Source organism: Quercus robur, chromosome 10 (genome assembly GCF_932294415.1).
Source record: "Quercus robur chromosome 10, dhQueRobu3.1, whole genome shotgun sequence".
NCBI lineage: Eukaryota > Viridiplantae > Streptophyta > Magnoliopsida > Fagales > Fagaceae > Quercus > Quercus robur.
In genome coordinates this window covers 26436700-26508788 of record NC_065543.1, presented here as the reverse complement: position 1 = coordinate 26508788, position 72089 = coordinate 26436700, and the positions used below count along the sequence as shown (strand labels likewise).

The following is a 72089-nucleotide window of genomic DNA, read 5'->3' as shown; positions in this document are numbered from 1 at the left end:
CATCCATGCTTAGATTTGAAAGAATTCATTTTTTTGATGCAGATCCATGCAGAAAAGCGAAGAAAAATGTTGTTTCTAGGAGTATTTAGCGAAGAAAAATGGTAAAAGAAGACCCCAGAAGTCATAGACCAGAATGTAGAAGGTCTGGGGAGGTGCCCAGCTTTTATGCATTCTTCCTGAGGCCGGCGCACCTTGTAGGGCTACTGGCCCCAAACGGTACACCTACAAGGGCCGCCACCCCTCGGGACACGTGCTAGGGTCTTTCAACCCCCTAGCACAAACCCACACCTATTCTAAACTTAAATCCAAAGGATGGAGGGTTTTGGATAGCTCTGGAACCAAGATTCCCTTGGTTTTTGCAGTAACAATGGTGTGCAGCAGGTTCAGTAGCAAACTTGTCATTCAAAAGATTTTTTCACACAACTAAGACCACACATAGCCTACACTGGGGAAGTTTATCTTTGTGTGTCTCGTTCAGCATCCCAAAATATCTTAAACCTCATTTTCGAAACCCAATTCACCCTTTGTCGTTAAGACATGTAATGGGACAGTGCTAGGGCCATTCCAATCACTAGGAGTAGTCCATCCAGCATGGTATGAAGATTGCAATGATTAATTCCTCAAGGGAACTTTTCTCGAAGCATCGATCGATTCAGTCGATAACTGAGACAATCAATGCATTCCACCACACGGCGAGTCCAAAAATCCACTGGGGAAATCCACGATCATCATTAGGTTTGTCAAAGAAACCCGTATCACCCAGTGTGATTCTAATTCCGCTTCAAGTCGGTTGATCATTTTAGAACCATGCAAAACCCTATACTGGGGTAGTTCATTTTGTGTTGTTCAGTCCGTTTTCTACTAATCAATATACTCAAGAAGGAGTCCGTCCCGCCAGGAACCTACACTGGGGTAGTATTATTTTATGCGGTCTTTCCTTTCTCCATATCCCTCAATGGACCAGTCAACATTAGATTTTATCAGTAAATCTGTGAAAGTATGGTGCGATGCAAAGTGACCACAATGGTGCAACCGGCTCCTAAATGCTAAAATGCTACTGGTATACATACGTAAGGCCTACTAAAAGGCAGTGTTCATCTATACATCAAGAGCCTACCAACAGAAGAAATCTAGAAACATACACTACCAAAAGGCAATGCTCAAATATACATCAAAAGCCTACCAACAGGCGATATCCAGAAACATACATGTAAGACCTACCAAAAGGCAATGTTCATACACACATCAAGAGCCTACCAACAGAAGAAATCCAAAAACATGCATGTAAGACCTACCAAGAGGCAATATAATACATACAATCCAGGCCTACCAAGAGGCAGTCAAATATATACATGTCTAACCCACCAAGGGGCAATGTCTACAAAATATAAGAAAAATGAGAAAAACATGCCTACACATTGGCTACATCATGGTACAATAATACATGGCTGGCCTAAGGGGAATCATCATCTCTAACAGCATCATCAGCAAAGCACCCAGCGTTGCCATCATTAGCATCATCACCCATAGGACCTGTAGAAGGATCGACTTGGTCCGTCGAAGAACCTAGGATATAACTTGAAGCTTGAAATGGTGCCTGATCTAGTACAGGGCCCTAAGCCCAATCATTTAAGGGGGTATATCCCCAACTACCAAGGAGCAGGAATGTACTCTGACTCATGTTGACGAATAGGAGAATCTCTACTAGGAATATAAGGTGTAGGAGGTACAGACATCCTATGCCCCTTTATCTGGCCAATCAAAACACTGATATTCCCATGAAGCAGGCCTATTTCAACCTAAAGTTGACCCTTCTCTTTCTATGGCAATCGCATGGGCCTCCCTCTCTCTCTGCCATAGGTCCCTTTCTAGCTAGCAACCTAGCAATCTTCTCCTGTATATACCCCTTTCTAGCGACGGCCGCTCCCTCAAGATCTCTCACCCTAGCCTGTAGGGTATCTACACGTAACCTCAAGTGGGCCTCTAAAGCCCGACGAGCACATGCTATGCCACCAAGCACTTTGCCACCACTCACAGGGAAATCATCCATGATGGGTTCGACCGAGGACTACAAAAACCAAGTGAAGTAATCAGTGTCCTCCTTGATGAAACTGTCAAAGGAGCCTATCGTATAATCAAGATCGTCTAAAATCACCTCAGAACATGAAAGCTCCTGAAGTGGCTCCCTGGGTACTTTGAAAACCAGCATAACCCAATGGTAAGTCCTCTCAACTAAGAAGAACTCCTAGCACAATAAAGCCCAAACTAGCACTGCGCATGTGACTCAGCCATGGCATGGGTAACCTCACACCTAGCCAACAACCGCCCATCATAAGGGCAGTTGAGTATCTCACCCCAGGTGACACAATCCAATGCAGCGCCAATGGTGGACAGCTATGTCAAAACAACTTTGGTGATCGTGTAGAGGGACCAAGCATATGTCCTAGGGTATATCTTTGAAGAAGGGACAGAATACTGTGGATGCAGAGCTGAGATATATTCATATGCCCACCACGTCAGAATCTGCCAACAACCCTCTAGGCTCTTGATGCCCTGTCATGAAGCCTACCTCAGGAAAGCGACGAAGAATTCATAAGAAAGGGCCCCCTAAAAATAGGCCCCTATATCTGACACTACTCTCATGGCTCCCAACAGCGTGCAAGTCAGCACCGACCACTTGTTTCCAAACAAGCAACTACCGATGAAATAGAAGAAGAATTGCCTAAGAGCAATGTCATCCGGCTCTGCCTCCTAAGGTATGCTCACTCTCAGCCACTCCATGTGGATCTGAGGCTCGTCGGTAGGTCCAAAATACTGTCTCCTCATTGGGGTAAGGGGATAGCAAATGCCCAAGAGCTCACTCACAACATCAAAATCTACAAAATCAGTTAGGACTAGATACCCACCAATTCTAAGGCCCAGAATGGCCGTCCAGTCAAGGGGAAGGACTGCATACTCCTTACAGGTCAAATGAAAGGTGCCAATCTCTAAGTGGAGTCCCTACACCAAAGTCTCTGATATGGCATGCCTCATGGAATAGGGAGGAATCCTTAGGAATTCCTCAAAGCCCAGCTCAATCAAAAAACCGTGATAGCACGCATTCGTCCTAGAGTCAAACAAACGGAGAAGGAATGTGGACCAGGCCCTACAACAGTGAATCTTGTCAGTGGCTTGCGCTCAAAATCAGAAAAGCTAATAGCTAGCATTCACATCTACACATTTAGATTTGACGAGTGAAAGAGAAAAAGGAACATACCTAAGCCTTCCGAATCTGAGTGGAAGGATGCCTTTTCAGACCATGCTGAAGATGAGTATCATTTATGCTGTCAACGACCTCTCCAAAATAGGCCTCGGCCCCGGACAAACCAAGCAGAAACCTCGGTCTATGACTACAACGCCTCGAAGCGCCTGGACCTGGCTCAGCCCTATCATCGGCCTCTAAGTCAGAATCTACATCAAACATGAGCTCATCATCTAGCTCCTCGCCCCTTGGGCCTCCTCCCTCCTTGGTCTGAGGGAACGGTGAAGAACTGCTTCCAGAACCTGTGTTATTAAGACGAAGCATTGGCTGTCTGCATTGAACATCGACTCCTAGTATGATGTGCTATATATATGCCTTTAGGGGGCACAAGGTCATCACCACCTCAGTTGAAGTGCCTCTATAGGGTCCACGCAACTTGTGCACTAGCTGACACAGTATCATCATCGTTGCTAGACGAATCAGCTCGAGATGACGATGGCGGGAGCCTTCTTGCGAACATTGCTAGATTCGTCTATTGAGACATAACCTGCAAAAGCAGATTTAAGATTGGTTAGTAAGCCCAAAAACATTTGGCAATGCAAGTAAATAGGTAAGTATGTCTATCCCAACTACCTAACACATATCATGCATTGTTCATACCAAAATGTCACGTTTCTCAAAAATATCAAAATTTTCAAAATACCTCTTTCTTGGGATTCAAATTCGGCCATGACCGTTTAATCCTATCTTTTTTACCTCAAAAATATCAATTTTTTTCGAAATACCTTTCTTGGGATTCAAAATCAGCCACGACCATTTAATCCTATCTCTTTTGCCTCAAAAATATCAAAATTTTCAAAATACCTCTTTCTTGGGATTCAAATTCGGCCATGACCATTTAATCCGAACTCTTTTGTCACAAAAATATCTTCTTCTTTTTTCAAAATACCTCTCTTGGGATTCAAATTCGGCCATGACCACTTAATCCTATCTCTTTTGCATCAAAAATGTCAAAATTTTCAAAATACCTCTTTCTGGGGATTCAAATTCAGCCACGATCATTTAATCCTATATCTTTTTCCTGAAAAGTATCCAATTTTTCAAAATACCTCTCTTTTGGGTTTCAAATTTAGCCATGACTGTTTAATCCTATCTCTTTTGCCTTAAAATATCAAAATTTTCAAAATACCTCTTGTCGATGCCTCGTGCCTGCTCGATCACCCATCGCGGTGATGCTCAATGTGCCTATATGCATGTGGAGTGGAGGTGTGTCGTACCTCGGGTGTGTGACTGGAATATGAGTCAATTTTAAGGATGTTACCAAGGGTAAATGAAGTGCCACCAATCATTGGGTTTTTTCTAAGGTGTAATTGGTCACCTAACTTTATTTTATTTTATTACTGATCCTAGGTTAAGAAAAAGGGAAGTTTTCCTAATTTAATATGGATGGGAAAAACATCTTGATTCTTGAGTTCGAAAGTCTATTTACGTGTGGGGAAAGTGTTAGGCACCCCATAATGCCTGTTTGTAGACAATACTTTGTTTTGGTAAACTTATAATTTTCAAACATTGGTAGTTGAAAACAAGCTATTGGCATTAGCTTTCAGGGCTTTGAGGTTTGGTTTCAAAAAGGGTGTGGTCCCGATCGATGCTTTCCAAGTATGTTTGAAGTCGCTACCAAATTTCCACAATGAAAATCCGACAGCATTTCGCCTTATTTTCGTGATGGAAATCCGATAGTGCTTCACCTCAGATGCGTTATAGCACGCAAAACACTATTCTTACCAAGCTTTCTGTTAGGGACATTTTTTATGTAATTGGCTAATCCTTTGACAAAATGCACTTCACTTGTAATTGGATAGATCTAGGATGAGTTTTAGACTTCAAGAAACATGTTGTTCAAGTCAAGTGTTAATGCCATGAAGATCTGACTAAGAAACATGTGAAGAAGAGCTGTTCATTAAAACTCGACAGAAGTCTCGACAGAATCCTTTCTATTGAGATATAATGTTGAAGCTCGACATAAGCTGTTTCTGTCGAGACGTATGAAATCAGAAATTCCAAATTTGATTTTTGGCCCATGCTTGTATATTTGTATAGGGTTTCTTTTCTCACAACCCTGGAAATATATAAGACTTATTTTTAAAGGCCGTTATACAAGGAGAACACATGCAGAAAGTGACCTAGTTCATTATTCTCTTTGAAGAAGCTACTACATCTATGCGCTATAAGGTTTTGTAACTAAGGAGCTTCTCGATTTTCATCATTGATGAACTAAAGAACTTTGTAGCCAACATCTTCTTCAAGTTCCTGGTGTTAGTCACATACTTGGATCCCTCATCATTGGTTAGTCACGTACTGGGATTCGTGCATTGAGCTGTAAAATTGCCACTACAATACAAGTCCAATTGAGTATTCGAGTAAGGGTTCAATTGTAGGTTGGTATTTCGGGATAAGCCAAAGGGTTTGGTAAGATTCATTATACTTGTAATTGCTTGTGATTAATAATAGGGGATTCTCAGGAGTGATGACCTAAAATTCACCTGGTGGGGTTTTGCCTCGGTGGTTTTCCCCATTCGTAAATAAATCACCCGTGTCAAATTTATCTTTTCATTGCATTTAGTTTAATTGGTGATTTATTTATGCTTCTAGACTACTGCATGTAATTGAGCCTAATTAATTAACTTGTGTAATTAATCAATTTGCAAGGGATCAATTCATTTTAACCTAACAAGTGGTATTAGAGCGAGCATACTCTGATTAGGTTTTAATCTTTATTGTGTGATCCATTGACCCCTGTTTGTCATGGATAGAGGACAGTCTCTTATTATACCTCCTTTATTTGATGACACTAACTATGCATACTGGAAAGTACGCGTGAGAGCTTTCTTGCAGTCTTTAGATGAAAAGGTCTGGCAAGCTGGAAATTGGCTGGATGAAGCCAAAGGAAGCTCCGCTGATTAGGATGAGGCCAAGATCAAAGCGGCAAACTTCAACAGCAGAGTATTGAATGCCCTATTCAGTGCAGTGACCAATGAGGAGTTCAAGAAAATATCCTCAACTAAAACTGCAAAGGAAGCATGGACCATCCTCCAGACAACCTATGAATGGACTAAGGCTGTCAAGGATTCAAAGCTCCAAAGGCTCACAACTAGCTTTGAGGAGATAAAGATGGAGAAGGATGAGAGGTTTGATGAGTTCTATGTCAAGCTAAAGGACATAGTGAACTTAGCATTCAATCTTGGTGATCCTATTCCCGAGCCCAAGATTGTGAGAAAGGTGCTCAGATATCTCCTTGAGAGATTTCATGCCAAGATAACAGCGATTAAAGAATCAAAGGACATTGAAACCATTCCTTTGACGGAGCTAATTAGCAACTTGCAAACCTATGAATTAAGTTTGACTAGACTTGGGAAAGGAACCAAAAGTAAGAATATGGACTTTAAGGCCAAAAGTAATGAGACTGATGAGTCTTTAGATGATGAAGATTCCAAGATAAAGTCCCACATCACTAGGCAGTTCAACAAGTTCATAAAGAATGCCAATGTGAAAGGTTTTGACAAAGACTGTAAGCAATCAAGTTCTTATCAATTCGAAAGTCAAGACAAAGGGAAGAATGATGCTAAGGATGGTGGTCAGTATACTATTCCCTCCAGACCAAAGTGCTATGGATGTCAAGGTTTTGGACACATGAAACAAGAATGTCCAACATATCTCAAGTCAATTGGGAAAAGCAAGGCTCTTGCTGCTACCTTGAGTGATACTGGGCCTAAGACTGAGTTAGATGATAGTGATGACAAGGGAATCTTGAGTGCTTTCACTGCCATAGTGGATCCTACTGAGGGGATCATAGAAGCAGTGGATGAAAAAGAGGACTTGGTGGAATCTAAGTTTGAGAAAATGGATGAACAAGATGACATCCACACAACCTATGCAAAATTGTACAAAGTTTCTAAAAAGTATGAGAAACTGTATAGGATGGCCACCAAGAAGCTGAGCGATGTGGAGCTAGATCAAGAGGAGCTCTTTACCAAAGTTGATGAAGCCAATCAAACCATTGGAGCATTGCGATTTGAGAACAATTTCTTGGTTGAAAAGACAAAAAAGCTTGAAGTGGAACTGTTTCAAGTCAGAGCTCAATTGGAGAGGACTTCCAGTGCAAAGCTCGATGAAATGCTAAGCTTTCAAAAAGCTGCTTCTGACAAAACTAGTTTGGGGTATAAATTCTCTTCTCCTAATATTGCCTCTTCAAGTAAGATTGTTTTTGTTTCACCTGCTAATGATAATGATGCTGAAAATAATGAAGCTAAAACTGAAATAGCTAGTGAGAACTTAGACAAAGGAAAATCTATTCTAGGAGCACCCCTAAGGTTGAAAAGAAAGAGACTAGGAACCCTAGGACTAAGAAAGACAATAATAAAAAGTCTCAAGAAAAGAAGCCGCATTTTTGTCATCACTGAGGAGCTTCGAGACACACTCGTCCAAATTGCTATAAGTGGTTAGCCACTCAACAAAGCAATATTGTGTTATCAATTGGTGGTCAAGGTTAGATTCCACCATTGGGTCCTTTTGGAGATCTTCTCAAGGCCCTCATGTTCCTTTCGAACTTGAATGGTTTCAATTCTTCCCCTTCACCTCCGAAACAAAGGTTCAACTCTAGGAAAGGATCTTCCTCCAATTCCAAAGTGTGGAAAGAAAAAGGTTCCAAGTGATTCAGTCACTTTTTCTCTCTCTCCCTTTTTGTTCTTGCATAACTTGTTTGTTTTGCTTTCTAACTGTTTTTGAGTCAGTCTAGTCTTTATGCTTTGGGGATAAAACCAATTTTAGTCTCTACATTTTCACGCGATTCCCACTTTGGTCCCTAACTTTTTTTTTCACCGATTTTAGTCCCTATTCTAGAAAACGCGTCTTGTTTTTGTCCCTGACGTTACATCAAAGACGGAAATTGTACAGCTAGCAAACGGAATAAATTAAAAATATTAAAATAATGCCCACAAATGCCACGTCATTTTTTATAAACAAAAAATTAATTTATAAATTTTAACTAAATGAAAAAAAGGGAAAAAACTGAAATAAAAATAAAAACCCAGAAAAGTAAGAAAATTCAAAAACCAAAAGAAGAACTAGAACAAGAACAAACCCAGAAAACCCAAAGAATACAAACCCAGAAAATTAAACTCTGAGCACCCAAAATTTTCAAAACCCAAAGAATACAAACCCAGAAAATTAACACAAACCCAGAAATTTTTATTTTTATTTCAACTACAGCTTCCAACGCTTTGTTGTTTGTAATCTCCTCCGGTTTCGTACAGTTCTTCCCACACATCATCAACAACACAACCAAACAGATTAACAACACCACAAACCCTCCCACGCTTCCTTCGATTATCTTTATCAGTTTCGTACACTTCGACGACGACAACGCCATTTTGTTTGGCGGCGAAGGAGGTGTACCAATTGGACCTTGACTTTGACGAAAATAATTAGTAATATTTTTAATTTGTTCTTCGCACAGATTTACGTTACCCGAAAATGACGACGTATTGAAACGAACCAAAGCTGGAGTTAATGGGATCTCACCGGAGAGATTGTTATTGGACACATTGAAGAACCGGAGACTGGTTTGGTTAAACGGAGGAAGTGAACCTGTCAAGTTATTGTCCTGCAAATACAATGTGTATAGTCACCGAAGTCTAAGGAGTGAGGTCGGGATCTGACCGAAGATCTAGTTTCCGGCGAGGACAACGATTTTTAAGCGATGAAGACTGGAGATTGAGTCAGGGAAGTTGCCGAAGAAGTTGTTGAAGTTGAGGAAGAGAGATTTGAGGTTGAGGAGGCCAGAGAGGTCTGGGATTGGGTGGAGAGAGAGTTTCCTTTGAGGCTGAGGACTCTGAGTTGGTCTATTTGGTTTATGAATTTTCTTACTTTTCTGGGTTTTTATTTTTATTTCAGTTTTTTCCTTTTTCTTTTCATTTAGTTAAAATTTATAAATTAATTTTTTGTTTATAAAAAATGACATGGCATTTGTGGGCATTATTTTAATATTTTTAATTTATTTCGTTTGCCAGCTATGCAATTTCCGTCTCTAATGTAACGTCAGGGACAAAAACAAGACGCGTTTTCTAGAATAGGGACTAAAATTGGTGAAAAAAAAAGTTAGGGACCAAAGTGGGAATCGCGTGAAAATGTAAGAACTAAAATTGGTTTTATCCCTTATGCTTTGTGTGTTTTCTTTCATGTCTTTGTTTGTTTTTAGTTTTTTTTTTTTTTTTTTTTTTTGGTTCTACATAAAAAAAAATTAAAAAAATACAAAAACAGTGTGTGTTTGTTTATATTGGTACTTTTGTGCCTTGGATGGCCATTGAAACAAAGTTTTCTAAACTTTGTATCTCTTGTAGCTTAGATGAGCATCTCTATGCACGACTAAGCAAGTGCGCTTTGTAGCTCGTGTTTGTGATGAGTACGATCAAGTGATCTTTCACTCTTTATACTCTAATCACTCTTTTTGATGGGAATGACTAGAAAATTCTAAGAGAAAGGCATAAATAACCATCTCACCACTAAAGCCCGCCAATTATGTATAACATTTGTATGCTTTGACATAGCAAAATTATGATGTTTTTGGCTTACATAATTGGGTATTTCTTTTCTCTCTATATAGCCCATGCATGGAATGTTCAAAAAGAAAAATATTCAAAGAACATGAAAAGTAAAAAGATCGAAATGCTTCTAAAAATGGTTATAAGCGTGTTTTTAGGAGATGTGGGAGTTATATAATGTACCTCAAAGGTGATAGTCCCCATCAAACGGATATGATTGTGTGTGAAGTGTATTAGATCACCTCATATCTTGAATCTTCATAATATGAGAAACTTGTGCACTCTTGCTATGTTTTCACACATAACACCCATACTCTTTGCTACTTTTGATACATGTGCAGGTACAATGTGATTTGGCCATCACAAGAAATACATGTGTTAATATATGCTCACTGAACTGTCTTAACTTGTTTTTGAAATATAAAATTGGTTAGACTTATTTAGTATGTATGTGTGTGTGTGTGTGTGTGTGTGTGTGTTTTGGATCTATGGATGCTTTGCTTATATGTTGGGAGATGTTTTGAGAGCTTAACATGTTGAGTGGGTCTTTATTTGAGTAGCTTGCTTGTTGCATTCATCTTTATGTGTTTTTCCTCCTTTGAAAAACTCATTTTCTTCAAGCTCGACAGCTTCTCAACAGATACCTCAACACATTCTTTTCTATCGAGCCTCTTTGCTTTGCTGTCGATAGATTATCGACAGCAAGCTGATCCATCGAGTTTTTCTTCTGACCTCTCTATCTACTTGATAGATCCTCGACACTTTCTCAATCCATCGAGATTTCTAGGTTTCTTTTTTATGGCACCTCGATAACTTCTCAATCCATCGAGACGATTACCTTGAGCTTCTGTCTCCTTAACACTTACTCAAAAGATCCTCGATCCATCGAGACCATCCTTTAGCCGTCGACAGATCTTCAACTGCACCTCAACAAATTCTCTTCTGTCGAGATTTAGTGCTCAACAAATTCTCGACAGATCCTCGAACCATCGAGTTGAGTTTTTCTATATATAGTTGTGGCGCGATCCAGTTTTCATTTTCTCACTTCTCTCTCGATAGAAAACTCTCTCTCTACCCAAAACTCTTTCTCACTCTCAAATCTCCTCACCCTCATGTTCTTCGGCCTAGATCAAGCTCCAAACACTTGGTAAGTGTTCTCAATTTCTCTCTTTTCATGCATTCATGCATTTTAGACCTAAGCTTTAGAATTTGTCAAAAATTTTAGGGTTTTTGAGTTTTTCACGAGATTTTTGGGTTGGACTTTGTGAAATTGTTGTTATATGTTCACGCATTGCATCTTCTATACATTATAACAATGTTTCATGCATTTTAGGATTGTGTGCTTGATTAAACTTGTGAGTGCTGTTAGGTTTGGATTTGGTTTTACCCATGATGCTTTTAATTTTTGCACGTCACATGTTCATACATTTTTTCATACATACGTTCTTTCTTTTCTATCCTATTCTGAACTTGTGTTGTGTTTCTATTCTTTCTTTCTCTCTCTCTCGAATAGAACCTCCTTATGGCAACCAAACAACGCAAATCTACTCCAGCTCGGAACCCTCCTCTTGGTTCCGGGTCATCCTTTTCTAATCCTCCTATTCCATCTCATATTTGGTTCCATGATGAGAAGGCCAAGACGGACTTCTTTGAGAACTTCTAGAATTGTGGCATTCATCTAGAGCGCCTGGTCATTCTATCGGATTTCTCTGACATTACGCTACTCGATGTCATTTGGACTCAGGGATGGGAATCTCTCTGTGAGAAACCCGTGCGTTGTCCCGTCGTGTTTATTCAGGAGTTTTATTCCAACATACACGGCATTGATACCTCTATGCCTCAATTTGTTTCTACATTCAAAGGTACACATATCGTAGTTACTCCGGATCTTATATCCAAGGTACTACATGTCCCTAGAGTAGCGCATCTTGACTACCCTAGCTGTGCATGTCTCTGGACCGTGTCTAGAGACAACCTCATCTCTCACTTTTGTGAGACTCCTTCCATATGGGGTGGTAAGCTAAATACTCTATGCTTTGGTTTTGCTAAAGGCCCGAGATTCCTTAACATGGTGATGGCATTCACTCTTACACCATTGTCTCACTATAACTCCATCACTGAGCCTTGTGCTTGTTTTCTTCCTTCCTTGATGGAGGATGTTTTCATTGACTGTCCCTCTCACTTCGTAGAGTTGTAAACGAGATGAGTTTTGTCGAGTAGTGCATGTTCAAGCTTGGCTTGTCAAAAAAAATTAAAAGCTTGAGCTTGTGACAAGCCTAAAAATAGTGTTTGAGCTTGAGCTTGTAGGAAAACCAAAAAATTTGAGCTTGGCTTGGCTTGATTAATTAGTCAAGCCAAACTCAAGCTTAATATCAAGCTCAAGCTCAAGCTCAAGTCAAGTTTTTGAGCTTGAGATCTAAAAAAATTACATTATTAAATGCTTAAATCTCTAAAATTAAGAAAAAAATAAAAAGAAAATAGTATACTCATTTTATCATACATCTAGTCTTACTTATGATTAGCCATTATTCAAATTAGTAATTTACATAATTAAATTCATTCATTCATCATTCCTTGTCTACAGTTTCAGCAATTGTTCAAAATATAATTTTTACCTTCACGTTAGATGGTGAAGGACTAGAAAAATACCTGTTTGTAATCGCTACGAATGAGAAAATACTAACATGTTTCATAACTTTACTTTAGATGATTGATAGGGAATGATCATATGTGGCCTACTTAATTATTTATTTATTTTTAAATGTAACTATAGTCTAAAGTGGTTCTTAATCAATTTAAAGGGAATGAAAAAATTAAGGTAATATAAGTAGTGGTCTCATGTTGGCCATGTCATTATTAAGATATGTGAAATGAGTATATTTAGCTAACACATATAAACTTATAAATAAGTCTATGCTTGAATTGTTGTGTATCAAGTCTAATAGCTCACGAGCTTACTCATGAACAATTTTTTTTGCTTGGGCTCAGCTTGTTTATTAAACGAGCCTAAAATTAAGACTTAAGCTTGGCTTATTTATAAACAAACAAACATGAACAAGCTTTTTATCGAGCTGAGCCCTAGTTGTTCATGATCGACTTGATTCATTTACAACCCTATCAGTTTGTCACATCTATCATAGATGTGTATCAGGATACTGCTACACGTGATAAACTCATCTTCCCTTTGGCTATCACGCGTATCCTCACGCACTTCTCCATTCTTGTTCCTCTCTCTCCTTTTTTCATCATCATGGGTGCCATCAACGCTGGTTCTGTTCGGCGGAGTGAGGCTCAGCTTTAATCGAAGTGGCCACGAGTGGAGACGACCGATCCTGCAGCTTCTACTGTTCCACCCTCTTCCTCGACTCCTTTTACCTCCATAGCTGGTGGTGTGACCCTCGAGGCCATCATGGCGTAGCTTCAGTGGATGGAGGCTGACTTTGGTGGTCGTCTTGACTATCTCACAGATGAGATGTGTTAGATAAACACCCGAGTCAGTTGCATTGCCCGCAAACAAGCTCGCATGGCTAGTCTTGCTCCTTCTCCCTCTCCTTCTCCAAAGGCCCCCGATGATGATGATGAGGATGATGAGGATGGTGCTAGCTCTTCCGGTGATGATGAGATGATGACCTCTCAGTAACTTACCCTTTGTCATTCGTGATAAAAAGAGGGAGTAATTTTGGGTTTGAGAGTAGTCTTGTTTTTAGAGGGAGAGTTAGTATAGGACATTTTTTATAAGGGGAGTGTATATAGTTTTGAGGGATGTAGTGAGGTTTATATGTACTTTTATTTCTTTTTATTTACATTAGCCTCTTGTATACCAGTCTTGTGACCATTTATTATGACATACATTGTGCTTTATTTTCTTATATATGATGATGATGTATGTTCGTTTTCTTCACCTACCTCTACATGTGTTGTTTCTTTTCTATCTTTATACATATGTTTCTTTATGTACGCAATCTTTATTTCTGTTTCACACATGATGCCTTGATGAGTTTTGTTTAAGTGTTTTAGAAAGATAGGTTATGAAAGTCTATCATGCCGTGAATTCTTTTCTTGCAAAGTTTTTCAAAAGTTTGTAGTAGGGATAGATTTACTTTGTAATACAACAAGTGGTTATGAGTTTAGTGATTTAAAACTTTTCTCATAATTATTTGTTTTGTTGTGGTTTTGTCACAGATTGCCAAAGGGGGAGATTGTTAGGGACATATTTTATGTAATTGGCTAATCCTTTGACAAAATGCACTTTACTTGTAATTGGGTAGATCTAGGATAGGTTTAAGACTTTAAGAAACATGTTGTTCAAGTCAAGTGTTAAAGCCATGAAGATCTGACCAAGAAATAAGTGAAGAAGAGTTGTTCATTAAAGCTCGATAGAAGTCTCGACAAAATCTTTTCTATTGAGATTTAATGTTGAAACTCGATAGAAGCTGTTTTTGTCGAGACTTACGAAATCAGAAATTCCAGATCTGATTTTCGGCCCATGCTTGTATATTTGTATAGGGTTTCTTTTCTCACAACCCTAGACATATATAAAACTTATTTTTAAAAGCCGTCATTCAATGAGAACACACACAGAAAGTGACCTAGTTCATTATTCTCTCTGGAGAAGTTACTACATCTTTGCGCCACTGGGTTTTGTAACCAAGGAGTTTCCTGATCTTCATTGTTGATAAACTGAAAAACTTTGCAATCAACATCTTCTTCAAGTTGCTGGTGTTAGGCACGTACTTGGATCTGTGTATCATTAGTTAGTCACGTACTGGGATTCGTGCATTGAACGAGAAGATTGTCCCTACAATACAAGTCCAATTGAGTATTGGGGTAATGGTTCAACTATAGGTTAGTATTTCGGGATAGGCCAAAGGGTTTGATAAGATTCCTTGGGAGTGGTGACCTGAAATTCACCCAGTGGGGTTTTGTCTCGGTGGTTTTCCTCATTCGTAAACAAATCACATGTGTTAAATTTATTTTTCACTGCATTTAGTTTAATTGATGATTTGTTTGTGCTGTCACGCTATTGCATGTAATTGAACCTAATTAATTACTACTATCTAGACACCACCAAAAAAAAAAAAGAGATTTTCTACTCATCTCTTTTAAATAGGTCTTAAACCTCAAGTAGCACACTCCCATTTCTTTTTGGTGAAGAACTCATAGGGCTTGAAAGAGATTAAAGTTTATTTAAGAGAGACTTCTAAAATAAATAAAAAATAAAAACTTTTAATGAACCTTTACTGTTATGTCATTTAAATTTCCGCCCTTTATTTTCCTTATCATTTAAATTTCAGCACTTTACTTTCAATGTCATTTAAATTCCAGAAATTTATTTTCTTTTTCATTTAATTTCCAACACTTTATTTATTAAAATTTATAGCACTCTTATTGTTGTTCTTTACTTTTCTCATCAATAATGTTGCCATAGATTGATATGCTTGGGTAAAAAATTTCCTTTAATATGCTTTTCTAAGGAAATGATTTTTCAAAATAAAAAAGTTTTATTCCATTTTCCAAAATTGTATTTTGACCCCAAAACTTTTCCAAAATTGTATTTCGACACTAAAACTTTTCCAAAATTGAATTTTGACCCCAAAATCTTTCCAAAATTATATTTCGATCCCAAAATATTTTCTTCCCTAAAAATGTTCTTTCTAAAAAATAATATATATATTTTCCTTTTTTTTTTTCTTTTTTTTTTTATAAGTTCGAAAATGAGTTCTTAAAAAAAAAAAAAAAATCTTTTATCCTTTCTTTCAAAAAATGATGAAACTAACTTTTTCTATAAAATTCCTCTTTTCAAAACAAAATCTTTCTTCAAAAAATATGTTTTTATTTTAACTTTCCTTAAAAAAAATGGAGTTAATGTGTTAAAACTTGTTGATGCATTATAATTTAAACTATTCTTTAGAAAGGCATTGTTAAGGATTTGTGCCTATGGCCCAATTCCATTAAGTTATTTAAGCCCATAGCCAGCAACCAAGATTAATCAAGATTACATTGTCCCTTTCTTTCCTTTGACATTAATGTATTTTTATTGTCAAATTTTGTTGCTCGGTAAAAATGAGAAAATTGTGGATGACAACAAAGTGCTACCCTTCCAATTCCCTCTTTTTAGTTTGTCTTATAACCTCTTTTTTTTCTTTTCTTTTTTTTTTTGTGTGTATGTGTGTGGGTGTGTGGGTGTGTGTAGTATTTAGTATTCACATGCTACCTACTTAGTAAATAAATGCGCACATGCTATTGTATATTCTTGTATGCCACCTCACATGCTACCTATGTATATATCTCACATGCTTTGATTGTAAATATTCTTTGACGTTAATATTCACATGTTAAAATGAGGTACTATATTCAGATAGGCATTGTGGGGTGTCTAACACCTTCCCCACACATAACCAAACTTCTGAGTCCAAGATCTTTGGTTCAAGACTTTTTGGTTTGCCTTAATTAATGAACCCATAAAATTGGTTTAGTTAATTAGGAAAATTAAAATGAATTAGATAAATAAGTGACCAATCACACCTAATACAAAACCAATGGTTAGTAATGACTCCTAAAATAAAAATAAGAAAACAGGACTCACACACATACCTCACCTTAGAGACATAAGCACACAAGAGTCACATCGCCAATGACCCAATGTGCAACAAACCAAAAGAAATAAGGAAAAGCCCTAAACAAGCTTTTATTTTCCTTTTTTGGGGCATTCACAAGCTTTTTACAGAGCTGAGGCCGAGTTTCTCTTGAATGGATTGGTTCATTTACAGCCCTAGTTCCACAAGTAGGTACTCTTTTTTTTTATTATTATTAGTATTATTTTGTTTAGTTTTTTGTTTTTGGATCACACTGCGCACGGACTAAGTTTCCGTAAGAGAAGGAAAAAAAAAAGGTTTGAATAAGTGAAAAAAAAAAGACTAAGAGTGCGTTTGGGAAGCGCGTTTTGCGCTTCCCAAACGCACGTTTGCGTTTCAAGATTTTTTTTTTTTTTTTTTTTCAGCGAATGAACAGTAAAAGTACTGTTTATGTACTGTGCGGGAGACAAATTTTACTGTGCATATACTGTTTGTACACTGTTCATGGGACCCACAATCACTTTATTAAAAAAAATATTAAAAATGGGTCCCACGGTACTATTTACACATTTAAAAATTATTTTGCTACAGTGTTTTTCAGTTTTCAGTTTCAGTTTTCAGTTTTTAGCTATATCCAAACGGACCCTAAGAACTAGCTCAATTGCCACACCCCCCCCCCCCCCCCCAAAAAAAAGCGCTCTAGACGTGTCCATTAAAAACACCAAAAAGTAATAATGGAGTCATTATTTCACATTTTTCATTCAATTGTTGTAACCTTGCAAGCAATCTCTATTCAATATTCACTTGACAATGTTCTTAAAAATTTAGAAAAAGGTATGGAATACAAGAAACTATCTGTGTTTGTAAAGATTTAGATGGTAGCATGCGATGTTTTCACATTTGCTTATGCCTGGTTCTTTTGACTGGCATCTATACTAACGTTAATACTCATGATTGGCAAGTTCTAAAGCTCCTCCCCTACAATCTTTTAATGCAAAAGCCACAATCCGCTTGCCAAAATGAACTTCCAAATCTTCAGTAATAGCTGCACCTTCAGCTATTACAATATTTATCCATTTCCAAACTGAAGAAAAACAAACATCTGATCTAGCAGTCAACTTGCTTTGCATTCCAAGTCTCGATATATGTGCCATTTTTTGTATCTTTGATGCTCAGATAGAACAGGTCTAAGTCGAGGGGCAGTAATACAATTTACACAGCAACATCCTCTGAAGTCCTTCACACAGTCTTTACAGCACCTGAAAAGAGAGCCTTTTTCATACACATACAAATTTTAAGTTTTAGTTCAGGTGGGGAGGACAGAGAGAAGGAAACTTACAGAAAAAGAAGGTTGCAGTCAAGATTTGCACAGTTCCGATGCCTTAACTCAGAGACTTCAGAACCACATATGTAGCATCTTGCAAATGGATTATTCTTAGAATCTAGTTCACCCATGCTTACTTTATCCATGGATTTAGGCTTGTAGGCAGAAGGTGGGAGAGAAAGACGGGAATCGAACACAAACAAATTCCCAACCCATTCTGCAGGACCTTCGTTCTTTAGATAATGGGAAACACCACCCTTCAGAGTGTACAGATTTTGGAAGCCTCGTTGTCTGACACATCAAGAAGATAAGTTTTTAAATGGGGGGGAGGGGGGGGGGGGGTGGTGTTGGCAACGGAACAATCTCACAACACCATCATTTTTCTAGTTCTTCTCTGTGATTCTCATACCCATCCAGTGACCCACTATGCATCGAAGTGAGGCCCATGTTTCAACACAGGGCCTTCATGCAATGTGCAGTGGGATCTTGTACATCACAATGGAAAGAGTAAAAAATAAGTAATGCAAAGGAGCTAAATCATTAACTATGGCTCTATAGCTTGTTAAAGTAGATCAATAGAGAACAATTTGGAATAAGCACTGGAAATTACTAAGACTAAACCATATCCCAATTATTCCAACCATATGTCAAACATGATAAACTAATGAACTATATATCACATAACCCAAGTCAACTTGGAAACTTGTCCAATGCCCAGGAAGAAAATATGTTCATGCAATGCACTTGAACATCCGAGTGCTTTCCATAAACATGCTTGGATTTCACTAGCAAATACCCAAAGCACTTCCAACAATCTACCTAAATTTTTATGATACAATGGGTTTAGAACTTAAGTTCATATGTATCATAATACTTAGATTCAAACTTCATTATATCAATAGATCACTTTTACCCATTGAAAACGTTGCTTCATGCACCAGTTTCACTGGTTCCAGACTTCCAGTTAAGCACACAAGCGAGCAAATTTAGTATTCTGTTGATAAGTAACACAAGCAACCAAATGTAATGAGAGGGATTGCAACACAGGGCACGGTCAATCTAAGAAAAAGGTGTGGTACGTCAATTTTAAATACCTCAGGCTTATAAGAAGGTGGGGCTCTGGATGTTAAGGATTTCTGTCCTTCTAGTGTTGTTGATGGTGTTTACAAAATTTTGGTGAAATTTTTACCTACTATATTGAATAATGTGCCAGGAAAAATACTGTACAACAGGAAGCACAGATTTTAGATTCTAATATAATTGCTAATTAGTGTCTGAATAGCAAGTTGAAGTCAGATGTTCTAGTGTGTTATGTATTTATTTTTAATTTTTATTGCTAGGGTATAAGTAAATTGTATTTGGAAAAAGATAATGATCTTGTTAATTTGGAGTTCCTTCCATATATGCTGGAGTGGTTTAATTATGGACAAAATTGGAAATAATAGATATTCCCTTCATCCCAAATGGTTGGTCATGTATTCCATTTTGAGAAATCTCAAAATGTTGTCCTATTTCTAAAATTAGAAGCCAATAATTTACTACCTTTCCTATTATGCCCTTACTTTATGTTGAAATCATTTTTAAAATAAATTTATAAAAAATCCCAATAGACGCATTGTAGTAGCCAGGAGTTTTTTTTTTTTAGATTTTATTTTAAGGATAAGTTTGAATTTGAAGGCAAGCCAATATAGTTCGTATGGTATTAGAGCATTGGCATTAGGTGTGCCAAATGCTAATTTTTTAGTATTGGCACACCAAACACCCAAAACACCTTCTCTCTCCTCCTTTTCTGAATTTCTTTCTCTCTCCGTCTGTATCTCTCTCTACAATTCTTCCAAGAACATCTTCTCACTTTGAATCTTCTGATATCACAGCAGCTAGCACGTTTTTGAGTCCTTCATAAACCTCTCTCTCTAGTAGTCTTAAGGCAGAATCTATCTCATTTTAAGAAACGTTTTTCAAACATTCTTTCTAAAACTTTTCAAGAACAACTTTTTATTTTGAGTTTTGAATACTAATGGATTATTGATATATTTGATTCCCTTGATTATCATTTGATTTTGTTGTGTAGGAATTGAGGGGCCATATATATGTGAACGTTAACATCTTGTTATTCTTAATTTGATTTATATGTTATGCATGCTTAGAAGTTATTTTTGATTTGTTTAGTCTTAATCCTTTGTATTTAATTTTGTCTAACTATGAATAGGTTGATATATATATATACACACACACACACACATTAATATGTTATTGTATATATATACATTAAAATGCTTTGATTTATGTTTTGTTGTCCTTGGTTTAATATGAGATTTGATGCATGCTTAGAAATATGAGTTGATTTGTTTGATTTTGATTTGTTGTGTCTCATCATGTTTTGAATGAAGAGTTTTCTTTTTTTTTTTTCTTTTTTTTTTTTGAGAAACTATTTTGAATGAAGAGTTGAATTAATATATTAGAAGCATGCTGGGTCTTGTTTGATTGCCATTTTGTTGCTGCTTTAACACTATGTTTCTAGGCGTGTATGTGCCATGAATGCGATGTGATAGAATGCTATGTTGTGTGTTAGATGCATGTCAAGATAGGCTTAGTGTGCGTATACAATAATCCATTAAAAAGTCCTTTAATGGGATTAGAATTTGGAACACAATAAATGGAGGCCGATTTATGAGTCGAGTGGGGTTGGGTGCCTAACACCTTCCCATCCCTGTACCTAAACTCTGAACATATGCTCTAATAAAGATCAGTCATTCTCATAGGCAGTATATATATGGTTCCTAGCCTTAATCTATGTGGTGACTTCATTTACACCTTCTGTCTGGTCCACTCTAGGCTGAGGCGTACTTCCCACAAGAAAATCACTTATTGCGGGTGCTTGCACCCACAACTCTCTTATCCCAAATCAGCAAGACTCACCAATGTGAACTGCATCCAAAACAGCGCAGTCTAAGAAAGGGCTGCCCCACAGACTCTGAACAATAGATGAATTTAAAGCAGAAGTTTCCTGAAAACATACAATATCACACTTCCATTCCATTCCTTAAGAAGATTCTTACATACCTCATGCTTCCAAAGACTGTTTAACCCCCTAACATTCCAAAGATAGAAGTTTTAAATTCATTTACAACCACTAATCGCCCCCAAACAAGTTGAGAAAACTTTGTTCCTACTTCTAGAAGATAACCCATCATAGTTAACTGTAGAGACCAGGCCTCTCAATTCCCATAGCCCTTTCTGTGCTGAGTTAAATGGTCACGTAGAAACCCCATCGTGATGATCATCCATACAATCTTGTTCTAGTAAACGAAACAGTGCCACACATTGATCCTCATCTTTCACAATAGGAAAACCCAACTTTTCATCATCTCAGTCACCCATTTTGAATCTTCCACCTCTTTCATCTCAAAATACCCGCAGCAAATTCCTGATCCAGCATGACCTCCCTAGTTTCAATGGGATCCCATTGGGACAGAGGTGGACACTCTAGAAGACACTGATCTTTCTCCCCACCCAAGCAACCATTTTTTTCAAACCCACTGTAATTCCATGGAAGAAGAATCTCGCTGCTGCACCCCGTCGGAATTGGCGACACCACATCTACCTCTTGGGCACAACCCTGTTCTTCGTACACACTTGCCTGCTCCATTAAATCTTCCTCTCCCCCAGACCATACGCCCATCGCACCACCCAGATTAAATAGAGAAGAGAATCGATTATTACCCACCCACTGATGGTCTTGAAACACAGACATGATCGGCGATTCCTTCATTGTCGGAACCATCTTACTGTTGAAACCAGAGCACTGGGACACCGTCCTTGCTCTCACCTCAAGCTACTCAAGAGTTATTATTTCTATCAAAATGGGCTTTTTCCAACACTAGGTACTTGGTTGGCTTTGATAGGCCCAGTTGTCCTAATAAGTTTATCAGGCCCAAAATTCCTTTAACTTCCGCTACTGTCACAAGTTCAATTTTTCCCTCAAATTTTCTGTCTGTGATGCCTTAAGTCCCTGACCTAGTCTCTGCCAACACCACACACACTGTAATAACACTTAGAACATATTATCTAGGGACATTTAAACACACAGCATACATAATATTTATAGAGAACTCACCCTCAACCTTTATTACTTAATCTCAAGTACAAAAGAAACTCTTTTACAAGCCTAGAGAATTACACAGAATTTTTCCAAGGCCAAATACACTTTGCAGCTAACACCCCCAGCAGCCTTAGGGTTAAATATACAGAATTAACCACTACGGCAATTACTGCCTAGTAACTACCAAGATCTTGGACAATCTGCCACTTGTGGCCTGACTTAAGACACCTTAAACTGATGCTATCTTGGCTTGCTCTTCACGTTTCCAGCCCCTACATAGCAAGTCTGATCGTTAGGAAAGCTAGGAACTACTTGGTAACTGCTTAGTAACCACCACTGCAAATGCTGCACATGCACAGCCCATGTCTCAGCAGACTATGGGGCCTTTGCCCATCCTTCAGTAGCCCACACAACTAGCTCCCACACGTTTTAGAGAGGCTTGGCCCATGCTCAAGGTCTCCCATCAGCACTACAACCCATATAGCATGCCCATTTGCAGCACACCAAGTAACTGCCATTAGCCCACTAGCACTTGTCCATACATTCAGCTAGCCCACACTAGCCCAATGCCTTGCACACAGCATTTAATCATCACAGCACACCAAGTAACTACCATCAGCCTACTAGCACTTGTCCATGCATTCAGCCAGCCCACACTAACCCAATGCCTTGCACACAGCATTTAATCATCACAGCAGCCCAGCCCTGCGTTGCACTCCAGCCACCAAGCCCACACACAAGGAACCAACAACTAAGCCACCACTACCATGCACCACCATGTAAGGTCAGCACCACCTACTGCTGCCCATCATCACAACCATCTCTACCTACCATGGCCCTCCTCTGCCATGGCCTTGGAGCATCATGTGGAGTAAGGTGCCTCCACATGCTGCCTCTTATCACAGCTCATCGATCTAACTCGAGTAGGGAGACTGGGCTAGTCCCCTTCAAAGAGCCCTTAGAAGCATCACTAGTCAGGCATGAGGAACCATGAGTGTGTTGAGAAAACATAAAACCAAGTGATTGACTCAATGCTGCCCAAGCACCATCATTCCTCATGCCATCATTAGCAACCCATAATGCTCCTAACAGCTAGTTACCATTAATTATCAACTGCCCCTTCTGACCACTAAACCAACCACCAGTGGTACCAAGAATCACCTTGTAATGACTTTTCCCTGATAAGAAAAGTCCCAACCCTTTCTAAAAAGAAGACCACCCAAATCTTTGTACATTGTAGCTTGACGGTATCATAACACAACCCCGACGAGCTCCGCCGTAATATACTGCTATGTCCATAAAGAGACCAGCTTTATTCAATCTACCACAAAATTCCAACCACTTGTTTTCTCTGAATTGCTTACAAAGGAAATCCTTCCACACGTATATCAGCAAAGCAAGAAATAATCCATTCCATGGCTTTACGTCCTACCCAAATGGAAATTTTTCCATTTCAACGGCTTTCATGGATAGCAGACCACCCACCCGCCATCAAAAGAGAGAGAAATATTTTGCATCAATATGTAAAAGGCCCTTACTGCCCCCCTTGGCTAAGAGGAAAAGGTTTAGATGGTATATTTTGTGGGGTTGGTTTAGTGGAAAAACCCGTGTTTTTAGGTAATGGAATAAGTGTTTGTGGAGGTTTTGACTGAGGCAACTAAGGTGCTGGAGATGGGATAGGCGCTGTTGGTGTAAACGTGGAGGGACATGGATTTGTGTAAGGGATAAAGCCAAAAGGTGATGGAAACTGAGGTGGGAAAAAGAAGGGAACAAGGGGAAGTGACTAGATATGCGAAGATGTTAGGAAAGATTAAAACTATATGCATGTGTTTTGTAAAGATGGTAGGAAAGATTAACACTTGCCCTCACATATGAGTCGAAGCTACCTTTTAATAGGTGAGGCTCAACACGTGAGAATTTAAATAGGAGGTAAAGTGGAGTAAACAAGAATCAAACTCAGAATCTCATGCTCTGATATCATGTTAAATTACAGATTGTCCCAAAAACTTAAGCTATTGGAATATGGTAAATTTAATCATTTAACCACATATTTCTAACAGATTTTATAAGAAAGGCTTAACGGTTTGATTTCTTATTTGTGGATATTTAATTACACTCTATTTAATTCTTTAATATTGATATTTAGAATACAAACCATGTATCTAAATCCAAGTTTTGGGTTTGGGTCGTGACATCTTGTGCTACCAAAACAACCAGCCAAAGAACCATTAACCAAAACTGAAAACTAAACTATAGAAATATAGCTACTAATCCACTGCTTACCTAAGACCAAATCCCATCCTCCCTAAAGAGTATCCCAATTCACATGATTATAAACTTTTTCAATATCTAGTTTGCAGATAACACCTGGAATTTTACTTTGAAGTCTACTATCAACACACTTATTGGCAATTAAAACCAAATCTAATATTTGATGATCACCTACAAAGGCATTTTGAGACTCCAAAATCAGTCCATCCAGCACCCCTCTCAAGCGACATTTGATAAAATCTTGTAAGCACTGCCCACTAGGCTGATAGGCCGATAGTCCTAAATGTTATATGCATTATACTTCTTAGGGATGAGAGCTATAAATGACGCTTCAATGACTTCTCAAACTTCCCATATTGAGAATTCCTCAAAAAACGCAAGAACATCACTGTCCACTACCCTCCAATAATGATGATAGAAACCATAGTAAAGCCATTCAAACTGGGGGACCTATCCTCCTCCATATCACACACAACCAGTAAAATCTCCTCCCTCTCAAATTTCCGCTCAAGCAACCCACTCTCATCTACCCCAATGTGATCAAAATCTTTTTTTTTTTTTTTTTGATAAATAATGAAATTTCAATTAATCAAAAGCCCCTGGTACATTAGAAGCGTACACGGAAAGGGTTACATCAAGATCGAAAATTACAACGATTAAGCATAACAAAAAGATTAGAGCAAGAAAAAGAAGAGAAAACAGAGACCAAGCAAACAAAGAGTGGAGGAAGAGAGATTTAATCTCAAGAATCGACATTTCCGTTCCCTCAAAGCATCTACTGTTCCTTTCCCACCAAAGATACCACAACACACAATGTGGGACAGCCCACCATAGGTCTATATTGCACTGTTCATCGAACAGACCCAGCCAAGATGCAAATAAATCTACAACACTTTGAGGCATCACCCAAATCACACCAAAAAAGCTCCAAACCATAGACCATAGCTCGAAAGCAATGGGACAATGAAGAAGAAGATGGTTTACCGACTTCTTTTTCACATATAACACCAATCCATGACGGGGGCACCCTTATTCCACAGTCTATCAAGGGTCAAAAATCTTGCCTAAGGTGGCAGTCCAAGAAAAGAAAGCAACTCTAGGAGGGATCTTTGAGCGCCACATAGGTTTCCACGGAAAAAGGTTGTCAGGGGTCAAGAAGAGGAATAAGTAGTATTCACTAACCTTAAAGCCCTTATTCTTTGTCAACTTCCAGCAAAGTTTTTCATGCCCCTCACCAGTAAAGGTCATAGTGTATAAGATTCCAAAAAATATCAAATTGTTCCATCTCCCAATCTTGGGGCTCTCTATAGAATTGAAGATCCCAATGAAGCCTCTGATTAAGAAAAGATATGACATCTGCAAGATAAGAATCCTTGGTACAACTAAAGCTGTAGAGTTTTGGAAATGCCTCCTGAAGAGTACAACCCCCACACCACAAGTGACACCAAAATTTAATTCTATTACCATTAGCAACTTTGAAGATGATGGATTTAAAGAAAGCTAGCTAGCCTTGTCTTATAGTTCTCCATAGACTAACACCATAAGCTGTTACTTCTTTTGTACACCACCCACCCTAAATATTCCCATACTTGATCTCAATAACCTGCTGCCAAAGGTGGTTTGTCTCTATACTGTACCTCCACAACCATTTACTAAACAGAGCTTGGTTAAATTTTCTCAAATTCTGCACACCCAATCCACCAAACTTCAAGGGGCTACACACCTGGGCCCAATTTACCAGATTGAATTTATGGGACTCATCAATACCACCCCATAAAAAATTCCGCCGGAGTTTCTCAATGCGATTTGCAATATCCACCGGGATAGGAAAGAGAGATAGGTAATAAGTAGGCAAGATTGAGAAAGTGCTTTTAAGTAAAGTAACTTTACCACCTTTTGATAGATACAAACACTTCCAACTTGCTAATCTTCGCTCCATTTTTTCAAGAATAGGGTTTCAAATTGCCCTATCCTTAAATTTAGCTCCCAATGGAAGCCCCAAATAAGTCATTAGCAGTGAGGATTGCCTGCACCCTAAAAGGGCCACCAGCTCACCCATATTTAACACTTCACCAACCAGAACCAATTCGAATTTAGTCAGATTAATATGCAAACCTGACACAGCCTCAAATGAAGATAAGATGTCTCTCAATTTACCAATCTGACTAGGTAAAGCATCACAGAAAATTAGAGTATCGTCCACAAAAAGAAGATGAGACACCATTAAGGGGGTATGAGATCTAGGATCCACAATGAATCTAGAGGTATGACTAGCCAGAATAGCCCCATCTAATAACCAGATTAAAGCTTCCATAACAATAACAAATAAAAGCGGCGAGAGTAGATCACCTTGTCTCAATCCCCTTCAACTCCCAAAGAAATCTTTAGGGCTACCATTGATCAGAATGGAAAATTTGTGATCAAAATCTAAGTCATCCACCACTGGTCCATGACTCTATCTCCTTATACAAATTCTCATAAAATCTTACCACCTGATCAATCACCTCTGACTCATCCTCGTTCACCACCCCATCCACCTCTAAAGAACCCAAGTGATTGTGTCGCCACCTACAAGAGTTTGCCATCCTATGAAAAAACTTAGAATTGTTAACCCCCTCTTTGAGCCACAAAACTCTTGATTTTTGTCTCAACGAAATTTCTTCCAAAGAGGCCAAACGTTCTACCTCTAATTTCACCTCCTCCCATCTCTTATCCTCCTCAAAAAGACCATGAATCCCTTCTTTCTCATCAAATCCCGCCAACTCCCCTAACCACTTCTTCTTATTCACCCCTACATTCCAAAATCCCTTGTATTCCACTTTTTAATATCTTCCTTCAAAGCTTGCAATTTCTTCGGTAACACAAAACTAGGCGTGCCATCGAAAGAGTACTATTCCACCAAGATTGTTCCCTATCCACAAACCCCTCCGCCTTCAACCACATATTCTCAAAAAGAAGGTTCATTCCAACCGGTAACTCTACATTTCAAATTTTTTATAACTATTTTGTTATTTAAAAAATAGTAATTTTTTATAAATTAGCTAAGGTTAATTTTGGAAACTTCTATCTTTTTATTTAATAAACAAGACACTAAATGATGTTCTCTTAAAAAATTAGGTTTTCTAAAATTGGGGATTAAGTATAGGAGATCCTTTCTCCACTTCTTTTTGTTACTATTATAGAGACTCTTTGTGGAATGTTATCACAGGTTGTCAAAGGAGGAACACACATTTGGTTTCATTGCCAAACCTGATGCTACTGATCATTTGGTTCTCCCATTTTCTTTTTGCTAATGATTCTTTAATTTTTGTGGAGTGGATCCAACTCAACTTCAACTATTGAGATGTGTATTTCTTTGATTGAAGCAGCTTTGGGATTAAAGATAAACCTTTGTACATCTGAATTAGTACCAATGGATGAGGTGTTGGCAGAGTTAACTTGTTTGGGATTAAGTGGGTCATGCAATGAATGGTAGTTGATTCTTGAATAGCTGGAAAGGAAACTCCAAAATAGACACTGTAGTAGGGAATTTTGGAAGGTAATTCATTTGTGTTTAATGTGATGTCTTTGTGGAGAAAAGAATGCACTCACTTTTAAGTACTGTGGATCATCGGTAATCAAGCTGAAGCCTTTATTCTTAATATCTCTTTAGGATTGGACAGCAGTTACTACCACATTTTCTTTGTTTGAATTTGTTGGATTTCTTCAATCTTTTGAATTTTTGATGCTACATTTTATGTGTGTGTTTCTTGTATACATCCCGCATATTAGTATTGTGACCCTTATTGTCTTGTGAACCTTCTTGTATTTTCCTAATGAAATTTCTTACCTAAAAATAAAAATAAAATTTAAAAAGTTGATTACCGAAACATTTAATGTCAAATGCAAAAAGACAGAAATGAAAGAAAACTGAATGAAAGAGTGAGTTACCTTAAGATTGTAGAATACACATCACAACGAATACCTCCAGTACAATACATCAATATATCTGTCTTTTCTTTGTCAACATTTGCTAAAGGATCTGAAGCAATGTCCTGGACAATCAGAAACAGGGACAAAATGAAGTGCGTTCATAGCCACTGCCTAAAGAATAAATTTTTACAACTCTCCCCAGAATAGTAATGCTCAAACTAATATGTTACTGGCCTAATTATAAAAAATAAATAAATAAATAAATAAATAAATAAAAAAGCGCTAGGGCACAACATATGATAGAGTTTTAGTGGATGAATCTAAACACAGTCAACGGCAAGTTGAAAATTTGGAGAGATGCTTTAGAATCTAATGACTTTCGGTTAAATAAGACTAAAACATATTACATGGAGTGCAAGTTTAGGAAAAAATAGAAACAAAGATGAATGGGTTGTAAAACTTGATAGTCAAGTGATACCAAAAGGTGGATGCTTTCAATATCTAAAGCAAAAAGGGCAAAAATGATATCATATTATGGGAAGAAGAAATGATGTCAAATGGCATGTTTTAAGCACAAAGGGCAAAAATGATATCAAATGATGGGAAGAAGAAATGGAAGACCTAGAAAAGAGGCAATTTACAGCATTACATTGTTTCATTCAAAGGGTGATCTCCAAATTGAGAATATCATGCTAGATTTCAGATCTACTGCTAGAAGGATATATAGTGTGTGTTTGTATTCGCGTTTGCTGCGCTGCGTTGCGTTTTCTACGTTTTCTCCTTTTTTTTTTTTTTTTTTTTTTTTTTTTTAACGCGATTTCCTTCTCACAAGCGGTTACTGTTCATGTACTGTACATGAACAGTAGCCGCAACATTTGACCAATTTTAAGTGAACAGTGCATTCATGCACTGTTCACGGACCCACAAATTTCATTTTTTATCAACTTTTTCATTAAAAATGGGTCCCACGGTACTATTCACATATTTAAAAATTATTTTGCTACAGTATTTTCAGTTTTCAGTTTTCAGTTTCAGCAAAATAAGTTCTATCCAAACACACCCATATAATTTTTCCACATTTAGATCCAACAAGAAGAAACGGTTGATTTTTGTTTTTTGGTTTTTGATAATTAAATTGTTACAACAAGTGAGGATAAGGAATTTGAACCTGATTTCCTTCATAATGGAGATCAGGTAATGTCATTGAACTACAAGATTCTTGCTAGAAGACATAATTGAATTTTCTAAAAGCTAAAGAAGAAATTACTACATTAAAAAATAAATTAAATTGACTCATTATATTTTATGATGAAAAATTCCTAGATAGCATATTCTATACATGTTCCATGGTTAAATGTTAGGTTATGATCATCAACAAAATTACTTACCTTGCACACAAATTCATACTGACTAATTACTTGGGCTTCAACTTAAGTGGTGAAACAATGGGATGGGGTTGGCGTAAGTCTTAGATTCAAATCTCACCAACACCCGTTACAACCCCCCCCCCCCCCCTCCTTCCCAAAATCCAACTGACAAGAGAAAGGAAAAGAATAGTTGGTTATTGACCATACCTCTGTCTCAGATAGTCCAAATGAAGTGCTTCTAAAGCAATCTACATAAGGCCGTCGAGCCCCTCGGAAATGACCAATATCCCATTCATAATCTGATTACAAGCAATCATAAAATGCTCAAACTTCAATGAGACTTATGAACATGGATACAATGATAGATTTTAATACAAGATTCACATACAAACACATATGCATAACTAAGGTAGTCATATCAGCAAGCACTAAGAAATAAAACTACATTTAAGTACACATTAAAGTTTCCCAAAGCACATACACATCATGTCTATGCTAACTCTTCACTCAATAGTTTTGACCTTAAAATTGACTTGTAATGAAATTAAAATTCAAATATGTTTCTTAATGGTCTTCCCAATGAATACAGATCATTCTGAATGGATTCAGAAAGCTCATGACCATGTATATTAGGACTTTCTTTGGGAAGCTCAGGTCCTGACTAGAGTAACATCGTCAATTGCCCATAAATAATTTAAGGAAAAGAAGTGTGAGTTTATTGGATTGGTGTATCATATGCAAGTCAAGTGGGAAACAACAGACCATCAACTACTTCATTGTTATCTTGCCAAAAGAATGACTGCTATTTTGTATGTTTGGAAATTTTTGGGCTTTGCTTAAAATAGAGGATGCATTGTTGGCATGCTAGCAAGGGAGTTTTGGGAAGCATAGTTGCAGTGTTATTTGGAATGCAATTCCTTTGTGGATGCAGTTTCCAGCATGATTAGATTGCTGGTCATGAAACTTTGAAGGAGCTGGATCACTGTTGAAGAAGACTCGATTTCTACTGTCTTTGTACGATTAGATCGTTGCTACCTATTATTATTATTTTCCTAATTTGTTAGAATGTAATGACTTTTAGATTTTAGAGGTTAAAATTTATGATGTGTCTCTCTTGTTTACTTCCCGTGCACTAGGGTTGCACCCAGTTTTTTGAGCTTTTAATGTCTGCAAGCAAAGTCTTAACAAAATGAGCCCAAATTTCTCCAACTTGTGGATTATCTAAAGATCCGTCTCAAATTTTCCAAAGTCTACCCCTATGTCCAAAAGCCATAGTATTGCCTTTCACACTTTTGATTCTTCCACCTCAAAGTAAGGGACATTTAACCACTTGTAATTCTTGAACAGTTTAAAATTTTCCGTGCATTCCCAATTGGAGCAAGTTTTTGAAAAACCTAAGTGAACACATATGGTGTGCAAGTAAAACAATGAATGGAATTGCTATCCCTTGGTTATGTCTATTCCTGCTTTAGTTGCACTAAACAGCATGGAATAGATATTCCAAAGCAATGTCTATTCCTAGTTCCTACTACTTGGAGAATAGCTATTCCCACACCTTCAACACTTCAAATTAGTTTCTCTCAAGTTCTAAGGTTCAAAATCAAGAAATTATTTCGAGTTTCATGATAAGATTTGCCATGCTTCACTGTCATTATGCACACAATCTATGGACTTTGGTGTTTTGTTAGTTTGGACTCCATTGGGTTATACCTAAGATGGTAGTGGTCTGCTGACTGGGTTTTGTAGACATTGTTCTGCTGATTTATGGGGGGGCCATTCCACTGTCACATGGACCATTTGGAGACAAAGAAACCAGCATACTTTTGAAGGGGTTGAGTATTCATCTTTGAGAAAAAAAAAATTTTTTTATTAAGTTCTACGTATGGCTGCTTTAAGTGAGAATCCATTTTCTACCTTGGAGGAATTTCTAGGTTTATTTAACTTTAGGTAAATTTTGTAGTATCCCTAGTACACTGCCTGTGAACCTGGGGAGTATGCTCTCTTTCAACCTTCAATAAGAATTTTTAATTACCTATTAAAAAAAAGATGCACTATGTGTATCTGTACATGTGCTTACATGTCTGTGTCCTATGAGCTCAGTTAATGAGCAGATGGTCAAGTATGAGGAGATCTATAGATTCAGATGCCAACATGTTTCCAACGGACACAAAGCCAAATCAACACCATTCAGAGAGTTGTGAATCGTTAGCTTCTTGTTAACTCAATTCCTAGCCTGAATTAGCGAGAATGAATAACTTGAGTACTTATAATAAAAAATAATAAAAACCTATGTCTTTCTTTATTTTTTTAATGACATGGAACCTCACCAAGACAAGGCCCTTTGGACCCACCCCTAGAGAGTAAACTACAGATACACAACCCCACCCACCAAAATCTGTATCAGGTAATTCAAGGGAACTCTTAATGGGGATTTGAACCCAAGATGTCTGGTTCTACAGCTCATCCCAAGCCTCCAACCATTAGGCTACACCCTGACAGATATTTTGACAAATCTACATCTTGTTCTATCAATCATATGATTACAGGAGTCCAAATTCTATGTTCATCCAAATAGCTAGTTGTGTTTTGCTATACAATGGTAGGAGTGCTTCCCATGTTAAGATTAATTTTAGTTATTTAACGAGAACAATAACAGTGTCATCCAACTCAACACCCATTACACAAAGTTCAGTATGTAAAAAAGAAAAAGAAGTATGATATTATGAAAACACACCAAAATTGAGAGCACTTTCAGCTAAGAGAATGCAAGCAAATAGAATTTTGGAAGAAGAGGAGCTACCGTTTCTCACATCCAACAGAATATGCTCTGTATTAATATTCTCATTTGAAGCCTCATTGATTTCATTCACTGCTTCCAGTCTTTTTCTCCATTCTGAAGGTGCAAGAGGTGTTGCTCGAATTGAAGGGTCAAGCAAAGGAAGATGTGAAATGCCTCCTTCCAGCTGGAGAAATATAATTGTAATGAAGTGACAATTCTTCTCAAAAGCAAACACAGAACAGGATGGATTCAGCTATATCCCCATTCCCAATGGAGACATATCTTTTTCATTTTATTGGAGAGTTGCATGTTACCGACTTCTTGTATATACAGAGCAGATTAAACCACCTTATCCTCCTTCATAAGTACCAGGTACCAACTCATGGAGTAACGCATAAATGAATAAATGGCTCAGGCTCACTATGAAACAGCAATTGGGCTTTTAAAAAAAAAAAAAAAAGACCAGAATCTTCAATTGAAAACTCCATTACTTTACAATGCATCTTCACTGAAAATTTCTTTGTTTGTATGGCTCAATCCTCTTATTGAAGAGGGAAAAAAAATATGGAGGTGACATCATGAGATCAAGACCCACTGTTTACAGGTACAACAATGCAATAAAATAAGGGAGTTTCGGCTATATGGCTAATTAGGATTAATAAATATATATATATATATATATATATAAAGAGACATGCTCAACTTCCTATAAAATGAAAAGAGAGTTGTCCCTTTGGAACTATACTGGAGCCAAATGCCACCCATCTATCACCCCCAACCCCAAAATCCATACACCTGAACCAAACAAGGAACTATCAAGGAGAGAAAAATAAATATATGTATACATCTAAAAATATGCATGCATTCATACATAGATAAACAACTAAAAAGAAAATCTCTTTGAAAGAAACACGTGAAGAAGTGCTATAAAAAGGGGATAGGGTATAATGTTAGGAAAAAACTAATCAACAAAATATGAGCTCAATAAGGGAAGTTGCTTGTGTGTGTGTGTGTGTGAGAGAGAGAGAGAGAGAGAGCTTGCCTGCACTAGTGAAGGCTTATACCGCAACTTCAGTTTTGGAAAGGCATGCCCATTTATTGCTTGAGAAATCTGAACCAACATATCAGAAAATCGATCATCTTCTCTTAACCATTCAACATACAAAAGAGCATCTTTTGACGGTCCACTGTACTGCTCAAAGATGAATCAAATCAGGAGTTATGAACAGATAGATGCTAAATGGATAGTGAAAAATTACTTTAATGACGCTGGGAAGTATTATAAATGATTTCAAACACTCCTGCACCATAGTTCACCTTTTAGTGTTATTATTTAATATATTATAATGCATTAAAGAACTCATTTTTTCCATGTCTTCAAACAATAACATTTTTTAACATCTATGTATCAACAAAAGAAGAGAAGGGCAAAGGAAGTAAACAATCAAACTGGTGTAGAACACGTACATAGAACAGCTGAATATGAGAGAAAGAACAAGGAAATACAAAACCCTAGGCTTCACCACCAAACACTACACAATTAGACAAAAATCTCTGAAATATTTTATTATTCAAAATGCAGTCCTGAATAAAGTCTGATGAGCCTCCTCAAATAGGCTCCCAAAATACAACCCATGTAAATGCAAAATAGAGTCAACTAATACAAAAGGAAATAACACAAATGCAAATCTGAATTAAAGGCTAATACAAAATTAAGGAAATAAAATCAGCAATAAGTGCTAAAAGTCCATGCTCTGGTGTCTGCATCAACTCTCCCAGGGTGAGAAAGACTCGACCCTGTTGAGTTAAGAAATCCTAGGTGGTGCCCGAAAGTGTCAATAGGGGAGTGATCCATCATTGTAGAGCTAAAGGGCTACTGGGTACGAGCTACGTTGCCTCCGTCTCCCATAAACTCGCGTGATAGGTGGGCGATGTCTTTGGGTGTCTAGTGCATCCTAACCACTCTAGTAATGCTCCGATAAGGCTGGGTCTAGCTGCTGGAGATCATCTCTGGTGATCCAAGTGCAGCCAAACTCCAGTTGACCATGCCAGGGAACCAAGAAGCGTCGGACTGCTCCATCCCTAGTAAGAACAACCTGCTCATCCAAAATAACATCAATGGATTCTTTGTCGTGTGGAGTGTGCAATGAAATAGGGTCAGGTGTATGTTCAATGGTAGGGCCAGTAGAGGGATCAACAAATGGGTCATCAGGAATGGGTACTGGTGTCTTATATGCAAGTAAATCTTCAAAATTAAATGTTGAACTAATACCATAATCTTGGGTGAGATCAAGAACATATGCATTGGGGCCAATGCGCTTTAGGACTTAAATGGGCCAGCACAACGAGCTTGCAATTTCCTAATTGTCCGTGAAGGAAACCATTCAGACCTAGTTCGGATCATAACATAGCCTCCAATGTGAAATTCGCAATGACGGCGATGAGCATCAACCTAAATCTTATAGTGAGCATTACTCTCATGAATACGATTGCTAATTTCCTTGTGCAGATCCTGGACGTGTCTAGCAAAAGAGTTAGCCGACTCAGACATCCGAATATAGGGTGACATAGGGAGTAGGTCTAGAGGTTTCCTTGCCTTATACTCGTGCACCACTTCAAATGGGCTCATGTACGCAAATTGAGCTGTAGGGAGAATAGCATCCCAACTTCTAGTGTGTTTACCCACTAGGCATCGTAACAAACTTCCTAGGCTTTGATTGACAACCTCAGTTTGGCCATCCATTTGGGGATGGTATGCTGTGGAGAACTTCAATTTTGTACCAACAAGGTACCACAAAGTTTTCCAAAATAACACGTAAAGCGAACATCCCTATCAGACACTATGGTCTTGGGCAAGCTGTACAATTTGACAATCTCGTCAAAGTACAACCTAGCAATTTTTGATGCATCAGATGTCTTAGAGTAGGGGAGGAAATGGGCCATCTGAGAAAATCAATCGACAACAAGAAGATTGGAGTCATGTTTTATAAGTGTTCTAGGGAGGCCTAATACAAAGTTGCCATGGTCTATCAGGCACAGGAAGGGGAATGTAATGGCCAACACTTTGCTTACAATACTTCGCCAATTGGCATTGTCGACATTGGCTAATTATCTTGGCAACAACCCACTTAATATTTGGTTAATAAAATTGTCGTTCCACCTCTTCAATAGTCTCATCACTCCCCTAAAGTGTCCAACAAGCCCACTAGAATGCAATTCCCATACCAAGAAATCTCGCACGGAAGTGCATGGGATGCATAGCTTGTTGATCTTAAATAAGTAGCCATCTTTGAGGGAATAGTCATCGCTGACGATGCGTGGTTCCTCACGCAATGCGATGAAGATCTCTCCAAAATTAAGACATGATTCATACTCTTCTTTAAGTCATTCAAACCCTATAGAAACCTTGGCACTCATGACAAAAAGGAGGGTCACTCAAGGACTTAGAGCATTAGCAAACTTATTTTCAACCCCAGCTCAATGCTTCAACACAAAAGAGTAGCATTGTAAGCATTCAACCCAAGTAGCATGTCGAGAATTCAACTTCTTTCGTGAGTTGAGATGGCGGAGGGCATTGTGGTCAGAATAAATGACAAACTCGTTAGGTATAAAGTAGTGGCGCAAATTTCGAAGAGATTGTATGACAACATAGAATTATTTGTCATAGTGGAGTACCTTTGGCCTCATTTAGTTTCTCACTAAAATAGGCTATTGGATGGTGCTCTTGGCTAAGTACACCTCCGATGCCAATATCAAATGCATCACATTCAACCTCAAAGACCTTTGTAAAATCCAGTGACACATGACTGGAGCTTCAGTCATTTTTTCTTGATTTCCTAAAATGCTCGAGTTGTAGCCTTGGTCCATTGAAAATCCCCTTGCTTCATACAATTAGTAATAGGCACCATAATAGTGGTAAACCCTCGTATATAGCGTTAGTAGAAAGCTGCTAGTCCATGAAAGCTACGGGCCTCGTGGATATTCTTGGGCTCAGGCCATTCCACGATAGCTTTGATCTTTTGTGGGTTAGCTGACACTCCCTCAAAAGAAACTACAAATCCTAAGAAGATGACCTCATTTGTAAAGAAAGAGCATTTCTTGAGGTTTGCATAAAAGCTCTCTTGCCTTAGAGCTATGCATACTTGTTTTATGTGGTCCAAATGTTGCTCCTTTGATCGACTATAGACAAGGATATAATACTAGTTGGCACTCAACAATTAGAAGGACTCCATTTGAAGTTGTTTATGGTCGAGAGCCACCTTCTCTACTAACGTATGTACTAGGTACTGCAAAGGTGGCCATAGTGGAGGAAGAGTTGTTGCAAAGAGATCAAGTTCTCAAGTTATTGAAAGGGCACATCAAAGAAGCCCAAATACAGATGAAGAAGTCTTATGATTCAAAGCACGGGGAAGAGGAATACCAAGAAGGTGCATGGGTGTATGTTCAACTTCAACCATACCGACAGATTTTGGTTTCCATATGCCATGCAAAGATTGCTTCTCGGTATTATGGTCCATTTCATATCCGGAAGCATATTGGATATGTCGTCTATAAGCTGGAATTACTTATAGGGTCTCACATCCATCCGGTTTTTCACGTGTCCTTATTGAAAGAAAAAGCTTGGTTCTCATATTTCAGCACATATTTCAGCACAACTGCAACTACTAGTTGAAAGAAAGCTCGGTTCTCATATTTTAGCACAACCGCAACTACTAGTTGCCACAAAAGATCAAGAGGAGTTGAAGGTTCAACCTCAGGCAGTTTTGGATCAAAGGTAGAGGCATAAAAAAATTGAGGTGTGTTTACCGTTAGAAATGGGTGGTTTGGGGATCAAGAAGTTAGTGCATTTTAATAAAGCCCTGTTAGGGAAATGGTTATGGAGGTTTGGACGAGAAGGCACTCATCTTTGGAGGAGGGTTATTGCATCTAAATATGGAGAGGGTCAAGGGGGGGTGGACTACTAAAGCATGTAGAAGGACCCACGGATGTGGTCTGTGGCGTGGTATTCATGATGGATGGGAGAGTTTCTCCAAACATGTGGCCCTAATAGTGGGTGATGGCACTCGTATTCTTTTTTGGCATGATAAGTGGGTTGGAGATAACACACCTAAAATGCTCTATCCTCAGTTGTATGTGTGTTCTAATGACAAGGATGCTTGCATTTCTGATGTAGTATGCTACCAGGAGGGCGGAAACGATAGAATTTGGAATTTGAGATTTTATAGGGATTTTCACGAAAGGGAATTAGAGGCTACCGTCTCTTTCCTTGAGTTCATTCAATCTCGGATCCTTAGGGGTGTTGGGAGTGACACTTCTCATTGGTATCTCAATGGGAATGGCAAGTTTGATGTTTGATACTCAGTCCTATTACAATAACATTTGGGGTGCATCTGCACTTCAATTTTCCATGGAAGGGTTTTTGGAAAGTTAAGATTCCTAAGAGGGTGGCATTTTTTGTGTGGACAACGGTTCATGAGTAGATCCTTACATTAGATAATCTTATGCTTATGGGGCGCATTTTGGTGAATCGGTGTTGTATGTGTCATTGTAATGAGGAAACTGTGGATCATCTCTTCCTCCATTGTCCTATAGCTCACTCATTGTGGGTATATATGTTTCAGATCTTTGGGATCCAATGGGTCATGCTAGGCTCTGTGGAAAGCTTGGTGTATTATTGGAGCTATTGGCTGGGAAAATTTAATTCAGACATATGGAATATGGTTCCTGACTGTTTGATGTGGATTGTTTGGATGGAAAGAAATCGGCGCTCTTTTGAGGATACTGAGAAATCCTTGGTTTAATTACAAGCTCTATGCCAGAAGACTTTATTTGATTGGTCTAGGTGTTGGGGCTTCTCGGATTGCTCTACTATCTTGGAGCTTATTTCTTCTCTTAGTATTGCACTTTAAGTTTTTACTTCTTGTTTGATGCTGATTGTTTGCTTGTTGCATTTCTTTGTGTTCACCATCATGAACACCTTGTATTTGCTTACTTCAGTTTTATAGTTTTTTTAATAATACTCTTATTACCTATCAAAAAAAAAAAAAGAGATTTTGGTTCATTGGCAAGGTTTACCTTCTAGTGACGCGACATGGGAAGATTTGCAGCTGATGTGCCAACAATTTCCAGGTTATGCGCTTGCAGACAAGGGCCCTTTTAAGAGGGTAGGAGCTGATATGTATCAGCAGCACTGAGTCATTTTCAGAAGGCCACTTAGATTAGGAGTATCTGGTTTGTACGTTTAAGAGTCCGAATCTTTTGTGTTGTTAGGTAACGTTAGGAGATAGGGGGGTGAGTTATTTTTGCATAGTAGTAAGTAGTTGCATTATTTTGTATTTAAAGATTGGTATTAATTAAAATAAAGCATCAGAAAAATTATTTATGCAAATTAATCTATTGAGGTCAAGATTTCCTCAATCAAACCCAAAGTTATCAACTTTAATTTTCTTGTTTCTATCCAAATAATCATCATAGGTAAGGATACTGTTGTCTACGTACCATTTATCTTCCACCGGTAAACTCCACTGTCAACAATCTCACTTGTGCTCTCTCTCCTCTTTCACCTCTCTTTCTCAGCAAACCGGGTCTGAGATCAGTGATTGAGTGTAAATGTTGAGATTGTTAGAATTGTGTGCCCTCAAAAACAATACTATGCATTTTTATTGATAATAAAATTTTATTTTCACATTCATAATTTTATAGGTATATTTCATTATTTAAATGTGGCATGTGATGTCACCTCTATAGAAAAATCATGTTAATGGTTAAGAAACCAAAGACAAGAAGTAATGATTTTTCATAGATTATTAAATTGTTTTAGGCTGTGGATATTAATTGAATATTACCACTGAGGCTTACACTTGTTGTGCTGCTATATGATAGGATGATTTACTACATCATTGAGGTAGTGACTTGAAACAAACAAGTGAGTGTAATGTAACAAGTACATACACTAAATGTGATCACTGTTAATTAAAAGGTTGTTCTATCACAATTTTTCTTTTGTCCTCAAACATGAGGGGTTTGTATATATTTATTTATTATGCACATAACTTTGACAATGTCAACTGGTGATGCTAATTTTAAAAGCTATATACAGACACGTTGGGTTATGTGTGTAATGAGTAAAATATATAAATATTCAACAATGAATCCACCAGTCTCTAAAGAAGATAGTATATTAAGTTGATTTTCATATTGAAGTTGGACTCAAAACAAAACCGGCCAGTGACATTTTTCAAAAATGTTTTTCATATATATAATATTGTATATATATTTAAAGATTTTTTTAAAGATATTTTGGAGTCCAATAGAAATTATGAAATCAAGAAATTAAGGGTCACATAAGCTAGGGACATGACAGTGATATTAATCAAGTCCTAGTGGCTTATGAGAATATAGTATGGTGAAAGGACATAAATATAAAATTGTAAGTAATGGGACCTCATTTGTAATTCTCTAATCTTCAGGGTCAATTGCAATCTTTAGAAGTTCAAATATTTTCTTGATATGATTGAAAAAATTAAGAAATAATTTTGAAAGAGTTTCAAGATAAGTCAATAACGTTCAAAAAAGTTATTGATGAATCCTAAAGCTGAAGATTAGGATCCCTAAGGATCCCACATCCAATCTCTCTCTTGGGTTTTAGAAGTCTTAAATAAAAAATAAGATTTTAAAAAATTATATCAGTTGTTGGCCATCAAAACTACTGAGTGATACTGCAGTCTTCTGAAAACTCAAAAAGAAATAGAGAGAGAGATGTGAATACCTTGGGAGGCAACACACTTGGGTTGCTAAAAGAGGTACGCAATTTTGTTCTATTTAGAATCTATGGTTGTGTGGTACAATGATCTTTAAATGAAAATATAAATTTTGTTTTATATTCGGGTTGGCTACTTTTTTAATAAAATTTTTCGTTATCTATCCAAAAATAAATAAAATTTTGTTTTATATTACTTCCGCAAAAAACTATCAGAGATTGGGTCTCTCTCTAGTTTTTTTTTTTTTTTTGGTCGAAATTGGCTATTGCGATTGGGTTGTGGTTTTCTGGGTTGCGATTGCGATTTCGAGTTTTGGATTTTCTGGGTTCGTTGGCCAAATTGGGGGTGTTTTCTTTTGAAGTGGTGGTGGGTTCTGATGACAGTGACCATTTATACTATTTTATTGAGTTATTTATCTATACTACTATTTAACAGGCTCCTAAGCTGTGAACTCCAAGTTGGCTTCCAAGCTATGGACTATAAAGTTGCTAAAAATTAAGACATTATCTATTTGGTCCTAAATTATAGTTTTTCAAAAAAAAAAAAAAAAAAAACTTATCAGCCTCATCCCTTAACCACAAAGAAATGTGCAATCCCACTAAATCAGCAATTTTTTTTTAACAAGACTAAACTTTTTTTTTTTTTTTCAAAAAATAAAAATCGCAGTCGGCTAAAATTTCCTAAAAAGAACAAAACTAAAGGGCTAAAACTAAACCACTACACTACCTACAAAATAGAGCCACTCTCCTACTAACCCAAGTTAAGTTTTTTAGAACCACCAATATAAATGGTAACGGGACAGGATTTTTTTGGTGGGCTTTTATGCTTTTAAAGAGAGAAAGAAGGCAAGTAAAGGGTCTATACTGTATATAATATGACTCACACAGTATCATAAGTCATAACTCATAACACACTCAATGTGGACTCCCACCCCCAGTACCAAACTCTAGTCTTATTCAAAACCAAAAAGCAATTAAACAACACACAGAGAAGCACTAAAGATAAATATTAGAGAAATTATTATAGAAATAGAGGAAGAAGTCATTACCTGTGCATTTATGCCTTGTTCATTCAGATATACTCGGCCATGTATGTCTAGATCCTAATAAAAGATATCCACAATATAAATAAAATTAATTACCTAAATTGTGTCCAAATTTTATTGAATCTAAATTGGAATTATCAAATTCTCAGTTCAATTAGATACTAGGACTGTTTTTAAAAGTATAATGGAATATTAGAACCTAAAATATCTATCCCAATTACATGGGTAGATATAGACAAAAACAGAGGAAATGGTACCTTTAAGAAGGATAGGTGCCTGGCGACCTCGGCGGCTGGGTCTTTAATGAACACAAAACGGTAGAAATTGACGACCACAAATTCAGTCTCAGCGTCTGAGTCGCCATAATTGTGGTGATTGAGGAGGAGGAATCGTTTTGAATTTGGAGGGCTAAGAGAAGCTGAGCAGACTTGTTTCTGGTTTAATTGGAAAACGCTGACAGGCTTGTTTTTAAGCTTAACGTCAACAATGCTTCTACTTCTACTCATACTTGGAACCGGACAAAGACACATTGCCATTGCCATGGCCGTTGCACCTGCACCTGCACCTGCACCTGCACCTTTTATAACCGCAGAACACCCTCTCATCTAAACAGATTTCTGGTTTTGTTTTGTTTTTATTCAAAAACTTTTAAGGCCGGGACAAACCCTGTCCCTTTCTTTTTTTTTTTTTTTTAAAAGGCAAATATTTTATTGAAACATAAGCCGGAAAAATAAAATTTGTCCCAAATTTTGGGCCGACTTATTCTTTGGTCTGTTTGATTGGGATGGTGAAAAAAATGGAACGATAGGAAATAGAAAAAAATTGGTCAAAATGCAAAAAACAATCTCTAAATTACACAATTTTTCATTTCAATCTTATAAGTTTTAATTTTATCATTTCAATACAATAAATTTTTTTTTTTCCAATTAAATCCACCGTTAATATACGGTTAGTTTCTGCGGTTAACTTTTATTTTGTTATATTTATTTTTTATTTTTTATTTATTTCTTAATTAAAATAAAATGAGAAAACCCCACCCCATCCGATTCTCGATTTGAGAATCCGAGAGGGGGAAAGAGGGAGAAGAGATAAAAGACGGAGGCAGCAGAGGAGGCACAAATCTTAACGGTGTCGAGCATTCGGCGACTGATTTCATGAGAGTACACTTGGAGTGGGGTAAAATTTGCTCCCAATTTCTAACTCTCCAGCAACGCTACAATTACATTTGCAACTGAGGCAATCAATTCCATAGTGTCCTCTGGCTAAAGTGGGGGCAAAATTTGCTAAACAGTATATTTTCGGGAAAAAATTAGGCGGATGGCATGTGTTCAAACTTAATTAGTAAGTTGGACTCTTTTTGGAAGTCGATTTTAACAAACTCGACTTCCTACAAAAAATCAGTTCTGCAAAAGTGTAGAACACTTGAAAGTCGAGTTTAACAAACTCGACTTCCACTGAAAGTCGAGTTCAACATACTCTGACTTTCAGGTGTAGTACAAATCAGACTTATTTACTTGCTGGATGAGGGGTTGAATTTACCTAGAAGTCAAGTTTACTAAAATTGACTTCCAAAAAGAGTCCAACTTACTAAATAAGTTTGAACGCGTGCTATCTGGCTGAAATATTTCGGAAATTGTATTGTTGGGCAAATTTTGCCCTAAAGTGGGTAAGTAATAAACAAACCGTAATCCTCTGAAACCGAGCTATTGCCACAAAAACATGTGACCGCTACTTTCAACTTGGCATTGGAATTAGAATCAGGTAAATTATTGGGAGATAGATATTATACTTGTGCAGCAACTCAGACTTGGTTAGGTTCGCATATCGTTTGCTTGTTAGACTAAAAACCTTGAGCTATGAATGCGAGATTTGACCCAAGCCAGACGTAGTATGAAGCTAAAGGCAAATCACATCTTGGGCTACAATTGGATTCAGCTATGTAACAACAAACTGAGACCAAAACCAACACCAACACAGAAAGCCACAACTTGGGTTTCATCAGATTTCGCGGCTCTTCCCCCTCTTTTCCCCTTCTTCTTATTATCGGTTTCACAGATCGGGTGGAGTGGGGTTTCTCTTCTTCTTTTTTTATTAACATTTTTTTCTAAAATTAAGAAAAAATAAAATTGAATTAAATATAAAAAGATAAAATTTAACTGCATAAACTAACAAAATATTAACAAATGACTTAATTGATAAGAAATGAAACTTAGAGGACTGAAATAACAAAACTAAAACCTATAAGACTGAAATGAAAAATGGTAAAACTTAGAGGGTGTGTTTTGCATTTTAGCCTAAAGTCTTATCTTTTATTCCTTTGGTTTTATTTTAATTCTGGTTAAGATAACATTGTAATTTTGTAATAAGTTTTAATTATTATGATAATCACATTATTCTTTAAAAAATGAGAAATTTGAAACTTATAAAGTTTAGTTGTATATTAGGCAAATATAACACAGTACAACAAAAGTTAGAAGGATATGATTCACCTTAAAAAAATATTAATTAAACACACAAAAAATAATAGAATGATATATTTGTAGAGATAAAAATACTTATATACATCTTTTTTTTTTTAAATTGACAATACTTGAAGTGTTACTTTTTATATATTACACCCCATTACATTATATTTATATATATATATTCCCACACAGCGCATGGGTCTGTAACTAGTTTAACATAATAACTAGGTACTCTTTCATAGTTTCATGTAGGAACATAAATGTTCATGGTATTTGAATCACCTCAATTATCTATGATATCATAGCAGACAACACATTTTGCATCATAAGATATTTAAACAGCCCAAAAATGGGTCCTCATGACTACTAAATACCACTTGTAAAGATGAATTCATAAATTAAACATGGCTCACCCAAAACTTTTCACCAAAGAATCAAGAAGTTGATTAATAAACAAAGTCGCACAGGAAGGGATTTTTAAGAAACTAAAATTTAGAATTTGAAATAAAGTAAACTGTTGAGGTGTGTGCTAGTTTTTTTTTTTTTTTTTTAAATATATATATATATATATATATCAAACGTGCATGAGATATATTTAAATAGAGTGTGCTAATTTTAAGAAAAAATTTCTATGGTAGTTTTTTTTAATTTTGTTGAATTATAAATTTAACCCTATTTTTTATTTTTTAAGAAAAATGATTATCTAATTAGCTTAGGAGTATTTTTGACGTGTATGGTTATATAGATGGTGTTAAAACACCATAATACACTTCACCAACATACCCAACCCATAACAGTCACCACATAATTTCACCTCTTTTTTTGTGGGCTCAACTTGCGAGAAAACCCATAGGCTTCTTTCAGACTTCTCTCACACAATACCAGAAGAAGAAATATGGCTTATATAGTCTTTTATAACTCTCAAATTTTTAATCGAAATCAAGCAAAGGAGGACAGAGGAGCTGGAAATCATAGCTAGAACGATTTTCTGCATCGCTATGTTTGTATGCTAGACAGACCGCTGATTTTTTTTTTTTTTTTTTTTTTTTTAGAGACTGCCATGGTGCCGTTCTCCTTTGAGAACCCAATCCTCTTATGTTTGGAACAATATCCACTATAACAACAGGAGCTCCATCATATTCATTCCCAGATAGCATCAGGACCTACTGCTAGTACTCCATCCAAACCCAATCCCAATCCTCTACTCACTGCAACCACCATAGTAATCTCCTCGCCTCATTGTTCTCTCCAAGCAAAAAAGTTTACGACTTCACCATGTATTTCCAAATAGCATCAGGATGGCCTTCAAGTTATTCTATATAGTGACAAAAATTTTATCAAGATTGTGTTCAAGTTGAAGGAGACCCTCTAATCTGTTTGCAGTGCGTCTGATCTCGGTGTTGATATGGGATAGAACCAGGAAATTGTGTGAGAGGTTTGAAGTGGATGGATTTTCTCGAGGGCCAACAAATAAAATAGAAAAGAAGAGAGAGAGTGTTTTAACGCCATTTGAATGGTTATTTAACTGAACAGATGGAAAAAATTTGAGAAGGGAACCTAAGGTAGTATTTTGCCCTTATACTTTACCAACGTTCAGCAAAAAATATTAATCCAAACCCACACAAGTGGGTCATTAAAGAATCCCAGTTTCAACAGGATTTGGAAGTAAAATGGAGAGTGAGTATTAACCATTAACCACTCAATTGTTTGCCTGCATAGGTCAATACCATTTCTTAAATATCCTTGAGGAGTTGGAGGGAAAAAAATACATAAAAACAAAACCCAACCCTACATAATGGAGAAATTTTAGAGTGAGCGACATTGGCAAATTACACCCTTATAGCACTGTATGCATACATTACTTGCTCTCATTCCTGGTATCCTTCGACACAATCAGGAAAATTACTACAGAAAACTGAGAAAAGCAAAAACACGGGACAATATATAAAGGTATTTGCTTCACTAACTTAAAAAGTACTAAAATTAAAAAAAAATTGCACACAACAATATTGAGAAGACCTATCAACATGCCTACATAAGTTCAGTTCTAATCTTCTGCACCAGTGCCACCATCTTCTTCAGTCAATTGCTTCTGTTTTTCTTGCTCCTCTGCAAAAATCACAAAACCATTCTAGTTAACCCCCCCCAAAAAAAAAAACACCTAAATTAAGGATCAATAAACCAGCAACAGCACAAAAAAAAAATTAGAGAAAGGAAAAAGAGCAACAATCAGTGACAGCTACCCAATCATATCATAGTCTAGAGAATTGGTGTGTTTATGACAACTGCAATAAAGTGAAACTATTGACTGGAAATCTATAAACTAAATACAGCAAATTTGTTACAGCATGCGAGCCTACAATACATTGATATCATAACAAACATTCATATATCTTTACGATACATATACAAAGTAAAGAAAGTTCAAAATTCCTCAAGAAGTCCCAAATTCATTTAATTACCTATGGCTAGTTGCACCAATGAGTTTGACTAATCATGCACTATTCATGAAAGATACCTCAACAGCAGTGTCATACAAACAAGGAACACCAAACATCATATAAATCACAGATCGAATAAAAAAAAAACATCTGCTCTCTCCCTCTTACTGAAATTTTGGTTAAAATATGCCAAACTAGATTACAAAATCTGATATTTAATGTTTGGAATAAGTCATGAGATCAGAGTCAAATTTTAGCTGTATATCATTTATACCGTAGAATTAGTAAAACAGGTACACCATTCACAATCAGGCTAGGTATTGGAAATGAGTAGGGTTTGCTGTTTTTAGCTTCTTATTTGTTTAATTTTTCAGTTTTTATTTTTTATTTTTTTATGACTTACGCAAGCACCCACTGGATCTTGAAACCACAAACTCACCCACCACCTACTCTTACAAGCAGCAGAGGAGTACTAAATTGCCATACCAGTATCTATATGATTGGTTAATAAAACAGGATGCTGATAGACATCTAAACAGCTTAGGTATTTGTGACCAATATCTAGCTCCAAATTATATCATAGACCCTTCTTGTTTTGACCTGCTAAGAAAATAGCACAACTATTTCTATAGAATATTATCCACAGAGTAACCCACCCACATCAACTGTTATAAGAGACTTTAGCATCCAAAAAAATGCCTCACACTTAACAAGTGATACAGTCTCTTATTTATTCTTCTTGACTAAAGAAAAGCTACCAATTTGTTTAGTATATTAAGCAGCCCTTTAAATACATCGCAAAATGACTGGACTATGCCTCTTCTCGTCTTCAGATGCATAGACATAGGGAAGATCCCCAAAACAAACACATTTAAGCAGAAACAGCTCAAAAAAATTTCATCATCCAGCCATGCTCAAGTTCAAACACCCTAAATGTCTTATTGGTCATGCTAATGAAAACAATGTCCTCTTGGTCATCATTTCTCCATCCTTAAACCGGCTTTCTACACTTGATTTTTGTCCAAACTATTCTGAACCTCTTCAAAGTCAAGGTAATACCAAATTGGATGTCATGCAGCTTATGCTGAAGCAAGAGAAGAACCCATCTACCAACCACACAAAGACCCACCTCATTCTGGAGTTTCTTAGCAAGTAACACATGGAAAGAAACATTCATAGACATGGAGAAAATACTCTATGAGGTCAGATATTTTGTTCTTTTCATCTTCTCCGATCAGATATGGGGGGCTACCACAGTTTCTTCATTGAATCCAAGCTTTTTCAATTAGTTATAGAGGAAGGGGGACGTTATTTCTCGCTACAGATTTTCGAGCGTGGCAAATACTCTATGAGGTCAGTTTTCATGGGGAAGAATGTAGCACAATGGCTGAGAAAGAAATTGAGGATGTTGTGCATTAAAGAGGGTGATAATAATACTAAGTTCTTCCACAAGATGGCTAATTCTCATAGAAGGTATAACCATCTGAGTTTCTTAGAAGTGGATGGGGTGATTTATGAGAAAGAAGCAGAAGTGGCTGCTCAGGTAGTTCAATTTTAAAAAACTCTGTATTAGGAGTCCGAAGAGTGGAGACCTTTTGTGGAAGGTCTAGAGTTTGATCAAACTGGGGAGTTGGAGAGGGGCTGGCTGGAGAGGAGCTTTGAGAAGGACGAGATACTATCAGTGGTTAGAGATATGGAAGAGGATAAAACTCTAGGACCAAATGGCTTTTCTATGGCCTTTTTCCATCATTGCTGGAGAGTTGTAGAAAGAGATGTTTTAGCAGTTTTTGAAGAGTTTTATCAGCACTGTAAGTTTGAGAAATTTCTTAATGCTACCTTTATAGCTTTAATCCCTAAGAAGAATGATGCCTCTAACATTTGACATTTCAGACCTATTATTTTGGTGGGGAGTATGTATAAGATCTTGGCCAAGGTTTCGGCAAATCGATTGAAAGTGGTATTAGATCAACTAATATCTGAATCTCAAAATAGTTTTGTGGGAGGCAGACAAATCCTTGATTTAGTTCTCATTGCCAATGAGTGTGCTGATAGCTGGATGAAGAGTAAGATTCCAGGGGTGATTTGTAAGTTAGATATTGAGAAAGCTTATGACAATGTAAATTGGGAGGCACTTCTGAAGTTGTTGAAGAAAATGGGCTTTAGGGAGAAATGGTGTAGCTAGATTCGAACTTGTATCTCTACAGTTCAGCTTTTTGTGTTTGTCAATGAGTCTCCAACTGACTTCTTTGGTAGCTCTAGAGGTTTGAGACAAGGGGATCCGCTGTCTCCCATGTTATTTTTAGTTATGATGGAGGTGTTTAGTAGGATGGTGAAGAGAATGGAGGGGGTAGGATTACTTAGTGGCTTTAGGACAGATGGTAGGAGGGGCAAAGGGGAATGTGTTTCGCATTTGCTGTTTGCAGATGATACTATTTTGTTTTTTGATGCAATGGTGGAGCAAATCCTACATGTTCGATTGTTGCTACTTTGTTTTCAGGTTGTGACCGGTTTGAAGGTTAATGTAGCTAAGAGTGAAATGGTTCCTATAGGGGAGGTAAATAATGTGCATGCTTTGGAAGAGATATCGGGTTGTAGGATTGGGGCCCTGCCAATGACTTATCTTGGTATGCCGTTGAGGGTGTCCCAGAAGTTCCCCTCTTTTTGAAACCCTATATTGGAAAAAATTGAACGGAAGTTAGCAGGGTGGAAGAAGTTGTATTTGTCAAAAAGTGGTTGACTGATATTGCTTAAAAGTACACTATCTAGCCTCCCTTCTTATTTTTTATCTCTTTTCACCATTCCTACATGTGGTGAACAAAATTGAGAAGCTGCAAAGGGACTTCTTGTGGGTTGACTCTAAGACACATTTGTTGGGTTGGGATAAGGTGTGTATGCCTACTCTTAATGGCAGTTTGGGTATTAGGAAATTGACCACTTTCAATAAAGCCTTACTAGGAAAGTGGCTTTGGCGTTTCAGGATCGAGGAAAATAGGCTTTAGAGGAGGGTGGTTAGCTTTGAAATTTTGGGAAGAAGGGGGGATGGACCTCTAAGTTGGGAAGGGGTGTTCATGGGTGTCGTTTGTGGAGAAATATCCAAATGGGCTGGGAAGTGTTTAGCAAAAATGTCCAGTTTAAGGTTGGCGTGGGGGATAGAGTGAAATTCTAGACAGACAAGTAGTGTGGAGAATCTGGAGATCTTCCTCTCCATTTGGCTTTTTTGGTCTTGTACAATTTTGCTGCAAATAGAGAAACTTCCATAGAATCATCTTTGATATGTCAAGGAGCAGGGGATAGGAGAACTTGGGATGTTCATTTCATTCGGGGTCCTAATGATTGGGAGGCAAATGTGGTGGATGATTTCTCTCAATTCTTGGCACACAATTTACCTTTAGCGACTAACGGTGATCGTATGAGATGGAAGTTGACAAAGACTGGGAATTTTACTATCCGCTCATATTATCATAAGTTACATGGTTCTTCTTCCATTGTTTTTCCATGGAAAGGTATTTGGAAGGTTAAGGCACCCCGGCATGTCTCTTTCTTTGTTTGGATAGTCGAATGCGATAGGATTCTCACGGGAGGTAACTTGCGGCTTAGGGGCTTTGACTTCGTTAACTGGTGTATTATGTGTCGTTGTTGTGGGGAGACAATGGATCATTTGTTGTTACATTGTGGAAAGACTTATTAGCTGTGGTGCTTTGTCTTTAGAATTTTTGAGATTTCATGGGTCCCCTAATGTACGGTGTCAGATTTTCTTTTTGGTTGGTGGAATTGGTTGGGATGCATTCATCTCACATTTGGAATTTAGTTTCATTGTGTTTGATGTGGTGTATTTGGAGAGAACACAATCGGCGGATGTTTGAAGATTTGGATAGATCAGATGACCAACTGCTTGCTCTCTTTTCTAGTTCTCTTTTTGATTGGGCTAGGGCTTGGAAACTCACATCTAGTGATTATCTTCCTTTATTCCTTAGCTCTCTTCTTCTTTGCAATTAGTGTTTTTTTATGTTTTTTCATTTCCATCTTTTTTTGTACTTTTGATATGCTACTTTGCATTTAGCAGTTTTTTGAATATACATCTTTCTTACCTATCAAAAAAAGAAAAAGAAAAATAAAGGCCCCATAAAGAGCATTCTTTGTCACCAAAACCTTATGGAACCTAAAAAATGTTGCCAAGTGGCCATTAGTTTGAACTTTTTGAAGTTTGATGAAATTCTTTACATTGGACAGCAATAACAACCTCTTGGCAAAGAAAACAAATACAAAACCAAGTGGCAAAGGAAGAGAAAAACATCAATCAATAGATAATCAGCAAATAAATTAACATAACAGGGACTAAAGGAAAGTTGAGTGTAACCATCATCACCCTTTACACTCGTGGGGAAAAAAATTAAGAAGAAACTTGTAATTACTTACCCATAAGTTTATATAATGCCTTTTGGGTGCGTCTTTCAAGCTTATCAAGTTTCTTTTGCACATCCCTCCTGAGGTCCCAGTTTGGTTTCTTTGGAGCAATATTCACAAATGGGTCCTGAATATTTCTCTCAAATTAGAGCATACGAACATAGAATATGAAACCAAAAGCACACATGTTAAAGCTATTAATTCAGAGAACTTCACAATGGAAGTAATCAATTACCTCCTCTGCTGATGGTAGAGGTGCAGCTGCAATAGGATCTTCAAACTTTGGTAGCACTGGTGGAGAAACCTTTCCCTCCTGAAGTTGCTTATCATGAGGAACATAGTTCCGAAATTTCATGTTGAAATTACTGCAACAAAATTATGAGTTAAAGTTAGCGCATGATCATAATTAGCAAAGCAGATGCCAAATATGCATACAGCCAAAAATAGAACAAACCTTTACACATTCCAAACATGTATTATATGCCAATTAATTCTTGTTGATAATCTAAAAACATCAGCAACAATCGAAGTAAACAAGTACATTCGTCATGATATGAAGTCAAATTACCATGTATTGGTAAGAAATAAAATAAAAAAAAATAAAAAAATAGTAGAAGGCTTTTGAGCATGATTTGATTATTTTACTTAAATACAAAACTTAGTTAACCTTCCCCTTTGGTCAATGAACATGCAGCAGAATAAGCTTAGTAAGTTCAGGAGCCAGTATAGAGCCTCCCAAAAATAAAAAGTAACCGAGATCAGAGTGTTGGAAATAATGAGAAATGAAAAGGAAAAAAAAAAGAATTAAGAAATTGAGACTATTGACCTTTAATCCCCACCCTAATGTATGCAAGCATGATGAAAATTCAACATTTCTGTAAACAATTGCATTTTCTGTTTGTAAATTATTTATTAACAGGGACAGTCTTTTAAATGCAAACAGCTATGTCATCCAAAGATAAGATGTAAATCTGATATGATTCCATACTATCTTGTATCTACATGTAAGAACTTCATTGACAAAAAAAAAAAAAAAAAAAAAAAAAAAAAAAAAAAAAAAAAAAAAAAACCTAAAACAAAAGGAGTTCAACCCTAGTACAGGGGAAGAATACAAAAGGCAATGCCAAAAGATAACAAAGGAAAGAATACACACACACACACACATAGAAACCCTAACAAGTTTAAAATCTAGAATGAAATAGAGCTGAAGTCCACTCATAAAAAAGCCTGCAAAATGAAACTTCAACTTTGACAAAGGTACCTCCTCTACTTATCAAATAAAAAAAGGTAATTCCTCCCCTTCAAAGCATCAAGCATTCCTTTCTCTCCATATGCACCACATTAAGCATAACGGAACAGCCTTCCATCTGTTCTCTAGCCATAGTGTACTTTCCAATATGATAATGGATCCAGCACACAGCTAGGCATTACCCAATTCTCACCAACAACCACCCAATTCATTCTCACTAACAACAACAACACAATTCATACCAACCAAGCAAAATGATATAAAACTCCTTAGCAATGTTAAAATGAAGGAGTCTGTATGGCTCTTACACAAATAACACTAATCCATAATAACTATCCTCAGCTTCTTGAGATTATCTGTTGCCAAAATTTTCCACAAAGCAGCACACCATGAGAAAAAATCTGCCCTAGGTCGTACATGAACTTTCTATATGCTTTGCTATACTATCTCCCCAATTGAGCTTATAGTATCAGTGTTATGTTTCATCACCTTGTACCTATGATTCAAAACCCATGAAATGCTCCACTACAAAATGCAAAGCTATCACAACCCATATTTCCTCATAGATGCAAGCTCAAGTTAAAATGTAAAACCAACTACTGGAATCCCTTCATTGGTAATTTGAAATTCTTGAATGGAAGTAAGCACTAATACCTAAAACTTACAAGGGTTTACAAAAAAGGCCTACACCATACACTCATACACTAACAAAACAGCATAACAAATTGGAAATTAGAAAATAATGAATGGAAAGAAGAAAAAAAAAATTCAAAAAGAGAAGATATTGTACACTCACTTTTCTTCATTAGTTCCATTCTCATCATTTGTCTTATGCTCAACTTGAGCGGAATCCTCATCTGGAGTGTTTAGCAGTTCTTGAGCAGCTTTAAGAGCTCTGAGCCGCTCACGGCGAGCTGCTGCAGCTTGTTCAATGGAGTCCTCTTCTGCAGCCATCAATGCACCTGTGCTGTACACAGAAATTAAAAAAAAAATTGGGAATCATGCAAACAAAAGTGCATCACTTCTTCTCTAATAAGTTACGAAAACTGTTTCACCTCATACTTTGTTTAGATTAAAGACTTGTAAAGGAAATGCTAATAGTACCTGTATCATACAACTTTTTTTCCATACAAGTTCTACTAGACTTATCTTTGTTTTCATATTAATCTACATTGCTACAGCTTCAACTACAATTAAGTTTTCGCCAAGAGCCTTGTAGCTCAACTGGGTGTTTCTAAGGAGTTGTCCAGGCTTTCATTCTAACTGCAAACCCCCATTTTAACTATCGAATTATAAAAAATAAAAATATATGATAAGGCTTTCATTCCAAAACTACTTTAGCTTACAACTCTCTTTTTAGAATTTTTAAAAGCTTGTCTTTTCTTATTTGGTTTTTTTTTTTTTTATAAAGAAAATCAGTCTCAGCACATTCATCAGAAAAATTATCCAAATATTTAAACTTCAAAAGTATATCCCTAAAGAGCTTATCAACCAAACATTTATTGTTCTGAATTAAAATATGCATTCTTGGAACTATTTCAAAATTATCTCTACAGTTGTTATGTTATGTTAGTATTAGAAGAACCTCCTTCCCTCCTATTAAAGCACGGACACGGCAATTTGCCTGCCGTGCCTGTGTCGTACGCGTACAGGACAATCGGACACGGCGAGGAGAGAGAATAAAAATAAAATAAAAAGTAAAAATCCTAACCTGAAACGCTGCGTTTTGAGAGTGCCCCTTGCACCCAAAATCAGTTTCCTCTCTCTCCTTCTCTCACGCCGATCTCCTCTGGCTCGTCTTCTTATTCTTTGGGAGAGCTGATCCGCCGACCTTCTTCCCTCTTCTTCTTCTGCTCCTTCTAAATATGCCCTTACATATTTTACAGATTTCCCCTTTTGCCCCACTTGGAAATTGGGTACTTTGGGAAATGTAAGTGTAAAGTGTAAACCCACGCATATTTTTTTTTTTTTTTTTTTTTTTTTGAGCGTGTACCTGTGTGTATGGAATCTATGGAGGTTTATCTATACTATTATTTAGGGTTTAAAGCATCCTCACTTTTTTGTATAAAAATATTCTTAAACTCCTATATTTAAGTAGAGGCAAAACTAAAGAATAATTCAACAAAAATACAACTTAACATGACTAAAAAATATGGTCACTCTCTTCTTGATTTTCAAATTACTTTATCCACTTATAAATTAAATTCTCAAAATAAAAATTATATATATATAATAAAATAAAAAACATAGTTATTTTTATTTACAAAACAGGACCACTAAAAAAAAAAAAACCTCATCGCACACGCGAAGCACGTGTGATGAGGCTAGTATTGATTAATAAAATGAGTTTAGCTTACCTCCAATACTTTTTTTAAAGAAATCTCCTTTTGTTTTAATGTACTTGAGTTAAACCAAACTCAGTGGCGGAGCCAGAAATTTATATTTGGAGGAGCCAAACATAAAATTAGACAATTAATTATTTTTTTGTATATATTAATTATATCCATACTAACAGTAAAGTACATAAAATTTAATAATCAAAACCCAAAAGTGTATTATTTCTGAATTACCATATCCTAAACTTGTCCATAAACCTAGATTTTTTAAATTAAATTATCACCCATTAAATATAACGACTAAAATTTTAAAAAATACTAATAATTTAAAGATTTTTAAATAAAAGACAAACAATCATTCAAATTTCAATATATAAAAAAATAGCTATAACTACAACCAAATACATGTTATATTATTTTATATATAAATTAAATGATAAAAATAATATATTTTAATCATATACATTTATGATGTTATGATACATTGATTATTTTAATATTTTAAGAACAAATAAAAATATGAGAAAGTGAGAGTAGCCTACACAGCTACACACCTGCTTTTGCAGGAAGTATTTTAACCACACACATGGTAATGCAGTGGAGAAAAATTATTTAAGTGCTACCTCTACAATATTTTTACAATAATTTCACAATAAATCTTGAGTGATAAGTTGTTATTAGTTCTAATTTTAATCTACAACTTAAATAACTTTTTTGCGCACATGTAACAGCTAATAAAAATTTGTCACTTAAGATTTATTGTAAAAATATTGTGAATATAACATTTCTTTATTAAAATAACTCTACTATATATATATATATATATATATATACACTAATTTTTTCAAATATTTGGGGGGCCAAGGCCCCCTTGGGTCCCAATGTGGCTTCGCCACTAACCAAACTCTAATAATAAAATAATATAAATACATACCATATATACTACTATTTAAGGGGTTCTCCCTGTTTAAAATGGACCTTTTTTTTTTTCAAAAATACTCTTACACCATAAGTTTAAGTAAAGACAAAACTTGAAGATAACATAGTAAAAATATATCTTTATTTCCCACATATAACATTGCTTACAAAATAGGTACATGGTTTTCAAACTAAGCATCCACATTTTCACTTTTCTTTTTCTTTTATTTTTTTTTTCCAATTTTTTTTTAATACCCGGTTTCCTGGCTCCTTAATCTATTACCTTTGCTTTTTCTTTTTTATTCAAAGTTTTGAGTTAAAATTAAAAAAAAAAAAAAAAAAAAAAAAAAAAAAAAAAAACTACTAAAAAGTAAAGATTTTTTTTTTGATAAATTACTAAAAAGTAAAGATAAAACTTAAGAATAACATGCTAAAAAATAATCTCTAACTCTTATAGATACCGTATTTTGTCCACCCTCGATTTGCGAGTCGGGCCCCGAAAATTTCAAAAATATTAAATTTTCTCCATGGGGCTACCAAAACATCTAGATTAATGTGGCACAACCTGTTCGGGCATCAAAGCACTTAAAGTGCCATTTCAGGTCAAAATAACCAAAATGCCATTAGTCAACCTTGGGTTAACCGAAAGTCAAAATTGGTCAAAATCATCCCAAAACAACATTTTTCATGTTTCTACATCAAACCCGAGCCACTCGAAGATTTTTGTCAAGTTTGACTTGAGGTTGACTCTTGAGGGCACCAAAACCCCTAATTTTGATCCAACTATTAGAATGGGTTGGGGAATTCCCTTCCTAAGGACTATTCATGGGTCGAAATTGGAGTTAAAACGGTTGAGATATCTCGAAAACCATGTAGAGCGCGTCAGCATGCTTCCAGAGGTCATAACTAGATCCGACCATTGGAATTTCAATTTCTTTAGTGTTCTACAAACTAGACATCCAAACCTTTCCAAGGACACCAAGATTAGCTTAATCGGAGTCCAAGAAGGCCTTCCAATATGTGATCGAAATCAAGCAAGAAAAAGACAAAATTGCTGATGTTAACATACCCAACCTGGTGCATATAAGTGGCTGCTGGCCTGACTCGGCACAACTTAAAGGTGCGCCAAGCCTCGGGAAGTGTGCCAAAAGCCTATTTAATGCCCTAGACCCCTAAATTAAAAAAAAAAAAAAAAAAAAAAAGATTCTAGGCATTTTGGAGCACTTTTCTAGGCAGATTCTCTCTCTTTTCCTCTCTATATTCTCTCCCAAACACACCCAAAAACCTTTAATTTATCTCTTTTCTCAACAATCAAGAGGTAATGTTCTTGTACTATTCTTCCTCTCCTTGGTCTTAGGACTTTGGATTTGAGATTTTAAGGGTGTAGATGTAGCTTTTTAGCTACTATAAGCTACATCTAACTTTAATTTATCTTGCTTTATAATATGTTTTATTGCTTTTCATAATATATCTCTTGCTTTGTCTTGCTTCCTAGCGTGTTTTATAGTTTTTCTAGCATGTCTTCTTACTTTCTAACATGTTTTATTGTTTTGATGATGTTAGCCTAGCCTTCTTGGGTTAGGATATGCCTAAATACTATGTTTGTGCTTAAGTCCATATGCCTAGGTGCTTTTTGCCATGTTAATGCTGAGATCTACATGTTCATGTGCTCCTTGCCATGTTTATGCTTAGATCTACTTGTCTCCATGCTTTTTGCCATGTTTATGCCTAGATCTACATGTTTGTGTGCTCCTTACCATGTCTATGCCTAGATCTACATGTTAGATGCTATGCCTAGTGCTTGCTATAGCCTTTTTTTTTTATCACTTATTATACTTTTCTCTTGTGTTTTGCCCCTTAGGTAGGGTGTAGATCTAGATCTTGTGGTCTAGGCCTACTTCCATACACCTAGGCCTACATTAAAGGGTTTGGATCATTTTCTTTATGCAACTGTTTGCTTGCTTGCTTCTATACTTTATATCCATGTTTTTTTGGCTAGATTTAGGTTCTTTCCATGCTTTGTGCCCTCCGTGGACTTGTGCTTTTTGGTCTTCAAGGCCACTTGTTTGTGTGGTTGCATCTGTCCCTCTTGTGGTTTGTTTAGGTGTGACCACTTGTGAGAACACATCCCCATGATGTTGGTTTGCTTGACGCATAACCTTTCTCTGCTCCGTGCGATGTTATCCTTGCCTTGCTTGATTTGTGCCCCTGTTTGACTCTCTTTGTTTCTTTACATCTTTGCATGCCTACCTACATGTTCATGCATGAGTCCTTATGCTTGCTTATGTCATCAAGCCTAATTCCTACCATCTCGTGCTGGTTCACACTCGTCTTTCATACATGAGACCTCAAGTCCCTTTTAGGAATTTTACTTGATGGCACGTGTGCGTCCGAACTCCAATCTAATGAAACTATAGACACTAGGGGTGTGCGTGATTTGGTAGGGGCAGATTTTTTTCCAAATTTATTACCAAATAGATAAAGATCAGTTTTTTCATAATTAGAACCGATGCACACCGCCTAGAGTTGGTTTTCCGACTTATAGCGGTGCGGTTTTTTGCGGTCAGTTTGTCGGTTTGGTCAGTTTGAAATATTAAAAAAAAAAAAAAAAACTGTTTTTTTAATAATAAAAATTGGGCTTTCAAGCCTAATATCAATATATCAACCTATTCAAGATTTCAAGTAAATGCAAACTGTTTTTTTATTTAGCAAGCCATCAAAAATCTAGTCACACATAACATAGAAGCAAAAGAAAAGTCAAATTAAAAAAAAAAAAAAAGAAGAAGTAAAAATGCCAAATAATATTTTTCTACATCTAGCCAACACACAAAAGCATATTCCAACTCATACTTATACCATAATTACTCATTACTCAATCAGACACTAATAATATACATTACTCAATCTCAATATATATAACCTAAACAACTATAATCAAAATGTAATGCAAATAAAATTAATATCGACTTTCATGTAAAAATAAATAAATAAATAATTTTTTTGACCAAAGAAATGCTTTACCATGAATATATCCTACAACAAATAAACTAAATCCAATGCCTAATAGGTAGTATGGCAGTACCACAATAGTTACACTAAGTAGCTCAAAATCCCCAAGTCAAAAAATATAAAATAAAAATACAAAAATACTGAAAAAAAAAATTTGAAAATACTAAGCAATATTTTGAATCATTAGTGATTATAGCTCAAAATCTTTCTTAGTGAATGATTGAAGAGTGATAGCTCTCTCAGTCTCCCTCAAAATCAAATTGCTGGAAAAAAAAAAAGAAAAAAAGATGTTAGTTCTCATGGACTTAGAGTATAGAGAGAGAGAAGAAAGGTTAATTGTTTGTGACTATGAACCTCATCGGCGGTGTTGCGGCAGACTGGCAGGCGGTGAGCATTGAGCAACAGCTTCAGTGTTGCAGCAGCAGCAGAGAGGTGAGAGAGAAAGAGAGAGTTCTGAGGTAGGTTATGTGAAAAGAACCATTTATATACTTGTTAAAATTTGTAACCCTGAAGTAAAACTACGTCGTTTTATTTTATTTTATTTATTTTTTAAATACCCTATTAAACTGAAACGTTCCGTTTCATTAAGTCATATATTAAGAAATAAGAATCATAGATTCATATAGCATCATTGTCTTTATTAGAACTGGACTCAGATCAGAAGAACTGGAGAAGCCGAGAAGTGGAGAACGATATACATGCAGGTATCAGTTCGGTTCGGCACATATTGATTTCAGATTTCTAGCTCTGGTGACCGCACCGCACCGGCATTGGGATTCCCTTCACGCTCCAATCGCCGGCTTCGGCTTCGGCTTCGTCGATCAGTTGCAATGGCGGTGCGGGACGATCGGCGCTGGTCGGTTGGATCGGTGCCGGTGACTTTCTGCTCACCCCTAATAGACACCCTCCAAACCTACATTTGTCCTTCTAGGACACCCCCTTTTGTTTGATAACATGTTTGTTCACCCCTTTATGTGCTTAACATGCTTGTTCACCCCCATTTGGCTCTTTTTGTTAGTTTGCCCTTTTGCATGCCTTCTTTCTAGTTGTTTCTTTGCTTGTTTACTAGCTTGTTTCCTTTGTCATTACATGTAAACGCTTGAATCAAAGGCGTGACTTCCTAGGCACGAGCAAAAAGGGCAAGGATGCAAGTAAGAAGATGCAAGCCCAAAAAGGTCAATGTTCAATAGATTATGAGGTTTAGCCTCACCGTGTGGTTTATCTCTCTCTCTCTCTCTCAACCTTTCTATAAAGCCTTGTTTTAGGGTTCTCATCCTTGTATCCAGCTTTAGGCTACATTCTTAGGGTATGGCATATGTCTATTTTATATTTCATGTATCTTATTAGGCCATACTCCTTGGATGTAGGCATGTTTCATTTATCTTTCCTACACTTTGCTTGGGTTGCGGTCTTTGGGTATGGCAATGTCTGATTTACATTTCCTGTACCTTGCAGGGCCATACTTAGTCATTCAATAACATTAGTTATATTTTTATTTTTAGACTAATGTATGTTCATTGAGTTGATGATACACCAACTTATGTCATTATTGGGGCATTTTGACTGAAAAATATACACACACATATAGCATGATTTTTACTTTCAATTATAAAATAATAATTCATTTAGCTATTTTTAAAATAAAATTATACGTTTTATGAGTTTATACTTAAAACCATACAACGCACGGGTTTTAAACTAGTTACATAAAAAAATACAAAAAATACAAAGAAACCCCTGTTTTAGACTTTTAGTCTCCACTTAAAACAGTTAACAATTGGATAGGTTAAACTACAATCAATTATCATCTTTTTTAAAACAAAATAGCCTCATCACACATGCTTCACACAAGCAATGAGACCTTTTTTTTTTTTTTTTTTAGTGTCATAATTTTTCATTCATTCTAATTTTTCATTCATTTAGAACTACTAATACAACTAGGAGTGTCATGGGCCTACTTTTAAAAAATGACTAAATATGAAGAGAGGAAACTGGAAAAAAAAAAGAAAAGAAAAAAAGAAAAGTGAGAGAGAGAGAGAGAATCGTTTAAGTTTTGATAAAGGGGAAAAAAAGTGAAAAATTTGGGCTTAGTGGTCTTATTTTGTAGCCAAAAAAAAAAAAAAAAACTTGTGTTTTTATTTTATATATATAATTTTTATTTTGAGAATATAATTTATTTATATTATTTATAAGATGATTCCCTTATTTGGATTGGACTTTTAAATGGTTCCGAAATACCCTTAAACCTTACGTTTAACGGGGAAAAAACTTGAGGACAACCCAGCAAAAATATATCTCAAACTTTACTTAAAATGTCAATAAAATAGGACACTCTCCTACTAATTCATGTCTTCAAAACAAACTTATCCAAAGAAATTTTTTAAAAAAGGGAGATTATGATAAAACTAGTAAATGGTTAAAGTAATTTGAAAATCAACAGGAGAGTGACCTATTTTTAGGGAATGTTTTAGTGGGAGTAAGAGTTGTATTTTTACCGAATTGTCCTTTAGTTTTATTTCTATTTAAACATAGGAGTGTAAAAAAAAATGAGGATTCAAAGCAGAGGAATCACCTTAAATAGTAGTATAGATAAAATAAAATCCTCCGCTAATTGAATTGTCTTGGCAATTCTAACACACATAACTTCAAACTTCCACCCAATAATGGCAAATTTCCCCCATTATCATTGAGTAGTTATAATGTTATCCAATCTCTCCCCATTCCTATCCTCAAGTCCTCTCTTTTTGTACCAAGAGCAACAACCATTTTTGCATTTTGGTAACAAGTGACTATGTGCTAGAGGGAGACACTCAAAAACAAAATCCAAAAAAGTATTTACTCAACATTTTCTTTCAGTTCATGTCATATAATTAACCAAAAAAAAAAAAAAACACACGCACAAGATCTGGAATTTATGTCACAGGAGCATCACCGCTACTGAGTTTCAATTCACTTCGGTGAATGGCTGATGGCAATGGGTCTGAAGTTCCAAAAGGTTAATGATCAATTTACCCAAACCATGATGCCTCTAATGGTGAAGACTCAAGATGGTACTGTTTACTACTACTACTATCATTATTACTTTTGTTAATGGTAGAACAATCGAAATTTCCATTTTTCATGAGGTCTTAAATTTCCGTTAGTATAAAGAAACTTCATACACCAAATTACTATGTCTATATACCTTAAGTTATATGTTGTATAATGAAATAATAACGGTCAACTATAGGATTGGCAAACTGGAGAGATAGGATCTCTCTCAATCACATTGCTTTTGAAGGCCAAGAATAATATTGTTGGGGAATCAGGATACTCGAAGTGTTCTTCTCAAAAAAAAAGAAAAAGGAAAAAAGATACTCAAAGTGTCATTTAGATAAATGTTTCGTATGATTATTGTTATATAATCTAATTTGTGTAGATTTATTACTTTTTAAATTTAAGAGAGATATATGTTATTTTTTGTGATTTTTTATTTTTATAATTATTAGATGTATATTGAAAGTTTGTTTATTTGAAAATATATTAAATTTTGAAATTATTACACTAAGAAATAGTTAATACAATTATTTCAAAAATGAATAATTATTTCTTATTTTAAAGAATAACTATTTATAGAGAAAAAATATTCATTGTTATAAAAACATAATTAAACTAAAGAATAACTAAACAATTATTATTACATGGTTTGTAATAGTCTACCAAACATGGCCATATTTTGAGCACAAAAAAAAAACATGGCCATATTATTATTTTTCTGGATCGGTGTAAATTACAATTGTAGGATAGAATTAGAGAGAGAGAGAGGTGATGATGAAGCAGAAAGGTATAGAAGAAGAAGTGGAATTGGCAAAAGAGAGATGCAAGGGCGTGATAGATAGGATAGAGAGATTGGGCGTGAGCCAGTCATGCAGGCGCACTCTCCTCAGACTTGCCCTCTCTGACCTCAATTTTCTCACCCGTTCATCATCCACTTCCAGTTTGAATATTGGGCACCTTGAGGCAATAGTTCACATTCTCCAACAGCCTTTTATAACCGGAGTTTCTCGAGTTTGCAAACCCATTTCCTCACCTGTCCATCATCTTGATATTGTTTGTACTCTCAACAGGAACCCTGTTTGGATTATTGTATCCGACAGAAACCCTACCTACATTTCCTGGGATTCATCCCCTAAGAAAAAAACTAAGGGCTTGAAATTTCGACTTCAACAACTCCTAACTCTAGCCCGCACTTCAACAACTTTGAAACCTTCCTCTATCATTCTTTTCTTCTCCAATGGACTTCACTGTAACGCCTTTATTAGAGAAAAACTTTGGGAAGAATTCGGGGCGTCTGAGATTGAATTGGACTTTTCAGTTTTCGATTTTGATTTCGACTTCTCTGATGATTCCGATGGTGAGTGGGTAAATGTAAATGTACTTGGACGATCGTATAGAGGGGCATGTGTGCTTGAAATAAAGGTTGTTGGTGGTGATGATGATGATGATGATGATGATGATGATATTACTGTTTTAAGTGCTGTCAAAGGCTCAACCACTGTTGCTTCAGTTGTGCCAAAGCTTTCGGAACTTGCGGCTGATACTTTCTGTTCACTCATTTCGGGCCTCAAAATCCTCCCTTCACATGTTAAAAAAAAGCTGGAAATGAGGGGTTTGTTAGCCGAAGGTGATCTTGTTAACTTTGACACAACAGCTTTGATTGCTCTTGTATCAGGGATCAGTAATGGCTGTACTCAGAAACTTCTGGCTACTCCAGAGAGTGAATTGAGGCAGCGGTTTAAGGGAAACTATCCGTTTGTGATTGGACAGGTATATTATCCTATTTATTATTTTAAGTTCTGTGCTTCATGATACTTAGTCAATCTATAATCTTTAGCATCTTCATGTAGGAACATAATTTTTAAGGCATAAACCATTAATGTGATGTTGGGAACTATGTCGGCTGTATGATTTTTATTTAATATAAGAATAGAGGCTTGACTGAAAGTGTAAAAAACCTGTGCTATGTTGGTTGTGTGGAGTACCTATCCCAATCTGAGCCAGGCTTGACCTTAATTTTAATTGTGTAATAATGACAATAAAATGCTTATATAAAGTGAAACATTTGTTTTTAATTTTGAGCAGTATGGATATTTGGTAATTATGTGTGTAAAATAAATGCTTGATATGTTCATGTATGAATTATAGCTGTACTGCTTAAAACATGGCCTGATATAGCATCCCATGATGCACAACTCAGCACGCTCAATGATGTGGCTATTGGCTACTGAGAACATCAACAGGCATCAGTCAGCTACTTATTTTTTGACATCCTTCCAATGTTCAAAAAAAAAAAAAAAAAAAAAAAAAAAATCCCTTTGCAGCTTCTGTAGCCTGTTTTATTTTATTTATTTTTATTATTTTCTTCTTCTTCTTCTTCTTCTTATGGATAAGTTAAGAACTTCATTGAAAAATGATGATGTAATACAATGAACCAAATCACACAGGAAGTAGACTATGGAATCAGCAAATTGTCAAAAAATAAATTGCATGGAAGGTACAATAATCAAGAAAATTAGGCAAAGAATTAAAAGAAAAAAAACCCGAAGCATTCCTCCATTCAAACAAAGTCTGGAAGAAAGAAAGTTTCAAGTCATGAATCTATTTCAAGTCATGAATCTATCTTTCATTCCCTTCAAATGCATGTGCATTCTTTTCCCTTCAAATGTATGTGCATTCCTCCATTCAAATGAGGCAAAAGGTATCATGCTCCATATACTGTAGTTCTGTGCCTGTTAAACTTCCCAGATTAGCTAGCTAGAAGCTCCAGAACACTCAGCATACCCCAATGAACCTAAATAGTGAAAACACTGTATTCCTTATCTTTCTAGCTACAGTGCAGTGTAGGAGTAAATGATCTGTGGTCTTCCCATCCCTCTTACACATGCAACACCAATCAATCACAATTACTTGTATTTTACTTCTCTAGCCTCTTTCCTTAGCTTTCTATGTGTTTTTCATTCAAATCATACTCTAGTTGTATTTCTTCATATCACCCACTCTACTCAAAACCTATGGGTAACATACTCTAGTTGTATTTCTTCCTTAGCCTAAGACAATGCATTTATCCCATTCATGCACCAAAAAGAATAGAATAAAAAGAGAGAAATACTGACCCAAAAGAAACAATCATTAGATTTTGTTTCTTTCTCCCTTAGCAGTGGGGCAGGATTTCCCTGCTTAAAATTTACATCGAATCCCCCTCCTCCCTGCCTTTTTTTCTTGCATTTAGTTATTTTCTGAATGTTAGTCTTCCTATTTGATGCTGACGGTTGAAGTTTGTTAATCCATGTGTGAATTTTCAATTATTCAATGCTCTTAGCATGTTTTAATATCAACATTCAAGAGTACTTAATTTTGCCATTGCTTTTTGCTAGGTGATGTCTGAAATCCAAAATCCAATTCATGTGGAATTGGGCAGTATAATATCTGGCAAGCTAGGCATAATATGTGAAAGTGTTCATTCAGAGTTCAAGGAGTTAGTACTAATGTGTGGAGGGCCTAATGAGAAATTCAGAGCTGATCAATTGCTGAAGCACCTGACGTGAGTTTCTTGACTAGTTTATATCTTTCTTGAAGTCTTTGATCTGCAACAATTTTGGAAGGAAATAGATATGCACATTATAAAATCAACTCTGTCATCTAATAGTTTTGAGATCATTATCATTGATTTTTTTGTGAGAATGATTTTCGTTTCTATGCTCGGTAGATTTTTACATGTGAGAGCTAAAAGGACTGATTACTAAATAATTCATAGGTAGAGCAAAAGGCCAATGAGTTATAGTTCTACAGGCGCCTCCTCCCCCGTGCAAAGCTAGGTGGAGGATGAGGTCATGTGTCATGACCCACTGGGTGCATGTGTAACTTACCAATCAAAAAATGCATAGGTAGAGCCAAAGAGTGCAAACCATGGCTAAAGCACGTGCGTGAGTTTCTTGACTAGTTTATTTCTTTCTTGAAGTCTTTGATCTGCGACAATTTTGGATGGAAATATTTATGCATGTTATAAAATCAAATTTGTCATCTAATACTTTTGAGATCATCATCATTGATTTGTTTGTGAGAACGATTTTCGGTTCTATACTTGGTGGATTTTTATTTGTTAGAGCTAAAAGGATTGATTACTGAATAATTCATAGGTAGAGCAAAAGGCCAATGAGCTCTAGTTCAATTGGCACCTCTTGCTAGGTGGAGGATGAGGTCATGGGTTCATTACCCATTGTGTGCTTGTGTAACTTACCAATCAAGAAATACATAGGTAGAGCCAAAAAGTGTGAACCATAAAAGTTAACAAGCATTGATCAAATGAATGAAGGGGCTCTGGTTTATACTTTATAGGAGGGACCTCGCCGTTTACTACATAAGCATTGAAACGATACCACTACTTTTTTTTATTCATCTATATTTACTACTTTTTGTTTGTTTGTTATTACTAAGCTTTTTAATATCTAAAATCAATATCGATACAATTCCTTATTTCAAGATTTTATTACTTTTAGCATAAAGATTAACTAATGTTTAGCTTTTAGTGGTCCTTGAAATTTGCGTGACCAACCATAATATGTTATGTTTTAGGTTCTCTAATAAAAAATTTTGTCCAATCAATATGTAATTCAGGTTGTCATGTAATGTATTCTGTATAAGTCACCTACTTTGTTTTTTGTTTTTGTTTTTTTGTTTTTTTTTTTCTACAGTAAGTTTCTTAGGTGACTAAACCCTGAGATTGAACCTGAGTTCTCTCCCCCACGGGGTGAGCTGGGAATACCACTTGGGCCACGAGGGCTTGTGGTTTGTAAGTCATCTACTTATAAATTACTTTGTTTTGATAAGAATAGAAATAAACTTTTTCTTCAAGTAAATTGAGATTTCTGTTTCCTGAATCTACTTTAACCCTCTACTTAAATCAGGGAATACACTTTATTTTTTCTGCAATTGCATTGTGCTTACTAATTTTTTCTGCAAAATTGTTCTAGAATTTATCTTCATTGAATTTTTTTCTTTGGTCTTATGGACACCCTAGTGCACCCCTGCCCCCCCCACCGCCACATGCTAAAAGCTATGCAGTGTGTCACACACACATAAGTTCAAATAATCTGTCTGCTTTTGATTTCAACTTTCCCTTAAAGTACTTGGGAGAATTCCAGCTGGTCATATAACCTTTTTTAGCAGTTTAATTATTAATTGATTCTCCTTATTTGATGTGATTATGGACCCTATTTATAAACCTTAAAGGAAAGATTACTAGTAGGTTAATTTTGATAAATGAAAAGGTTCTTAATTTTTGGAAATTTTCCATAACTTGGTGGTGATGCCAAGTTAACTCTAGGTGGCGAAGTCTAGGATTCAAACAGCTCTATGTGGGGAATCCATAAGTTTGTCCTACTCTTGCTTTTAGATCCCTACACAAATTCCTTTTGCAGGCATGCAACCATTGTATTGTATCAGCTTCACTAAAGTTTGAGATTCCTACTTAATTTTGAAGTTAACAGGGAACAAAAGCAAAAATGAATCACATTAAGAAAATGATATGGTTTTTATTGGCATGAATAAGATGTGCTTTAATAGAGCAAAGGGGCATAACCCTTGTAAACAGAAAGTATACATGGGATACATTAAAATCTCAAGAGAGTGTAAAAAGATCAAGAAATTCAAACAAATTTAAAAAACAAAAGTGAGGAAAAAATTGACAGTGCTATAGGTCAGTTTTCTGTTAATACGTTTGCTTTGTAGGAGGAGCTCACAAGGATGCACTCTAGGTGGAATACAACATGGTGTGTGATTGGTGATTTTAATATCATTCGATATACGAGTGAGAGATTTGGTTGTGAGGCTTTCAGTTCGGCTATGTTTGCTTTTCTGGATTTTATTGAGGCTAATTACCTTGTGGATTTACCTCTTAAAGGGGCTTCGTTCACCTGGTTTAGAGATTCAGGGACAAATTGTATGTCAAGAATTGATAGGACCTTGGCATCGGTGGATTGGGTAGATCATTTTGGGAATGTGTCTAAAAGGGTATTCCCCTGAGTAGTTTTTGATCACTGCCCACTTTTGGTGGTAGTTGGTAGTGTCAATAAAGGTCGAAGTGCCTTTAAGTTAGAGAATATGTGGTTGAAAGAAGAGGGTTTTGTGGAGAGAGTTCGGCAATGGTGGAATGGATATTGCTTTCTGGGTTCTTCGAGCTTTATTGTGGCTCGTAAATTAAAAGCTCTTAAAGATGACTTGAAAAAGTGGAATAAGGAGGATTTTGGAGATTTGGCCTTTAGGAAGAAATGCCTTTTATTTGAATTGTTGGGTTTGGATGCTAGAGAGGACTTGTTGGGTCTTTCGTAGGAGGAACAAACTCGTTGTATTCAGATTAAGGTGATATTGCACATTTAGCCTCTTTGGAGGAGATTTCTTGGAGATAAAAGTTTGGGATATTAATTGTGAAGGAGGGTGACAATAATACTCGCTTTTTTCACCAGTTAGCAAATTCTCATAGAAGAACTAATCATATTCGAGGTATAGAGGTGGATGGTGTCCTTTATGAGGATGAGGAAGAGGTGCGGTCTAAGGTGGTTCATTTTTATTAGGGTACACGGAGTCAGTTACTTGACGTCCTTCTATGGACGGTTTGGAGTTTGCTAGTATTGAGGAGGATGAGCGGCCTGCTCTTGAAAGGGATTTTTCTAAGGAGGAGGTGGTACCAGTCCTTCAAGAGATGGAGGGTGATAAAGCCTCAGGTCCTAACGGTTTCACTATGGCCTTTTTTCATAAATGCTAGAGTGTTGTAGAAAATGATGTTATGGCCTTCTTTGATCATTTTCATAGGAGCTTAGAGTTTGAATGGTCTTTGAATGCTTCTTTTCTATCTTTGATTCCCAAGAAAAATAATGCACTGAGTATCAAAGATTTTCTGCCTATCAGCTTAGTGGACAGTGTGTATAAGCTGCTATCTAAGGTGTTGGCTAACAAATTGAGAATGGTGCTGGACAAACTCATTTTGGAGTCGCAAAATTCTTTTGTTAGTAGTAGATAGATTTTAGATTCAGTGCTTATTGCTAATGAATGTTTAGATTGTAGAATGAAGTATCGTACTTCAGGGGTGGTGTGTAAGTTCGACATCGAAAAAGCTTATGATCATGTGAATTGGGACACTTTGTTCTATTTGTTAAAGAGGTTGGGCTTTGGGGGTCGATGGAGGAGATGGTTAAAGGCTTGTGTCAATACTGTCTACTTCTTAGTTTTGATTAATGGATCTTTTGCTGGTTTCTTTGGTAGCTCTAGAGGTCTAAGATAAGGTGATCCATTGTCTCCCCATCTTTCTCTTTTGATTATGGAGGTTTTAAATTGGATTCTAAAGAAAATTAAGGAAGGTGGTCTCATTCAGGGTTTTCATGTGGGACCAATTAATACTACTGGTATTTGTATTTCTCATCTATTATTTGCTGATGAGACCATTCTTTTCTGCGATGCTTCGAAGGAGCAATTGCTTTTCATTAGGCTGACTTTGACTTGTTTTCAAGCTTTTACTGGTTTGAAGGTGAATGTGGGGAAAAGTGATATTGTCCCTATTGGGGAGGTAAGCAACATTCACACTTTGACTAATATTCTTCAGTGTAGGGTGGGCAGTCTGCCCATGATTTATTTGGGAATGTCATGGGGAACTTTGTATAAGACAGCTTCTATCTAGAATCCAATTCTATAGAGGATAGAGAAGAAGCTTTTGGGTTGGAAGCGGCTTTATTTGTCAAAGGGTGGCAGACTCACTTTGTTGAAAAGTACCCTTTCAAGCCTTCTGACTTATTATCTTTCCCTTTTTACGGTTCCTAAAGCTGTGGCGATTAGATTAGAATGTATCCAGAGGAATTTTTTGTGGGGTTCCTTAGTTGAGTGCTTCAAATACCCCTTGGTGGCTTGGGAAAAAGTTTGCTTATTGCGTGAGTTGGGTGGTTTGGGAATTCGGAATTTAGTGTCTTTTAATTAGGCTTTATTAGGGAAATGTCTTTAGAGGCATGGCCACGAAACTACTCATCTGTGGCAGAGGGTTATAGCCATGAAATATGGGGAGGGGAAAGGTGGGTGGAGTACTAGAGTTTGTAGAAGGGCTCATGTTTGTGGTTTATGGCGAAGTATAAGTGAAGGGTGGGAAAGTTTTTCTAAGCATTTGTCTTTTGTGGTGAGGGATGGTTCTCGTATTCTTTTTTGGCATGATAAGTGGACTGGGGATAATTCTCTTAAAACTCTTTATCCTCAGTTATTTGTGTGTTCAGCCAATAAGGAATAAGGAAGCTTGTTTTTTTGAAGTGTTAAGTCCTCTAGTTGGTGATAATGATAGTGTGGAGATTAAGGTTTTATAGAGAATTCAACGTTTGGGGGTTAGCAGCTTCCTACTCCTTTCTTCACTTCATCCAAACTCGGATTCCTAGGGGTGGAGATTGTGATAGACTTTGTTGGTGTCTCAATAGAAGTGGGAAGTTTGACATTTGGTCTTTTTATCATAAGATTCGAAATGTAACTCTTTCTACTTTCCCTTGGAAGGGCATTTGGAAAGTAAAGGTTCCTAAAAGGGTGGCATTCTTTATGTGGACAGCAGCTCATGACCAGATTCTAACTTTGGATAACCTTATGTTTTATGGTTGCCCTTTGGCGAATCATTGTTGTATGTTCTGTTGTAATGAGGAATTTGTGGATCACCTACTGATTTTTTGTCCGGAAGCTCATTCTTTGTGGATGTATACGCTTCAGTTGTTTGGGATTGATTGGGTCATGCCAGGTTTAGTTGCAGACTTATTATTTTGTTGGTATCATTGGCTTGGAAAACATAATTCTAATATTTGGAATTTGGTTATAGGCTGTTTAATGTGGACTATTTGGATTGAATAGAATCGGCATTCTTTTGAGGATACTAGGAAATCTCTGGCTTAGTTGTTAGATTTATGCCAATGACCCTCTTTGATTGGTTTTGGTGTTGGGGTCTCTCAAATTGTTCTACACTTATGGATTTTCTTTCGTCTCTTAGAATAGCTTAATGATTGTTTGTTAATTTTTGCTTCTTTTTACTCTTTGTTCACTATTGTGAACCTTGTGTATTTGTCCTGCTATTCCTTTTTCAATAATATTTTTTCTTACCTAAAAAAAAAAAAAAAAGTGGATATACATTCTTTAGTAGCATGAACTATAAGTTCAAAATAGTTATTGCACAAATCTTTAAAGCTTTGAGTATTTTTGTTCTCTTCAAATACAGAACATTGGCATATAATGGAATGGGGCTCCACAGCCAACATTCTGTTGCTAAGCAAACTGTACTTTCGAACAAACTAATAAACACACTACCCGTCTAGGCATGATGCGGTACACTCCAAACAAACATAATCCCAAAGTTCTTTGACTCTTTCAAAATAGAAAACTAATAATCAATGGATTCACACTCTTCTTACACGTACAACCCCAATCCACCACTATGATATGGCGTTTTCTCAAATTGTCCATAGTTAGGATTACCTAATGCTGTTGTCCTTGTGAGTTGACTCTTTGGGGCCTTGGTCTTCTATATGCTCTTCTAAGGGAAATGATTATCTGGTTCAAAGAAGCTATATTTGTCCTAGGGAGGGAGGTTAACATTGTTAAAAAGTACGCTTTCAAGCTTGCCAACTTATTATTTACTGTTCCCGAAAGGTTGGAAGCTTTAATCAAGCTTTACTGGGGAAATGGTTATGAAGGATTGGGAATGAAGCTACACATCTATGGAGACGGGTTATTGCTATGAAGTATGGGAAGGATTGGGGTGGTTTGACTTTGAATACAGTTCTAGGGACCACGGGTGTAGTCTGTGGAGGAGTATCAAGGTAGGTTGGAACTTGGAACACTTTTCTTCAGTTTGGGTGTTTTGAGGTGGGGGATGGCACTTAAGTTCTGGCATGATATTTGGTGTGGGAATCCTCTAAACGAAGTGTACCCTAATTAATATGTGTGCTCAGTTGATAGGAATGCCTATGTTGATTTATTCATGGTGAGTCAGTTAGATGGGGCAGCGCAGAATGTGAGAGTTTGTAGAGGATTCCATGACTGGGAATTGGAGTCGGCGAAATCCTTTTTAGATCTTGTCTACAAAAGTCCCTAGGAGGGAGGGAGTCAATAGGATGAGATGGAGATTCAGAGGGAGTGGGTGCTTTGATGTTCTTTCTTTTTATGAGGCCCTCTGAGGTCAAAAAGCTACTTCTTTATCTTGCAAGAGTATTTGGGGTATTAAGGCTCCAAGGAGGGTCTCGTTTTCGTTTGGTCAACAGCTTGGGTAAAGATTTTTACTTGGGGCGAGGCTTCTCTCTAATTGGTTGGTGTATGCCGGTGTAATAGGGAGACAGTGGACCATTTGCTAATCCATTGTGGAGTTCTGTATGCTTTATGGGTGTAGTTTTTAGAGCCTCTGGAATTCAATGGGTGTTACTACAGAGGGTAGATGAGCTCTTGTTCGGATGGAGGAAATGGTGGGATAAACACTCTTTGGATATTTAGAATTCTGTCCTGTTATGTTTGATGTGGCTAGTTTGGAAAGAGCTAAATAATTGTATTTTTTTGAAGATTTGGAGAGGTCACAAACTCAGTTGGAAGCATTGCAGATTGAACTCTATTTGATTGGTCTTGCCCATGAGTTCATATTAGTAGTATTTCCATTTTAGATTTTAAAGAATCACTTTACCGTTGAACAGAATCCTTTTGTAATTCCTTTGGGTTACGTTGTGTTCATAATTGTGAACGTGAAGTAATCTTTTCTTATAAATAAACTTCCATACCTATAAAAAAAAATATTTAACGTCAAAAAGTTTGGTCTTTGGATGGGGTCCAACACAATTTGTCTTCTCCATCCTGCCCCAATCTTATGGAAATAGACAATAATAATACAAGATGATAAAGATTTCAACTCCCAATCTTTCACAGATCTAATAAAATTGAGAGGGATTAAAGTTACTATTTGGAAAAAAAAAAATTTTGATCTAGTGCCAAAACATACTTATGTCAAGCTGTATGAAATAATTTTTGGAAAGGCCTCCTCGTCACTGCACCAAACATCCTGCCAAAAGTAAATGTGTTCCATCTCCCATCATGAATCTAAAAGATCCAGAAAAAGTTAAGTTCTCCATCCCTTCCTTATATTTTCCTGTAAGCCTACCCATACGAACCATTAACTGTTTGGAACAAAATCCCCTCCCCGCCACCGCAATCACCCTTCTCCCCAAAAAACACTAAAGAGGCTCTTTTTCCATCGCACGCTACCAA

The 72089-nt window shown here is 36.6% G+C and overlaps 3 protein-coding genes across 8 annotated transcripts in view; 1 reads left to right on the top strand and 2 right to left on the bottom strand.

Moving 5' to 3' along the window:
• Nucleotides 1-17144: 17144 nt before the first annotated feature.
• Nucleotides 17145-41601, bottom strand: LOC126701363 (rhodanese-like domain-containing protein 8, chloroplastic). 2 transcript variants are annotated; one of them, XM_050399411.1, is made up of 8 exons: nucleotides 41233-41601; nucleotides 40979-41032; nucleotides 33213-33281; nucleotides 32192-32354; nucleotides 29599-29690; nucleotides 28043-28146; nucleotides 17755-18030; nucleotides 17145-17674 (listed from the first exon to the last, which is right to left on the bottom strand). In XM_050399411.1, the coding sequence occupies exons 1-8, from the start codon at nucleotides 41578-41580 to the stop codon at nucleotides 17530-17532; spliced, it is 1251 nt and encodes a 416-aa protein (XP_050255368.1). In that variant the 5' UTR covers nucleotides 41581-41601; the 3' UTR covers nucleotides 17145-17529. The 2 variants fall into 2 exon arrangements, with proteins under 2 accessions (XP_050255368.1, XP_050255367.1); XM_050399410.1 differs by having other exon boundaries at nucleotides 33213-33362; nucleotides 41233-41600.
• Nucleotides 41602-45124: 3523 nt separating this feature from the next.
• LOC126702538 (uncharacterized) lies at nucleotides 45125-53410 on the bottom strand. 2 transcript variants are annotated; one of them, XM_050401257.1, is made up of 5 exons: nucleotides 53246-53410; nucleotides 52331-52501; nucleotides 50521-50650; nucleotides 50298-50412; nucleotides 45125-45549 (listed from the first exon to the last, which is right to left on the bottom strand). In XM_050401257.1, the coding sequence occupies exons 2-5, from the start codon at nucleotides 52486-52488 to the stop codon at nucleotides 45488-45490; spliced, it is 465 nt and encodes a 154-aa protein (XP_050257214.1). In that variant the 5' UTR covers nucleotides 52489-52501; nucleotides 53246-53410; the 3' UTR covers nucleotides 45125-45487. The 2 variants fall into 2 exon arrangements, with proteins under 2 accessions (XP_050257214.1, XP_050257215.1); XM_050401258.1 differs by having other exon boundaries at nucleotides 52331-52496; nucleotides 53246-53407.
• An 8139-nt stretch (nucleotides 53411-61549) lies between these two features.
• The window catches only part of LOC126702012 (uncharacterized), a 13475-nt gene continuing 2935 nt past the window's right edge, over nucleotides 61550-72089 (top strand). The window contains exons 1-4 of one of the 4 annotated variants that reach the window (XR_007647609.1): nucleotides 61550-62603; nucleotides 64211-64377; nucleotides 64591-64759; nucleotides 65528-65625. Coding sequence is in view for 1 of the 4 variants with exons in the window: in XM_050400551.1 (XP_050256508.1) it covers nucleotides 61605-62603; nucleotides 64211-64377 (1166 nt within the window). In the remaining 3 variants the exon portion in view is untranslated. Of the gene's footprint in view, nucleotides 62604-64210; nucleotides 64378-64590; nucleotides 64760-65527; nucleotides 65626-72089 lie in introns of those variants that run through there. The other 3 variants (XR_007647608.1, XR_007647610.1, XM_050400551.1) reach the window with 3 other exon arrangements.

Excerpts from the sequence above, each read along its gene's own strand:
- LOC126701363 (XM_050399410.1), bottom strand. The coding sequence starts at position 41,580 with ATGAGAGGGTGTTCTGCGGTTATAAAAGGTGCAGGTGCAGGTGCAGGT. Across the intron at positions 41,033-41,232 it reads GGCACCTATCCTTCTTAAAG|GATCTAGACATACATGGCCG; the intron begins GTACCATTTCCT and ends ATCTTTTATTAG. Across the intron at positions 28,147-29,598 it reads TTGGACTATCTGAGACAGAG|GACATTGCTTCAGATCCTTT; the intron begins GTATGGTCAATA and ends CTGATTGTCCAG.
- LOC126702538 (XM_050401257.1), bottom strand. The coding sequence starts at position 52,488 with ATGGCTGCAGAAGAGGACTCCATTGAACAAGCTGCAGCAGCTCGCCGT. Across the intron at positions 50,651-52,330 it reads AATGGAACTAATGAAGAAAA|TAATTTCAACATGAAATTTC; the intron begins GTGAGTGTACAA and ends ATTTTGTTGCAG. Across the intron at positions 50,413-50,520 it reads CTCTACCATCAGCAGAGGAG|GACCCATTTGTGAATATTGC; the intron begins GTAATTGATTAC and ends AGAAATATTCAG.